The sequence below is a fragment of the Oncorhynchus mykiss genome, chromosome 8 (genome assembly GCF_057628025.1).
Source record: "Oncorhynchus mykiss isolate SJ-2025 chromosome 8, ASM5762802v1, whole genome shotgun sequence".
In the NCBI taxonomy this organism is placed as follows: domain Eukaryota; kingdom Metazoa; phylum Chordata; class Actinopteri; order Salmoniformes; family Salmonidae; genus Oncorhynchus; species Oncorhynchus mykiss.
Window position 1 is genome coordinate 80,961,619 of NC_143029.1, and position 60,948 is coordinate 81,022,566.

Below are 60,948 nucleotides of genomic sequence, written 5' to 3' on the forward strand. Positions count from 1 at the left end.
CATCACCACCCTGGACGGTTCTGACCTAGAATATGTGGACAACTATAAATACCTAGGTGTCTGGCTAGACTGTAAACTCTCCTTCCAGACTCATATTAAACATCTCCAGTCCAAAATCAAATCTAGAATCTGCTTTCTATTTCGCAACAAAGCCTCCTTCACTCACGCCGCCAAACTTACCCTAGTAAAACTGACTATCCTACCGATCCTCAACTTCGGCGATGTCATCTACATCTTCGCGTCAAACACTCTACTCAGCAAACTGGAGGCAGTCTATCACAGTGCCATCCGTTTTGTTACCAAATCACCTTATACCACCCACCACTGCGACCTGTATGCTCTAATCGGCTGGTCCTCACTACATATTCGTCGCCAGACCCACTGGCTACAGGTCATCTATAAGTCTATGCTAGGTAAAGCTCCGCCTTATCTCATTTCACTGGTCACGATAACAACACCCACCCGTAGCACACGCTCCAGCAGGTATATCTCACTGATCATCCCCAAACCCAACACCTCATTTGGCCGCCTTTCCTTTCAGTTCTCTGCTGCCAGTGACTGGAACGAATTGCAAAAATCGCTGAAGTTGGAGACTTTTATTTCCCTCACCAACTTTAAACATCTGCTATCTGAGCAGCTTACTGATCACTCCAGCTGTACAGAGTCCATCTGTAAATAGCCCACCCAATCTACTTACCTCATCCTCATACTGTTTTTATTTTATTTACTTTTCTGCTCTTTTGCACACCAGTATCTCTACTTGCACATCATCTGCTCATTTATCACTCCAGTGTTAATCTGCTAAATTGTAATTATTCGCTCCTATGGCCTATTTATTGCCTACCTCATGCCTTTTGCACACACTGTATATAGACTTTCTTTTCTCTAATGTGTCATTGACTTGTTTGTGTTATTGGCTTGTTTATTGTTTACTCCATGTGTAACTCTGTGTTGTTGTCTGTGTCACACTGCGTTGCTTTATCTTGGCCAGGTCGCAGTTGCAAATGAGAACTTGTTCTCAACTAGCCTACCTGGTTAAATAAAGGCGAAATAAAAAAATATAAAATGTAATTACTTCGCCTCCATGGCCTATTTATTGCATTACCTATCTTATCCTACCTCATTTGCACATGCTGTATATAGATTTTTATACTGTATTATTGATTGTATGTTTGTTTATTCCATGTGTAACTCTGTGTTGTTGTATGTGTCGAACTGCTTTGCTTTATCTTGGCCAGGTCGCAGTTGCAAATGAGAACTTGTTCTCAACTAGCCTACCTGGTTGAATAAAGGTGAAATAAAAATACAGTGCCTTGCGAAAGTATTCGGCCCCCTTGAACTTTGCGACCTTTTTCCACATTTCAGGCTTCAAACATAAAGATATAAAACTGTATTTTTTTGTGAATAATCAACAACAAGTGGGACACAATCATGAAGTGGAACGACATTTATTGGATATTTCAAACTTTTTTAACAAATCAAAAACTGAAAAATTGGGCGTGCAAAATTATTCAGCCCCTTTACTTTCAGTGCAGCAAACTCTCTCCAGAAGTTCATTGAGGATCTATGAATGATCCAATGTTGACCTAAATGACTAATGATGATAAATACAATCCACCTGTGTGTAATCAAGTCTCCGTATAAATGCACCTGCACTGTGATGGTCTCAGAGATCCGTTAAAAGCGCACAGAGCATCATGAAGAACAAGGAACACACCAGGCAGGTCCGAGATACTGTTGTGAAGAAGTTTAAAGCCGGATTTGGATACAAAAAGATTTCCCAAGCTTTAAACATCCCAAGGAGCACTGTGCAAGCGATAATATTGAAATGGAAGGAGTATCAGACCCCTGCAAATCTACCAAGACCTGGCCGTCCCTCTAAACTTTCAGCTCATACAAGGAGAAGCCTGATCAGAGATGCAGCCAAGAGGCCCATGATCACTCTGGATGAACTGCAGAGATCTACAGCTGAGGTGGGAGACTCTGTCCATAGGACAACAATCAGTCGAATATTGCACAAATCTGGCCTTTATGGAAGAGTGGCAAGAAGAAAGCCATTTCTTAAAGATATCCATAAAAAGTGTTGTTTAAAGTTTGCCACAAGCCACCTGGGAGACACACCAAACATGTGGAAGAAGGTGCTCTGGTCAGATGAAACCAAAATTGAACTTTTTGGCAACAATGCAAAACGTTATGTTTGGCGTAAAAGCAACACAGCTGAACACACCATCCCCACTGTCAAACATGGTGGTGGCAGCATCATGGTTTGGGCCTGCTTTTCTTCAGCAGGGACAGGGAAGATGGTTAAAATTGATGGGAAGATGGATGGAGCCAAATACAGGACCATTCTGGAAGAAAACCTGATGGAGTCTGCAAAAGACCTGAGACTGGGACGGAGATTTGTCTTCCAACAAGATTCAAAACATAAAGCAAAATCTATAATGGAATGGTTCAAAAATAAACATATCCAGGTGTTAGAATGGCCAAGTCAAAGTCCAGACCTGAATCCAATCGAGAATCTGTGGAAAGAACTGAAAACTGCTGTTCACAAATGCTCTCCATCCAACCTCACTGAGCTCGAGCTGTTTTGCAAGGAGGAATGGGAAAAAAATTCAGTCTCTCGATGTGCAAAACTGATAGAGACATACCCCAAGCGACTTACAGCTGTAATCGCAGCAAAAGGTGGCGCTACAAAGTATTAACTTAAGGGGGCTGAATAATTTTGCACGCCCAATTTTTCAGTTTTTGATTTGTTAAAAAAGTTTGAAATATCCAATAAATGTCGTTCCACTTCATGATTGTGTCCCACTTGTTGTTGCTTCTTCACAAAAAAATACAGTTTTATATCTTTATGTTTGAAGCCTGAAATGTGGCAAAAGGTCGCAAAGTTCAAGGGGGCCGAATACTTTCGCAAGGCACTGTAAATACAAATAAAACCTAAATCAACCATTTATCGGATCATCAAGAACTTCAATTGTTGTGAAGAAGGCTTCAGGGCGCCCAAGAAAGTCCAGCAAGCGCCAGGACCGTCTCCTAAAGTTGATTCAGCTGCGGGATCGGGGCACCACCAGTACAGAGCTTGCTCAGGAATGGCAGCAGGCAGTTGTGAGTGCATCTGCACGCACAGTGAGGCAAAGAATTTTGGAGGATGGCCAGATGTCAAGAAGGGCAGCAAAGAAGCCACTTCTCTCCAGGAAAAACATCAGTACGGGGATTGGACTGCTGAGAACTGGGGTAAAGTCATTTTCTCCGGACAAGCTTTTTTTTCCAGATGTCCCAAACAATCTGAAAGGGGATTCATCAGAGAAGACAAGGTGTCATGCCAACAGTAAAGCGTCCTGAGACCATTCATGTGTGGGGTTGCTTCTCATCCAAGGGAGTGGGCTCACTCACAATTTTGCCTAAGAACACAGCCATGAATAAAGAATGGTACCAACACATCCTCCGAGAGCAACTTCTCCCAACCATCCAGGAACAGTTTGGTGAAGAACAATGCCTTTTCCAGTATGATGGAGCACCTTGCCATAAGACAAAAGTGATAACTCAGTGGCTCGGGGAATAAAACATTGATATTTTGGATCCATGGACAGGAAACTCCCCAGACCTTAATCCCATTGAGAACTTGTGGTCGATCCTCAAGAGGCAGGTGGACAAACAAAAACCCACAAATTCTGACAAACTCCAAGCATTGATTATGCAAGAATGGGCTGCCATCAGTCAGGATGTGGCCCAGAAGTTAACTGACAGCATGCTAGAGCGGATTGCAGAGGTCTTGAAAAAGAAGGGTCAACACTGCAAATATTGACTCTTTGCATCAACTTCATGTAATTGTCAATGAAAGCCAAGAGTGTGCAAAGTTGTCATCAAGGCAAAGTTTTTCTACTTTGAAGAATCTAAAATCTAAAATATATTTTGATTTGTTTAACACTTTTTTGGTTACTACATGATTCCATATTTCGTAGTTTTGATGTCTTCACTATTATTCTACAACGTAGAAAATAGTTAACATAAAGAAAAACCCTGGAATGAGTAGGTGTGTCCAAACGTTTGATTGATACTGTAAATAAATATGGGACATAAAAAAAGACAGTGTAGAACAGCATTGCCCTAGTAGCCTACAGACAGATTAGTCTCTCTTCAACGGAATCCATTTGCTTTCAACCCTGTGTTTTCCTGTGTTTCTATTTTAAATATTGCAAAACGCCTGTTTTGGCTACACGCTGTTGCAAACATAATCCCACACTCAATTCGTGCAAATATTTATAAAATATTTCAGCATATTTCGTTCGTTTCTGTGTGGCTAAATTCGTGTGAAAAGACACCTTTTCGTGCGACTTAATTCGTAGGAAAATACACACGTTTTTGCGCGACTTCATTAATAGGAAAAAAAATATTTCAGGTTAAATTTTGGAACAATCTATTGGGCTACCAAATATGTTTGCAACTTTCAAATAGGCCTGTTGAGCGAAAAACATTGCTTTAGAAAGTAAAACAAGAGAGAGATAGGCTTTTGGCACGAGCGCATCGTCCATCGCCGGTGAGTGAGCTGCGCATTATTGGGTAAGTCAGTGAAACTGGAAAGCTTTTTTAGGACTATAATTTTCTCTTCATTTTGTACAATATGTGTCTCCACACACCTAGGCCTAGGCTATTGATAGATGCAAGACACGGTATTTTTTTTATTGATCTCAGATTCTACATTTTTTAGGTATTAAAAAAGATTCTGCTAAAGTCTCTAGTCATCTAATAAATATTATGTAGAATTACATGAAATGCGTTTATAAAAGGTAACCTTTATCCCGGAACATAGGCTTTAATAAAAATCACTATGTGTGCATCTTCTCCAAGCGCCTCTACTCTAGTGAACTATGCCAGCGCGCAAAAGCGATGTTATGCATGGAATGCTTTATTATAAAGGTGATTTCTTTCTCTCTTTCATACGTTCAATTACATCAGAGCCATCAGGGCTCGGCTTGTTTTTTTTTCCCGGCACCTCCCAATTGACAAATTAAGCACTGCCCACTAATAGTTCACCTCAAAATCAATAACCCTATACATGTTCATGTAAATTATAAAAGCAACATGTAAAGTGTTTGTCCCATGTTTCATGAGCTGAAACAAAAGATCCCAGACATGTTCCATACACAGAAAAACGTATTTCTCTTAACATTTCTGCACAAATTTGTTTACATCCCTGTTAGTGAGCATTTCTCAGTTGCCAATATAACCCTGACAGGTGTGGCATATCAAGAAGATGTTAAAACAGAATGATCATTACACAGGTGCACCTTATGCTGGGGCCAATAAAAGGCCACTCTAAAATGTGCAGTTTTGTCACACAATGCCACAGATGTCTCAAGTACTGGGCAGATGGCAGACAGTGTGTATGGTGTCGTGTGGGCGAGAGGTTTGCTGATGTCAAATCAAATCAAATGTATTGGTCACATACACATGTTTAGTAGATGTTATTGCGGGTGTAGTGAAATGCTTGTGCTTCTAGCTCCAACCGTGCAGTAATATCTAACAGTTTCACAACATATACCCAATACACACAAATCTAACTAAGGAAAGGAATGAAGTATATATACATATATGGATGAGCGATGTCAGAGCCGCATGGACTCAGATACAGTTGAATAATATAGAATACAGGACATACATGAGATGAGTAATGCAAGATGTGTAAACATTATTAAAGTGACTAAGATACCGTAGAATAGTATAGAATACAGTATATACATATGAGATGAGAAATGCAAGATATGTAAACATTATCAAAGCGACTAGTGTTCCATTACTTATAGTGACCAATGATTTCTAGTCTATGGGTATAGGTAGCAGCTTCTAATGTGCTAGTGGTGGCTGTTTAACGGTATGGTTGCTTTGTGAACAGAGTGCCCCATGGTGGCGGAGGGGTTATGGTATGGGCAGACATAAGGTACGGACAACGAACACAATTTTTACGTGCATTTTATTGATAGCAATTTGAATGCACAGAGAACTGTGAGATGCCCATTGTCCTGCCATTCATCTGCTGCCATCACCTCATGTTTCAGCATGATAATGCACGGCCTCATGTCGCAAGGATCTGTACACAATTCCTGGAAGCTGAAAATATCCCAGGTCTTCTATGGCCTGCATACTCACCAGACATGTCAACCATTGAGGTTTGAAATGCTCTGGATCGATGTGTTGGACAGCGTCCAGTTCCCGCCAATATTCATTAACTTCGCACAGCCATTGAAGAGGTTTGGGACAACATTCCACAGTCCACAATCAACAGCCTGATCAACTCTATGCGAAGAAGATGTGCTGTGCTGCATGAGGCAAATGGTGGTCACACCAGATATTGACTGGTTTTCTAATCCACGCCCCTACCTTTTTTTTTTAAGGTATCTGTGACCAACAGATGCATATCTGTGTTCCCAGTCATGTGAAATATTTCAATGAGGTCCTAATGAATATGTTTTAATTGTCTGATTTCCTTATATGACCACCATTTGCCTCAAAAGTTTCTACAGCTGCAACATCGAGAGCATCACTGCCTGGTACGGCAATTGCTCGGCCTCCGACCGCAGGGTACTACAGAGGGAAATGCGAACGGCCCAGTACATCACTGGGGCTAAGCTGCCTGCCATCCAGGACCTCTACACCAGGTGGTGTCAGAGGAAGTGTTACATGCATGACGCTGGAGAGACGAAGCAGGTACAGGGAGTCAAACATTTAATATAGAACGAGACAGGAACAGCGTCAGCAAACAAGTAATACCGACAAAAAACTATTAATGCAGCAGCTGGGAACAGAGCAGGGGAACTGACAAATATAGGGGAGGTAAACAGGTGATGAGTGAGTCCACTATTGCTGATGCGCGTGACGAGGGAAGGCAGGTGTGCGTAAAAGATGGCAGGAGTGCGTGATGCAGGGCAGCCTGGCGCCCTGAAGCGCCAGGGAGGGGGAAGCAGGAGCAGACCTGACCGGGCTCTAGGGGCTCCACCCGGTGTCCCACCTGGGCGCACTGGCTGAGACATGAGTGCTGGGAAAGCCGGTTGGGGTGTGGAAGCCCAACAAACCGGTGGGAGCCTGGCGAGCCGGCTGAGGCAAGACGCCTGGCGATCCTGCTGCAGCGAGGGAGCCCGATGATCCGGTGGAGTGTGACACAGGGTGGAAACCTGCCGAGCCAACTGAGGCAAGGGCGTGGAAGCCCGACGGGCTGGCTTAGGCACCCCCAGTTCCATCGGCGGCGGAATCCACCCCGACGTCACCAGAACTCCTGGGCCGGCTGGGAAAACAAGAACAGAAAATCTGGCTGAGGCCCGATGTGGGATGGGCGCCAACCGGGGCAAGGCTAGGATGTGGAAGCCCGACGAGCTGGCTAGGCACCCCCGGTTCCATCGGCGGGGACCCAGAGCTGAAGTCACCACCATCCAGAACGCCAGTGCTCCCCGATGCTTCATATGTTGGCTGCTGCATTCTGTCACATGGAGAGACGAAGCAGGAACGGGGAGTCAAACATTTAATATAGAACGAGACAGGAACAGCGTCAGCAAACGAGTAATACAGACAACAAACTATTAATGCAGCAGCTGGGAACAGAGCAGGGGAACTGACAAATATAGGGGAGGTAAACAGGTGATGAGTGAGTCCAGGTGAGTCCAATATCGCTGATGCGCGTGACGAGGAAAGGTAGGTGTGCGTAAAAGATGGCAGGAGTGCGTGATGCAGGGCAGCCTGGCGCCCTAAAGCTCCAGGGGGGGGGGGGGAGCAGGAGCAGACCTGACCATGACTGGGGTGGCTGGGGTCTTTGACAATTTTTAGGGCCTTCCTGTCACGTCTGCTCCCGCTCTTCCCCCAGTGACAGGAAGGCCCTAAAAATTGTCAAAGACCCCAGCCACCCCAGTCATGGACTGTTCTCTCTACTACCGCATGGCAAGCGGTACCGGAGTGCCAAGTCTAGGACCAAAAGGCTTCTCAACCGTTTTTACCCCCAAGCCATAAGACTCCTGAACAGATAATCAAATGGCTACCCGGACTATTTGTATTGTGTGCTTCCCCCCAAACCCTCTTTTACGCTGCTGCTACTCTCTGTTTATCATATATGCATAGTCACTTTAACTATACATTTATGTACATACTACCTCAATTGGCCCGACCAACCAGTGCCCCCGCACATTGGCTAACCGGGCTATCTGCATTGTGTCCCACCACCCGCCAACCCCTCTGTTACGCTACTGTTACTCTCTGTTTATCATATGTGCATAGTCACTTTAACCATATCTACATGTACATTCTACCTCAAGCAGCCCGACTAACCAGTGCCTGTATATAGCCTTGCTACTGTTATAGCCTTGCTACTGTACATAGCCTCACTACTGTTATTTCTGGTGGCAGGTAGACTAGTGGTTAGAGCGTTGGACTAGTAACCGAAAGGTTGCAAGATAAAATCCCTGAGCTGACAAGGTAAAACATCTGTTGTTCGGACCCTGAACAAGGCAGTTAACCCACTGTTCCTAGGCCGTCATTGAAAAATAGAATTTGTTCTTAACTGACATGCCGAGTTAAATAAAGGTAAAATATAACTTATATTTTTTACTGTTGTTTTTATTTCTTTACCTATTATTACCTTTTTTTGCACTGTTGGTTAGAGCCTGTAAAGGTTGTATTCGGCGCACGTGACAAACTTTGATTTGATTATATGAACTGTAACTCAGTAAAATCTTTAAAACTGTTGCATGTTTTGTTTATATTTTTGTTCAGTTTAGATGCAGGCTAATGCCAAAGGTCAAAGAATTCCATATACCGATTCATGCCAGCATCAAAATCTGGCAAGGTCTGGTTATTTTTCTTCTTCTTTCAATAATGCTTTAGGAAGAAAAGCACAGTAGCTTGACTAAGGCCTACAGTTGCAGAGACAAGTAAACCAAGCCTATGCATTGGGTGACATACAGTACATGCAGAAAAAGTGGACTGTGAGATACATGGACACACTGGACCATTAACATGTGTATCCTTTCCACTTCTGGATAAATGTTTTAGAAAATTGCCTATATAAAACTAGTGGGCAAAGTAGCCTGAATAATATAGCCCAATTTGGACTGACTTTAAAAGTGTCAAAGACATTAGGCGTATAAGTTTACAAACTCAAATAGCCAACTCATGTAATTGAATAGCTGTTATAATTGTATCAATTGTTACCGCGAAAAAGATGTGCCCATATTCAAATAAGACAAGATCACGCCCCCCCCCCCCCCCCCCCGCAAAGTCATTTAAATACTTCGCTAACAGTCGTCATAGACAGAGTGCGCTTCCATTTCTTTTGTGACGACGTGCCTCTCTAAACACCAGCTCTTCTCGTTCTGTCCGTAAAAGGTATGTTTTTGTATATTTTGTGGCTGGTGTATTTAGCTGATTGCCTAATTTATCGTTATTTTGGTCGTCTTTAGGTATTCTAAATAATTGTGTAAATTACAGAAATGTAGTTACTGTTGAATAAACGTGGTTCGAAAGCCGCTTTAGCTAGCGAAAGTACTCGTTAACGTTAATTTTCGACATGTATTTCGCCAGTTCACTTAAGCTGATTTTTGAGTTTTTCTGCGAGAACTAGCTAGTAAACAAATGAAATACACGGATGTTTAACCCTTTTATTTTTCTATTTTCAGTTCTAGTTTCACCTTACGTTAGCTATCAACTTCATTGTAAAGATGGCTGCGTCTCCGCCTTTAGCTTAGCACCAGGTGGCGAAGCAGGCCAACAACGTGGTGTAAAATGGCGCTCCCTTTCTTGGCCTGTTTTTTTTTTTTTTCAAAAAAAATGTAAGACTCATTTAGCCAGACGGCTAATCCGCGCGTACGGTTTACGCTTAATTTGTTTTCCACCATAGCAGGTTAAATAACGTTCAAAAATGTTGTATAAGCCTGAATTCCGATGATTATTGACAGGTTGGCCTAGCGCTAACGGAGCTAATTATGTTGTGCGCAATGTGCGTCAGACAATTTGTTAACTACCCTAGATGTGACCTAGCTAGATTTACAACTCATGTAGGTATCGGGAGTACGTTATGTAACGTTTTGATATTAATGGAAATGGCCAGGTAACGACACCTAATGGGATTTTGTTTGACCCGGGCTTTTTCCCTTGCAGACAAAGAAACATGTCCGACGAAGGAAAACTTTTCGTCGGTGGCCTGAGCTTCGACACAACAGAAGAATCTCTGGCTGAAGCTTTCGCTAAGTATGGAAACATAGCAAAAGGTGCGTCCCAAGTAATTTTATTTGCGCGATGGTTGGCTACTAAATATATTATCAGAAATTGGGAACTTCCGGTTAATTGATGTTTTGGTCTCGCTCAGTTGATGTCATCAGGGACAAAGAAACGGGAAGATCTCGTGGATTCGGCTTCGTAAAGTACGATAATGCCGAGGATGCAAAGGATGCATTGGATGGCATGAACGGCAAGGTAGATATGTGGATCATTTTCTAAGGAAGCTTATTTACCTCGTTTTTGCATGTATAATTATTATAGCGCACCAGTTTGAATATCTAGCCCTAACACTATAAATGTTGTACAGCTATAAACAATATGACGGACCACCCAGATGTGTTAAACCCATACATAAAACAAATGGTTAACCCCTTTCTCTCTTGCAGTCAGTTGACGGCAGAACAATTCGTGTGGACGAGGCAGGCAAGGGTGGTGGTCGTTCTGGAGGCGGAGGTGGTGGATTCAGAGGGTCCAGAGGCGGTGGTGGATATGGCGGTGGAGGTGGATATGGAGGGGGGAGAGGAAGAGGTGGGCGAGTTTACTCGCGAGGTATGGGCAGACAATCTGCAAAATGGTGTGCTCCCCATCCTCCATTAGCGTTTGTCCTGCCCTCCCTCTTGGCCGTAGTCAAACATTTCAGTGTGTTTTGCCTTTAATATGAGTTGGTTTTTGAACAGCCTGTGCTTGTTTGTTCCCAGGTGGTGGAGGATATGGTGGTGGTGACAGGGGATATGGTGAGAGGAGCTATGGAGGTGGCGGCGGAGACCGGAGCTATGGAGGTGGCGGCGGAGACCGGAGCTATGGAAGTGGTGGTGGATACAGGAGCGGCGGTGGTGGAGGATACTCTTCCGGTGGCGGAGGATACAGGGACAATAGGTGAGGCGACACGTCCGACTGCCAATTAAGAGATGTTCAAATTGTTTGTAGAAATTCCCGTCTTGCATCTTTTCTATCGGACAGCGACCTTACCTATATATATTTTTTTCTCCTCCAATGTTAGGGGCCAGGGAGGCTACGGGGATCGCTCTGGGGGATCCTACAGAGACAGCTACGACAGTTATGGTATGTACGAGTTATGTGTACTTACATAATGATGTGCTTGCATCAATAAGCCTAGGACACTTCCTCAAGGTTCTGGAATCAAATCTATTCCTCTGACTAGTATAGAATGCCATCTAGTTCAATGCGCCGTTCCTTCCCTCCCTTGTACTATGAACTCATTCAATTTGCTGGGATCATATTTGCATCATCTTACGCCCAGCACTGTTTATACAGAGAGACCTCCCACACTAGTTGGTTCAGCTATTTGCGACTGTTTAGTGGGTAACCATGTTGGATGTGTCAAACTCAAATGTTCGTGAACTTGTTTCCTAAACTCAGTGTCTGTGTGCCCACTTCTTGTCCTCAGCTGACGAGTAAAAATCTGCCCCCTGATTCAAGATCATCCCTTGGCTGGCTGTATTTAAAAAGATGCGCTCCTCTCAAGAAATTTGTCCACGTGTTGACCTGATGATTTTTTGTAGTCCTATTCTGTGTTTAAGTAGCTCGAGCGTCTTTAAATTTAGCCATTGGGTTTCGGCCATTCATTTACAAACCATGTTTAATAGAAGTTCCAGTTGGAGATGTTCTCTAAAGGATGCATCTCTATTTGCTCTTATGGCATTTCAATTGATAAAGCATAATGTCTGACTTGTTGGTGCTGCACATTTAGTGAACTCAAATATTGCTTCACATGGCTGTTTTTGAATAACAGCCTCAGTTACTTTCTATGCCCTGTTCCTATCCAGCACTGTCTGACATCACCATTTGAATCCTAAATATTAATATTGGGGATATCAATGGGGCTTGTTAACTTCCTGTTTTTGTTTTAAACGGCAATGTCCGACCTACCTCCTGCCAAGTTTTAAAACAGTATATAAAAAAAAAAATATTCCACTTAGATGCTTTTGAAAACTGGCCGGGAAGTGCTTTTTGGATTTTATGAATGCATTCCTTGTGTTGCTAGGCAGCAATGCCTTCACCCATACCATTGAGGTTCTTGATATAGCCGACGGTCCTGTGTTAAGTTTCCAAAAAGAGTGAATTCCTTTAAGGCTGGTGACACTGCACGCCTGAAGTGGCCGGCTGTTCATGAAGTTGCAAATTGCAGTGGGCTACAGTCTGCCCACGGTGTTTTGCTCTGCTCAGAAGCCTGCATTTTAAATGTGCTTGTTATAATGGACTTAACTTAAAGAGAACAACAAAAAAACAATTCATACTGTTACTACTCTTCCCCAATATTCCACCTGGGAACGATTTTGTACTTTCTGTTCTTTGTATCATCAACATTGAAGATTATTTTTTTTTGTCAATTTTGGCTTCATGGAGCCCATTAAAACGATTTGTTGAAAATACGTGTGCCTTGAACGTACTTATGGGGAAGTTAGCATTTTGCCAGTTCGTGTATCTTCATAGCATTTAAATGTGTCCCTTCTGTGGTTTTTAATTTCTCTGGTACTACAGAGACTTCAAACATATACATCCCAAAACTAGGAGTAACTTTATACTACATTTCACAGGAAGTGCCATGGTTCCAGTATTTTAATTAACTTCTGTTGGCATATTTTCCCTCTGAGGCTGAAGTGTGGGGTTTACCTTTTAGTGGCTAATGGTTAGTGGGGTACTGGTAGTCAAAACGCTTGACTATAGTTGCACTTAACAGTTTAGTTTGAGTACTTGATGCCACTGGGCACTAGTGGTTTGGTAAATAAATGGGTAGTTTATTTGCCTAGAGGAATATTGTATGATCTTGACATGACTAGTGTGGCCTACTCATGAGGGTGGGGGGGGTCCTGTTAATGCTTCATTGCTCAGCTACAGAAAATGTCTACAAGTCCTTGGCGAATGACGTGTTGCTCCTACCAACCAGTGCTCATCAGAAGTGAAAGCTGCTCTCTTGCCTAGTTCATTTGTGGACAATCAATAGGCCAGTTCACGTGAGGTAAACTCCTTTTGCTCACATCCTTCAGTAATTTTTATTTCCAACAATGTTTTAGCCATTGTCCCCCTGCTGCAGAGACTGCCAGTCAAACGTCCCCTGGCCATTTTGCAACACACGATGCTTAAGTCCAACTGCCCCCTCTTGAAATGTGCCTTAGCGAAATGACAACCTGGCCTCCGTACGAATACTCTTCCGTCATGTCTTGTATGTATTTCAGTCAAACTCAATTGTGATCACCTCAATTGCCCCTCTTGATGTACAACCCACTGATCTGTGTTTGTTTCTTGCTCTGTTATTTTTATAGCGTGGTTCTAAGCATTGTGTATAAAGTTGAACAAGTTAAGCTGTTGCATGCCAAAGTCCTGTTGTTTTTGTGAGATTCTGTTCTAATGTCATGACTGTCTTCTCTTTTAGGGTGAGTTAACTTTTTGGAGACTGAACTCTCCAGTGTGTCAGATGGTGATAAACTGGAATCTTCTGCAGCAGTCTTCCAGGTTTGTCTGTTTTTGTACAGTTTTGCATATCTGTTAAGCTGCCATTTCAAATGCTCTGAAAATGCATGATTTATGCAATATTGACTAGTTCTTTCATTCCTTGGTCTTAGGTCCAGTGTCTGGAGGTGGTGTGAGCAGCAGTGGAGTCAACACATCAACCCAGTACTCTGCATTGGCTGAGTGGTGTCTTCAATGCAGTCACTGGTTCCCAGGAGTTTTGGGAAAACACATTTCCCATCTTAAACATTATGTATAGAGATCCTACAAGCTGCATCTCTTTGGGGAAACCGCTTTAGGTAGGGTGATTTGTCTATGGGATACCATACTAACATGTTATAAAAAATAAAATGGAAAGATACTCTCCTCGTGTTTGTTCATAGCTCTAGACAGATGTAGTCAATAGTTTCACCTCTTCCAATAACTAGTAAATAAACTCTTATTTTATTATTTCACCTTTATTTAACCAGGTAGGCTAGTTGAGAACAAGTTCTCATTTACAACTGTGACCTGGCCAAGAAAGCATAGCAGTGTGAACAGACAGCAACACAGTTACACATGGAATAAACAAATCGATAGCACAGAAAAAAGAGACTATACATTGTGTGCATGAGGTAGGTGAATAATTACAATTTTAGCAGATTAACACGAGTGGTAAATGATCAGATGGTCATGTGCAGGTAGAGATACTGGTGTGCAAAAGAGCAGAAAAATAAAAACTATGGGGATGGGGTAGATAAATTGGGTAGGCTATTTACCGATGGACTGCGTACAGCTGCAGCGATCGGTTAGCTGCTCAGATAGCAGATTGGTGAGGGAAATAAAACTTCAGCTTTTTTTTTTTTTTTTTTTTTTTTTTTTTTGCAATTCGTTCCAGTCACAGGCAGCAGAGACCTGGAAGGAAAGGCTGCCAAATTAGGTGTTGGCTTTAGGGATGATCAGTGAGATACACCTGCTGGAGCGCATGCTATGGGTGGGTGTTGCTATCGTGAACTGAGAAGGCAGCGCTTTACCTAGCATGGACTTGTAGATGACCTGGAGCCAGTGGGTCTGGCAACGAATATGTAGTGAGGGCCAGCCGACTAGAGCATACAGGTCGCAGTGGTGGGTGGTATAAGGTGCTTTAGTAACAGTGGATGGCACTGTGATAAACTGCATCCAGTTTGCTGAGTAGAGTATTGGAAGCTATTTTGTAAATGACATTGCCGAAGTCAAGGATCGGTAGGATGGTCAGTTTTGCGAGGGTGTTTGGCAGCATGAGTGACGGATGCTTTGTTGCGAAATAGGAAGCCAATTCTAGATTTAACTTTGGATTGGAGATGCTTAATGTGAGTCTGGAAGGAGAGTTTACAGTCTAGCCATACACCTAGGTAATTTAAGATGTCCACATATTCTGGGTCGGAACCATCCAGGGTGGTGATGCTAGTTGGGCGTGCGGGTGCAGGCAGCGAACGGTTGAGAAGCATGCATTTAGTTTTACTTGCATTTAAGAGCAGTTGGAGGCCACGGAAGGAGTGTTGTATGGCGTTTAAGCTCGTTTGGAGGTTAGCACAGTGTCCAAGGAAGGGCTAGAAGTATACAGAATCGTGTTGTCTGCGTAGAGGTGGATCAGGGAATCGCCTGTAGTAAGAGCGACATCATTGATATATACAGAGAAAAGAGTCGGCCCGAGAATTGAACCCTGTGGCACCCCCATAGAGACTGCCAGAGGACCGGACAACATGCCCTCTGATTTGACACACTGAACTCTGTCTGCAAAGTAGTTGGTGAACCAGGCAAGGCAGTCATTAGAAAAACCGAGGCTACTGAGTCTGCCGATAAGAATATGGTGATTGACAGAGTCGAAACCCTTGGCCAGGTCGATGAAGACTGCTGCACAGTACTGTCTTTTATTGATGGCGGTTATGATATCGTTTGGTACCTTGAGCGTGGCTGAGGTGCACTCGTGACCGGAAACCAGATTGCACAGCGGAAAAGGTACGGTGGGATTCGAGATGGTCAGTGATCTGTTTGTTAACTTGGCTTTCGAAGACCTTAGATAGGCGGGGCAGGATGGATATAGGTCTGTAACAGTTTGGGTCCAGGGTGTCTCCCCCTTTGAAGAGGGGGAAGACTGCGGCAGCTTTCCAGTCCTTGGGGATCTCAGACGATATGAAAGAGGTTGGCCGAGGTTGGAGTAGCCAGGAGGAAGGCATGGCCAGCCGTTGAGAAATGCTTGTTGAAGTTTTCGATTATCATGGATTTTTTCGGTGGTGACCGTGTTACCTAGCCTCAGTGCAGTGGGCAGCTGGGAGGAGGCTCTTGTTCTCCAAGGACTTTACAGTGTCCCAGAACTTTTTGGAGTTAGAGGTACAGGATGCAAATTTCTGCTTGAAAAAGCTGGCCTTTGCTTTCCTGACTGACTGCGTGTATTGGTTCCTGACTTCCCTGAACAGTTGCATATCGCGGGGACTATTCAATGCTATTGCAGTCCGCCACAGAATGTTTTTGTGCTGGTCGAGGGCCGTCAGGTCTGGAGTGAACCAGGGGCTATATCTGTTCTTAGTTCTGCATTTTTTTAACGGAGCATGCTTATCTAAGATGGTGAGGAAGTTATTTTTAAAGAATGACCAGGCATCCTCAACTGACGGGATGAGGTCAATATCCTTCCAGGATACCCGGGCCAGGTCGATTAGAAAGGCCTGCTCGCAGAAGTGTTTTAGGGAGTGTTTGACAGTGATGAGGGGTGGTCGTTTGACTGCGGACCCGTAGCGGATACAGGCAATGAGGCAGTGATCGCTGAGATCCTGATGTGGAGGTGGAGGAGGTGTATTTGGAGGGTCAGTTGGTCAGGATAATGTCTATGAGGGTGCCCCTGTTTACAGATTTAGGGTTGTACCTGGTGGGTTCCTTGATGATTTGTGTGAGATTGAGGGCATCTATCTTAGATTGTAGGACTGCCGGGGTGTTAAGCATATCCCAGTTTAGGTCACCTAATGGAACAAACTCTGAAGCTAGATGGGGGGCGATCAATTCACAAATGGTGTCCAGGGTACAGCTGGGAGCTGAGGGGGGTCGGTGGCAGGCGGCAACAGTGAGAGACTTATTTCTGGAGAGATTAATTTTTAAAATTAGAAGTTCGAAATGTTTGGGTATGGACCTGGAAAGTAAGCCTGCAAAGTAATGTCAATCTCTGCAGTAGACTGCAACTCCTCCCCCTTTGGCAGTTCTATCTTGACGGAAAATTTTATAGTTTGGTATGGAAATCTCCGAATTTTTGGTGGCCTTCCTAAGCCAGGATTCAGACACAGCAAGGACTTCAGGGTTGGCAGAGTGTGCTAAAGCAGTGAGTAAAACAAACTTAGGGAGGAGGCTTCTGATGTTGACATGCATGAAACCAAGGCTTTTTCGATCACAGAAGTCAACAAATGAGGGTGCCTGGGGACATGCAGGGCCTGGGTTTACCTCCACATCACCCGCGGAACAGAGGAGGAGTAGGATGAGGGTGCGGCTAAAGGCTATCAAAACTGGTCGCCTAGAGCGTTGGGGACAAAGAATAAAATGAGCAGATTTTTGGGAGTGGTAGAATATATTCAGGGCATAATGCACAGACGGGTATGGTGGGGTGCAGGTACAGCGGAGGTAAGCCCAGGCACTGGGTGATGATAAGAGATGTTGTGTCTCTGGACATGCTGGTTGTAATGGGTGAGGTCACCGCATTGTGTGGGAGGTGGGACAAAGGAGGTATCAGAGGTATGAAGAGTGGAACTAGGGGGTCCATTGTAAACTAAAACAATGATAACTAACCTGAACAACAGTATACAAGGCATATTGACATTTGAGAGAGACATACAGCGAGGCATTAAGTAATCGCAGGTGTTGATTGGGAGAGCTAGCTAAAACAGCTAATCAGCTAACACAACAACAGCAGGTAAAATGGCGATGACTAGGCAGAGAGGGTCGGATTAACTACACACAGAGCCTGAGTTTGCGGCTGGGGCCGACAGATAAAAAATAAATAAACAGAATGGAGTACCGTGATTAATGGACAGTCCAGCAGGCATCAGCTATGTAGCTAACTGATCATAGTGTCCAGGGGGCAGCAGTAGACTGAACAGGGGAGCCGCCACTACGCTAGCGACACAGCGTTTAAAGTTTGTAGCCCTGGGCTAGTAGGAGAGTCTGCTCCGGCGGAGGCCGGATGAAGGCACAGCGGATGGAGTATTCGTTGGCAGACCAGTCGTGGTGGTGCTTTGGGGCGCTGTGTCGACAGAGAATCCAAGCCAGATGGCGAAAGAGGTATTGTGGAATTTAGTTATGTCTAGTTATGTCTCTATGTACATTTAGTGATTTAGCAGACGCTCTTATCCAGAGTGATTTACAGGCGCAATTATGGTGAAGTGCCTTGCTCAAGGGCAGATTTTTCACGTTGGCTTTGAGCCAACAACCTTTTGGTTACTGGCACTATGCTCTTAACTGTTACGCCAACAATAAGATATATTGTGAACTTCAATGAAGTCATAGACTGTAACCAATCCCATGTTTTAAGGCTATAAACTCAGCAAAAAAAGTAGTCCTCATTGTCAACTGTTTATTTTCAGTAAACTTAACGTGTAAATATTTGTATGAACATAAGATTCAACAACTGAGACATAAACTGAACAAGTTCCACAGACATGTGACTAACAGAAATGGAATAATGTGTCCCTAAAGAAGGAGGGGGTGTCAAAATCTAAATTAACTGTCAGTATCTGGTGTGGCCACCAGCTGCATTAATACTGTGGTGCGTCTCCTTGTGGACTGCACTAGATTTGTCAATTCTTGCTGTGAGATGTTACCCGCTCAAGGCACCTGCAAGTTCCCGGACGTTTCTGGGGGGAATAGCCCTCACACTCCGATGGGATTGAGATCCAGGTTCTTCGCTGCCATGGCAGAACATTGACATTCCTGTCTTGCAGGAAATCACTCACAGAATGAGCAGTATGGCTGGTGGTGTTATGCTGGAGGGTCAGGATCAGCCTACAGGAAGGGTACCACATGAGGGAGGAGGATGCCTTCCCTGTAAAGAACAGCGTTGAGATTGCCTGCAATGACAAGCTCAGTCCGATGATGCTGTGACACCGCCCCAGACCACGACGGACCCGCCACCTCCAAATCGATCCCGCTCCAGAGTACAGGCCTCGGTGTAACGCTCATTCCTTAGACGATAAACACGAATCTGACCATCACCCCTGTTGAAAGAGAACCTCAACTCATTAGTGAGCACTTTTTGCCAGTCCTGTCTGGTCCAGCAATGGTGGATTTGTGCCCATAGGTGACTTTGCTGGTGAGGACCTGCCTTACAACAGGCCTACAAGCCCTCAGTCCAGCCTCTCAGCCTGTTGCGGACAGTCTGAGCACTGATGGAGGGATTGTGCGTTCCAGGTGTAACTCGGGCAGTTGTTGCCATCCTGTACCTGTCCTGCAGGTGTGATGTTCGGAGGTACCAATCCTGTGCAGGTGTTGTTACACATGGTCAGCAACTGCGAGGATGATCAGCTGTCCGTCCTGTCTCCCTGTAGCTCACAGTTTCACAGTACGGACATTGCAATTTATTGCCCTGGCCACATCTGCAGTCCTCATGCCTCCTTGCGGCATGCCTAACACGTAACCCAAACTGGCTGTGCGCGTGCGCCATCGTGCATAAATGTATTTTGTTCCCCTCCACCAAACGCAATCACGACATGCAGGTTATAATATCAAAACAAACTGAGCCAATTACATTTAATTTGGGAACAGGTCGAAAAGCATTCAACATTTACGGCAATTTAGCTAGTTTCTATATATTAACATTAAGTTGTTATTTTTACCTGAAATGCACAAGGTCCTCTACTCTGCCAATTAATCCACACATAAAACGGTCAACCAAATCATTTCTAGTCATCTCTCTTTTTCCAGGCTTTGTCTTCTCTTGACTTTACATTGCGATTGGCAACTTTCATAAATTAGGTGCATAACCGCCACTGACCTCGTTCGTCTTTCAGTCACCCACGTGGGTATAACCAATGAGGAGATGGCACGTGAGTACCTGCTTCTATAAACCAATGAGGAGATGGGAGAGGCAGGACTTGCAGCGCGATCTGCGTCACAAATAGAAAGGACTTCTATTTTAGCCCTTGGCAATGCAGACGCTCGTTGGCGCGTGCGTGCAATGAGTGCAATAACTGAATAACAGATTCCTAAATTTATTTTGCGACGCGAGCAGTGTGGTTAGCCTGTAAGACTTGTTCACGCAGATGAGCAATGATCCTAGGCATCTTTCTTTTGGTGTTTTTCAGAGTCGGTAGAAAGGCCTCGTTAGTGTCCAAAGCTTTCATAACGGATCTTAATTGCCTACGTCTGTAAGCTGTTGGTATCTTAATCGTTCCAAATGTGCACATTTATTAATTGTTTATGGTTTATTGGACATGCATGGAAAACAGTGTTTAAACCCTTTACAATGAAGATCTGTAAAGTTATTTGTATTTTCACGAATTATCTTCGAAAGACAGGGTCCTGAAAAGGGGCCGTTTATTTTTTTGCTGAGTTTAGGTGGTGTCGGGTTCATACAGTCATGAAAATGCTGGGAAAGTCATGGAATTTTATCCAGGTGTTTTCCAGGCCTGGAAAGGTTTTGGAAAATGATACAAATCTGAAAAGTAATGGAAATTAATACCTGTTAATGTAATTGCTTAAAATTTTTAAAAAATACACCTATCAACCAATAAATCCACATATCAGCCAAGATATGGGGCGGCAGGGTAGCCTAGTGGTTAGAGTGTTGGACTAGTAACCGGAAGGTTGCGAGTTCAAACCCCCGAGCTGACAAGGTACAAATCTGTCGTTCTGCCCCTGAACAGGCAGTTAACCCACCGTTCCCAGGCCGTCATTGAAAATAGGAATTTGTTCTTAACTGACTTGCCTGGTTAAATAAAGGTTAAATAAAAATAAATTTAAAAAAATCAATAGTGTGTAAGCACACTTGTAGGGTTCGGCTAGCCGAGTTCGGGACGTCAGCATGCTACAGTTCGGCTAGCACCTAGCCAAACCATAAGGGCTGTTTCGTGTCGGCTTACCCTGGTGTGATTGATGGGCAGTTTTGATAACAGTGTATACAGTGCATTCGGAAAGTATTCAGACCCCTTGACTTTTTCCACATTTTGCCTTATTCTAAAATGTATTACATTTCCCCTCATCAATCTACACACAATACCCCACCATGACAAAGCAAAAACAGGTTTTTAGAAATATATTTACATAAGTATTCAGACCCTTTACTCAGTACTTCGTTGGAGCGCTTTTGGCAGAGATTTTACACAGCCTCGAGTCTACTTGGGTATGATGCTACAAGCTTGGCACACCTGTTTTGAGGAGTTTCTCCCATTCTTCTCTGCAGATCCTCTCAAGCTCTGTCAGGTTGGATGGGAGGCGTTGCTGCACAGCTATTTTCAGGTCTCTCCATAGATGTTTGATCGGGTACAAGTCCGGCCTCTGGCTGAGCCACTCAAGGACATTCAAATAATGTCCCAAAGCTGTGTTGTATTGGCTGTGTGCTTTGAGTTGTTGTCCTTTTGGAAGTTGAACCTTCGCCCCAGTCTGAGGTCCTGAGCGCTCTGGAGCAGGTTTTCATCAAGGATCTCTGTACTTTTCTCCGTTCATCACCACCATGCTTCACCATATGGATGGTGTCTGGTTTCCTCCAGACGTGATGCTTGGCATTCAGGCCAAAGAGTTCAATCTTGGTTTCATCAGACCAGAGAATCTTGTTTCTCATGGTCTAGGTAACTTTTGGCAAAATCCAAGCGGGCTGTCGTGTGCCTTTTACTGTGGAGTGGCTTCTGTCTGGCCACTCTACCATAAAGGCCTGATTGGTGGAGTGCTGCAGAGATGGTTGTCCTTCTGGAAGGTTCTCCCATCTCCACAAAGGAACTCTGGAGCTCTGAGTGAAAGTGATCATCGGGCTCTTGGTCAACAGCCCGACGAAGGCCCTTCTCCCCCGATTGCTCAGTTTGGCTGGGCGGCCAGCTCAATATTAGAATAAGGCTGTAACATAACAAAATGTGGAAACGGTAAAGGGGTAGGGAATACTTTCCGAATGCACTGTATCTCTCTAGGACAAGGTGACTTATCAATATGATCACCGACAATGACGAGACAGCCTATAGGGAGGAGGTCAGAGGCCTGGTCGGGGGGTGCAAGAATAACAACCTATCCCTCAATGTAACCAAGACTAAGGAGATGATTGTGGACTATAGGAAAAGGAGGACTGAGCACGCCCCAATTCTCATCAACAGGGCTGTAGTGGAGCAGGTTGAGAGCTTCAAGTTTCTTGGTGTCCACATCACCAACAAACTAGAATGGTCCAAACACACGAAGACAGTCGTGAAGAGGGCACGACAAGCCTATTCCCCCTCAGGAAACTAAAAAGATTTGGCATTGGTCCTGAGATCCTCAAAAGGTTTTACAGCTGCAACATCGAGAGCATCCTGACTGGTTGCATCACTGCCTGGTACGGCAATTGCTCGGCCTCCGACCGCAAGGCACTACAGAGGGTAATGCGTACGGCCCAGTACATCACTGGGGCTAAGCTGCCTACCATCCAGGAACTCTACACCAGCCGGCATCAGAGGAAGGCCCTAAAAATCGTCAAAGACTCCCGCCACCCCAGTCATAGACTGTTCTCTCTACTACCGCATGGCAAGCGGTACCGGAGTGCCAAGTCTAGGACCAAAAGGCTTCTCAACAGTTTTTACCCCCAAGCCATAAGACTCCTGAACAGGTAATCAAATGGCTACCCGGACTATTTGCATTGCGTGCCCCCCCCCCCCCTCTTTTACGCTGCTGCTACTCTCTGTTTATCATATATGCATAGTCACTTTAACTATACATTCATGTACATACTACCTCAATTGGCCCGACCAACCAATACTCCCGCACATTGGCTAACCGGGCTTTCCGCATTGTCCCACCACCCACCAACCCCTCCTTTACGCTACTGCTACTCTCTGTCCATCATATATCCAGCCTAGTGGTTAGAGCGTTGGACTAGTAACCGAAAGGTTGCAAGTTCAAATCCCCTAGCTGACAAGGTACAAATCTGTCATTCTGGCCCTGAACAGGCAGTTAACCCACTGTTCCTAGGCCGTCATTGAAAATAAGAGTTTGTTCTTAACTGACTTTCCTAGTTAAATAAAGGTAAAAAATTAAAATAAATATGCAGTCACTTTAACCATATCTACATGTACATACTACCTCAATCAGCTTGACTAACCAATGTCTGTTTATAGCCTGTTGTTTTTATTTCTTTACTTACCTATTGTTCACCTAATACCTTTTTTGCACTATTGGATAGAGCCTGTAAGTAAGCATTTCATTGTAAGGTCTACCTGTTGTATTCAGCGCACGTGACAAATAAACTTTGATTTGAACACAGATATCTTATTATTACTGTGGCAATGACTGGTGCGGCTCTACACATGCTGTCTCCAGCCCTTCACATGCTCTCTCCAGCTCTTCACATGCTCTCTCCAGCTCTTCACATGCTCTCTCCAGCTCTTCACATGCTCTCTCCAGCTCTTCACATGCTCTCTCCATACTCCTTCCAGTGGAGGGTGCTTTTTTTCTCTTGTTGAAATGTTGGCTGTCGCTTTCACACGTTTAAATGCATAGGCCCTATGTGGTAAATCTATATTCCATCTAATACTACAATAATTGCTAGCGTTTCATCATTCCATCCCCGTACCGTTTATTGCAACAAGTAGGCATTTCTGTTCCATGTTTGATAGGCCTACAGATACATTTCCATTTAGCCAACCATTTGTTACCCTGCTCTGAGTGCCATGTTTATAGTGCACATGAAAGTTCGTAAGACTCGTTAGGTATGTTGTGTACTGAAATATACTTATTCATGTCAGTGAGGGAGAGAGGGTATTGTATAATGTTTACATTATGTCAGGATATGTAATTGTTAGCCATCAGGGATCCTATGGGAGGGATCCACTGGGAGGAGAAGAGACACAGTCTGGTACCAGTCACCATGACAGCTGTGAGTTGGAGAGGAGTGAGCACTTTGGGGCAGAGGTCAGGTCAGATGAAGTGAGGAAGAACAGATATCACTAAGGTTCTGTCTAGCAACAGAGATGCATTGGCAGTTCAGGTGTGTAGGAGGAGACTCAGCATAGGAGAAAGGGTTAAATATCAGTGCTTGTGTGAAAATGTTTTTGTCTGTTCAGCTGTTCAATCCTTTCCGAAGAATAAACTTGGTTTACGCTTTCATAGTGTCCGAGTACTTACTCTGATAATTAGAACCAAACAGGTATAGATTTTATTTTTATTTAATTCAATGTATGGTTTCCTTGTTCATATTTCACGGGTTATGTCAGAGTTCCGTGTGTTTGTGTCCCATGTATCTGTCATTTTAGTTGTGTGTGATAGGAGCGCATAGAAATAGGCTATGTGGCCTGCACTCCACGTAGCCTTCCATGTATGCATGGTGTTGAAATATCATTAGGTCTGATTAAGACGAATGTAACAATGGATGTGGAAATTGCCATTTATAATGTAGAACCAGTTTATTGGTTGTATTTGCTAATTGGGTAATTGTATGGTTCTGTGTTCCAAGTGCTTATATTATGCAGGCCTACCCGTTGGAGCTCCTGTCAGACAGAGTCCATTTGGTTTCTCAAGGGGAGGCTGTACAGTCTTGCCCTCTACCTGTGTCCGTTCAGGTAGGACAGGTCAAGCCTGATACTGAGGCTGTTGCCTGTGTATATTTGGTAAATCTACTTGTATATTTTGTATGATATGGCACTTTCACCATTGGATCACCAAGACATGTATATACATCTACACTGAGCACATCAACCTGCCTGGCCTTCTGCTGATTTCATGCCCTTATGACTGCTACAAGGTCCCTCTTTTACAATTACATTGGCTGATCAAAATGTGTTGTAGACAAAATAATGAAAAGGACTGTCTGGTAGTTTGAATAAATAGACAAAGATTTGTAGTTGAACAAGTCATTGCATGTATAATTTTTTTTTTTTTTACTTGACTTAACTTGACTCGACTTGACTTGCTCTTAGAATGCATGACTTGAACTTGACTCAAGCCTTGACATATTGTCCTTGGGACTCGGACCTTGCGACTTGAAAAATAGTGATTTGGTCCCACATTACAGTAGCAGGTAGGCAGGCCTAGCCAATGAAATATGATAGAGAACAGACTAACTAGGAACAGACTAACAAAACGTAGCCTCTACTTAACTGTTTAGCTATTATTCGCATGTGTTCATGTTTTCGTCGTCTCCCAAACTTTCCACAGATACGCGCGATACAAAGGCCACACAAAGCTGGTTTGATTTTTAACGATTCATTTAACACTTATTTTCGACGAAACGAACGATTCACTTCGCATTGTATTAGTTGGGATTCGGGTCAATCACGTTGAATTGAAACGTGAATCAAAATAATAATTTGTTATTTGCGATCAGTAATTTTAGGGAAAATATGGATATTTCTTTAGGATTATGTGCCTTAACTTGTTTTGTAGATAGTTCCAGTTGATTTTGGGCATCCAATGTATGGGACATTGCAACTCAATAGATGCTAAGCAGCATGCAAAGTAAACACTTCTAAGGTAGCTAAAATAAATATGACTAAACTAGAAAAGGTACATTTATGGGCTGGCTTCAGCTGAATAAAAATATTTGTAGCCTACCATAGCCATTTCATCTTTGCTATATTGAATGAGTGAATTATTTCAAAAAGCATACAACTTATTTGGTTGTTCTATTGCAATGTTTTACATCAAGGGTGGTCAACCATCCTTCAGGAGAGCTACTGAGTGTGCAGGCTTTTATTCCAGTCCCCCTCAACAAACCACATTTTAGAAATGAGCTGCTCAACTGGACCTTGATAAACTGTTTGAGCAAGGCTGGGTCAAAATCCTACACACACAGTGGCTCTCCAGACTGAGGGTTGATACAGTTGCCTAACAGGTGTTCTACTTTGTGGGGGTTAAGTGCCTTGCACAACAACAAGAGATGGTACGTAGTGTCAGAGAGCAGTCTCTCAGTGTCGATACCACATTACACATACTTTTGTTTCATTTGTGTTCAACAACTATTTTCTTCATTCAACCAAAACATGAACATAGACCAATTATTAACAGCTCGTGTTTATTTTGGCAAACGGTACATCATATTTTATACAGCTTTGCAAACTTCCTCACGGTTTAGAACCAAGCTGGTGAATCTGACCGGTTTTCTGAGATTATGAATATAAAGAAAGCTCTATTTCCTTGTTACACTAAGAAAGAGATATCTGCTAAATATCCTCATTACAAATAAGGCACCCTTCCTTGATCTGATGTGAAATGTTTGGTGAAAAGCAATAATATTTACTCAGTAGAGAACCTCAAGGATGAAGGAAGGTCTACACTTCTAAATAGTTGATGAAACCCTTGGAAAAACAGAGCATCTGTTTACCCTAGCTCAACCAGACAGTCTGTGCCATGGTATTCTGGTGCATTGAGCTCATACTTCCTCTGGATGTCATAGGGCAGGATGCGTCCCACCAGGTAATGTGTCCCACTGAAACCGACAGCACACTTCTTTGGTGCCATGAGGGAGATGAGCACTGTCGGGTTTATACAGTCAATGTTGGCCTCGTCCCACCCTGAAATCACACACCCTGAAATCAATTAGTTTATCCAACATTATCATATGACGTTTGAGTTTATCTGATACTGGCAGTAAAATAAGACATCAAATCAAAGTTTATTTGTCACATGCGCCGAATACAACCTTACAGTGCAATGCTTACTTACAGGCTCTAACCAATAGTGCAGGGAAAAAAAAGTATGTGTGTGTGTAGGTAAGTAAAGAAATAAAACAACAGTAAAAATACATTTGAAAATAAGAGTAGCAAGGCTATATACAGACACCGGTTAGTCAGGCTTATTGAGGTAGTATGTACATGTAGGTATTGTTAAAGTGACTGCATATATGATAAACAGAGAGTAACAGTAGCGTAACAGAGGGGTTGGCGAGTGGTGGGACACAATGCAGATAGCCCGGTTAGCCAATGTGCGGGAGCACTGGTTGGTCGGGCCAATTTAGGTAGTATGTACATGAATGTATAGTTAAAGTGACTATGCATATAAGATAAACAGAGAGTAGCAGCAGCGTAAAAGAGGGGCATCATCAGACAAGTCCATGGTATCAGACCAACCCTAACAAATAACAGTACACTTGGATAGCTTTTTAGCCCCTGGTAACCTTGCAGGTAGATGCTGTCAGACAGGTGTGTGTAGGTGTGGTTACCTGAGGGGATGTCCACACTGGCGATGGGGATACGGATGTGTCTAAGGGTGAGCAGGATGCTGCTGTAGGGCTCACTGATATCAGACGGCTCTGTCTCCGGCCCCAAGATGGCATCCACCACCAGGTTATACGCATCGTTTATCAGCTGCACCTGTAGGACAAGACAAACACGTCAGTCAGTCCACTAACCAGTAGAATGGCATGTATTTTTCTATCTTTATTTAACTAGGCAAGTCGGTTAAGAACAAATTCTTATTTACAAGGACGGCCTACTCCAGCCAAGACCTAACCCGGACAACACTGGGCCAATTGTGCGCCGCCCTATGGGACCCTCAATCACGGCCAGTTGTGATACAGTCTGGAATCGAACCAGGGTCTGTAGTGACACCTTTAGCACTGAGATGCAGTGCCTTAGACCACTGTGATACAGCCTGGAATTGAACCAGGGTCTGTAGCGATGCCTCTAGCACTGAGGATGTAGTGAGCCACTCGGGAGCGAGCACCATTCACACACAACCCATGTGAACATTCCACATTTTAGAGAGTCTCGTTTCTTTTTGCAAAATCATGGCATGGTGGTCTGACAGCCACACAATACAAATGAACCTTGGTTAGCTCGTAGTAGTTCCCTTACCTCTGCGGGAAGAAATGAGAGGAAAGGGATGTCCGTTTTCTCACACTGTACTGTAAAGTCCCGGTGCAGGGCCAGAGTAGAGCGCTTGGGGTAGTACACTGTGGGCATATAGTCCTGGCACAGAGATAGATGGAGGGGAAGAGGGACTGAGTGTCAAAGAAGTGCCCTTTAGTTAGTTCAGAAAAACAAATTCACTTCACTGGCAGGTTACCCACAAACATGCGTAAGTGGCGAGCGCAGGCCAGACCAATACAGCCATTCTGACTGGGACCACAGATCACCAACACTGTAGGATGCCTCTTGAGGGAACTCAGGGGGAAGGCCTGCACACAGGGAAAGAAGTTGTATATCATGTCATTCAATTGCCTAACTCAAAACTACCCTTAAAGGAAGAAAAAGAGAACACATACCTTGGTGATAGCGATGGCACAGGCATGGCCCCAGATCTCCATCAGTTGCTGCGGTCCAAAGCGATACTCTCCCAACAACTCTGCCTCCAAGGCCGCAGCCTCCTCATTACTGAGGGAGGGAGGGAGGGAGGGAGGGAGGGAGGGAGGGAGGGAGGGAGGGAGGGAGGGAGGGAGGGAGGGGAGAGAGAGAGGAGAGAGGAGAGGAGCGAGAGAGAGGAGAAACAGAGAGAGAGAACACTTAAGTGTCCTGAAAGAGGTTCAACTCTGAGTGGGGGGTATTATATCACTGCTGTCTAATCAATGGCCACCCCGTATGAGATCAGGAAGCAAGGAGCTGAACTTTCAGTGAATCCTGCTCTAATACACAGCTCTGTTAACAGTATATATATCCATAATGAATGAGTGATTCTGGGGGGTATCTAGCACTGCCTCTTTGCCTCAGATTGGAAGCCGGTGGTGGGTAGGGGAAACAAGGGGGAGTAGAACATGGGGCATGGGGGGCTGGATTGGAAGCCGGTGGTGGGTAGGGGAAACAAGGGGGAGTAGAACATGGGGCATGGGGGGCTGGATTGGAAGCCGGTGGTGGGTAGGGGAAACAAGGGGGAGTAGAACATGGGGCATGGGGGGCTGGATTGGAAGCCGGTGGTGGGTAGGGGAAACAAGGGGGAGTAGAACATGGGGCATGGGGGGCTGGATTGGAAGCCGGTGGTGGGTAGGGGAAACAAGGGGGAGTAGAACATGGGGCATGGGGGGCTGGATTGGAAGCCGGTGGTGGGTAGGGGAAACAAGGGGGAGTAGAACATGGGGCATGGGGGGCTGGATTGGAAGCCGGTGGTGGGTAGGGGAAACAAGGGGGAGTAGAACATGGGGCATGGGGGGCTGGATTGGAAGCCGGTGGTGGGTAGGGGAAACAAGGGGGAGTAGAACATGGGGCATGGGGGGCTGGATTGGAAGCCGGTGGTGGGTAGGGGAAACAAGGGGGAGTAGAACATGGGGCATGGGGGGCTGGATTGCTGCAACTGGTTCCTCTAAAGGTTTCTTCGTCTTTTATTTTCCTTGTCTCGGATGTTGCACTAAACTTGCTCTTTAAACACTACACTGAACAAAAATATAAAACGCAACATGCAACAATTTCAAATATTTTACTGAGTTCATATAATCAGTCAATGTAAATACATCCATTAGGCTCTAATCTATGGATTTCACATGACTGGAAATACAGATATGCACCTGTTGATCACAGATACCTTATAAAAAAAAGGTAGGGCGTGGATCAGAAAACCAGTCAGTATCTGGTGTCTCCACCATTTGCCTTATGCAGGGCAACACATTTCCTTTGCATAAGAGTTGATCTGGCTGTTGAATGTTGTCCCACTCGACAATGGCTGGGCGAAGTTGCTGGATATTGGCGGGAACTGGAACACGATGTCGTACACTTCGATCCAGAACATCTCAAACATGCTCAATGGGTGACATGTCTGGTGAATATGCAGGCCATGGAAGAACTGGGACATTTTCAGCTTCAAAGAATTGTGCACAGATCATTGCGACATGGTGCCGTGCATTATCATGCTGAAACATGAGGTGATGGCGGCAGATGAATGGCAGGACAATGGGCCTCAGGATCATGGTATCTCTGTGCATTAAAATTGCCATTGATAAAATACAATTGTGCTCAATGTCTGTAGTTTATGCCTGCCCATACCATAACCCCACTGCCACCACGTCAGCAAACCGCTTTCCCACACAATGCCATACAAGCTGTTATTCACTGCTGCTCTTTAATTATTTGTTAATGACTGTTTTTAGGTATTTTCTTAACTGCATTGTTGGTTAATGGCTTGTAAGTAACCTGTTGTATTCGGTGCATGTGTGCATGTGTTGTATTCGGTGCATGTGTTGTATTCGGTGCATGTGTGCATGTGTTGTATTCGGTGCATGTGTGCATGTGTTGTATTCGGTGCATGTGTGCATGTGTTGTATTCGGTGCAAAGTTTGATTTGTCTGCCATCTGCCCGGTTCAGTTGAAACCGGGATTCAATGGTGAAGTCAGTTACAACGCCAAACTGCAGTCAGGTCAAGACCCTGGTGAGGACGACGAGCACGCAGATGAGCTTCCTTGCGACGGTTTCTGACAGTTTGTGCAGAAATTCTTTGGTTGTGCAAACCCCATGTTTCATCAGCGGTCCAAGTGGCTGGTCTCAGACGATCCCGCAGGTGAAGAAACTGGATGTGGAGTGGGCTGGCGTGGTTACACTGGTCTGCGGTTATGAGGCTGGTTGGACATACTGCCAAATTTTCTAAAACGATGGAGGTGGCTTATGGTAGAGAAATTAAAATTACATTAGCTGGCAACAGCTGGGGTGGACATTCCTGCAGTCAGCATGCCAATTGCACGTTCCCTCAACTTGAGACATTTATGGCATTGTGATGTGACAAAACTGCACATTTTAGTGGCCTTTTATTGTCCCCAGCACAAGCTGCACCTGTGTAATGATCATGCTGTTTAATCAGCTTCTTGATATGCCACACCTGTCAGGTGGATGGATTGTCTTGGTGAAGGAGAAAATGTTCACTAACAGGGATGTAAACAAATTTGTGCACAACATTTGAGAGAAGCTTTTTTGAGCATATGGACAATTTTTGGGATCTTGTATTTCAGATCATGACACATAGGAACAACACTTTACATGTTGCGTTGATATTTTTGTTCAGTGTACTACATTTTTATTAGATTGGTCTGATTTAAAGGAGCACATCTAAAAGCAGGTAAAGACCTCCCAATCCCTTTCCTAATCCCTATTGGGCCACAATAATCCTCCAAAATGTCACACAGTGGGATTATTCATAACATACCACCACGATCAATCTAACACCTGTCTCAGTCACAATTTCTGGAATATTGAATATTAACATAGGAAACATATTTTTTCAAATTCCTGTTGCAAGTATTTGAGAAATTAAGAGCAATTCATACAATTGGGTAAACTCACTAAGACTTTTTGTGGGACAAAGTAGCTGAGTTTCCTAAAACACTACTCATGAAAAAACAACCACCCATTGATAACAATGCCTTAAAGAGTCATGAGTGTGAGTGTTCATTCTCACCTGAGGTAGCGGAGAGGCTTTCTGAGTGTCTCTAGGTTAGAACAGCTGTAGTCCATCTTCAGAATGTGTGACGGAGAGAGCAAATTGTAACTCTGGAGCAAATTTTTTTTTTTTTTGGTCTAGCTCTCTTCCTTGCTATTTCTTCTGTTAGTCTCTCGTCTCCCAAACTCACATTGATGCACACATCCTGTCTGAGTGTTAATGCTCTTCCAGGACTTACCGTGGGTGAATCTGATTGGTTCAAAGTCAACAGCTCATTCCAACTAAAGCAAGGGGTAACACACACACACACAGCTGGAAAGCAAAGCAGCTGGGAGGGGTGTGTGCCAGATGCAGGGACTTAGTTACCAATTTGAGCCCCCACTGATGAACTGGACATAACATCACAGCATTGATGCTTCTCACTCCTTTATCTACACATAATGAAGCAGCGTTTCCAACAGAAGACAGGGGTACGTCATTTAGAAACAGCGAGAGGCTGAAAATAACTGAAGGAAAGAAGGAAAGACTCTTTCCATCTGTCACAGGTTTCATTCTTTCAGTGTGAATGTTGAACATAGTCTGGGTGCAGTGACCAGTGCTGGCCACTTTCTTTGTTGAATGAGACAAAATTTAGGGAAACATGAACAGATCTAGGATCATCTTATCCTGCCCCAACCTTAACCATAAGGAAATAATAACATGCACAAATGACCTTAGATCAGAGATTCTACTTCACACGAGAGTCGGTTCTAGACAACACAGTTCTATCTTACGGCTGGGCATTCTGTTATGATTGTGCCCTCCTGAATGAGCTTGGAGATGGTCCATGCCTCTACTGGCCACTGCCCAGTCAGGCCTCCTGTTATTACAGGTGCCAGCACAATGAAGAGCAGCTGCTTAACACACAGGGTGGTCTACCCAACACACACTCACACTTCCAGACTTTAATACTCCTTACACAACAATGACTGAATCTCACTGAATAGCAGGCTAAAAACAGGAAACAAGTTTCTTTGGTTGAAATTCCCCAAAAAGGCTTAAAGGAGTCTGAAGAGTAGCCAATGTTTGGCAGCGCTCAACAGAATCACTCTGTCCATGTGAGCTGGAAGGAATAATGTGGGGCTGCACAGACAACCCCTTGTTAATTCAGGCAATTTACACATTGCCTGAAGGACACAATGTTTTCCTTTTCTATTGCATCTTGTTAAGGAAGGACTGGGTCTGTGCTTTGAAAATGTGCTTCCATGTTGGATAGACTATCATTGTTATGCAAATTAATTTCCTCTGAGCTAAAAACAATTGCTTGAACCTGATGACAACCATATGTAGGCTATAGAACAGAATACATTCAAGATCCTGTTTAACCTGTAATACGCCTTCAGTAATGATATAAAACAAGAACCAGAACCAGTATGAGGTACAGAAAAGATCACTTTAATATAGAACATTTACAAGCTGTGTTGAGTTGTGGACTCAGGTCAACAGGTTAGTGGCTGTGACTGGTATAGTAGCCGAGGAGTACTGTAGTGACGCGGTTGGACTGGGGGCGACTACACGTACCACAGGAAGCCAAAGCGCTTGTGTAGAAGCTCTTCCCGGGGTCTAAGGTTAAACAGCTCCTCTGTGAGGGGGGCCACCCAGCGGTCTGTGTGGAAGACATTCTCTCCCACCTAAATAGACACAAACAAGGAGGAGCTTATTATTCCTCATCACTGTAGATCAAGCAGCATTGCTGAGAGTTATTTGCTTCCATTCAAGTGCTTATTCTAGAACATTTAGAAAAACAACCATCTGCAGCTTCATGACAAATAAAACAAACATCTGTCTAGACACAAATAAAATCAAGCATATGTCTTTACCTTCCAGCCGGGGACATCTTTCATTACGACTGCTTCCTCCTCCAGATTCTCCCGCAGCATCCGTAGTTGCCTTTTGGGGAAATAAATTCAGAGCTCCTAAAACAACTGATTGTTCATGGCCAAAATTGGTCAATTACCTGTACCCGGTTGAAGTAGAATTTGATTGTGTGTCAATGTTGGTGCTTATCTTACCTCCGGTCCTGCTCTGCTTGCAGCAAAGGCAGAAGAGCTATCCTTGCTTCCAGTTCCTCAATCTGCAACCGCCTACAACACATCATCAGAAAAGATCAGCAGGTCATTGACCAACAATAAACCCCACCTCAATGACCTGAACTGTTACAATTGACATTAACTCCATTACGGAAATGTTTACCTCCTCTCCCTGTTCCATTTGAAGAGTCTCCAATAACCGAAACACATGACACCGACTCCAATGGCGAGCATGCTATACCCTGAAAATTAGAATATTCACGGTCAGCAATTTATTTAATCAAGATCATCTCCAAACCCTGTCTGTGCTACCCATATACTTACGCAATTGAATTGTGGTGCTAGCTCAGTTGTAATTTGTGAATAAAATACAGTACTGGGATAACAAACAGGGGAACAACTCTTTTTTTGTTTTACAATATCACACAAATTATTAAACTTGGCAAGACATTAGCTAGCTAACGTTAGCTAGCGTCCCTTGTTTGACAGGCCTGACTATAAAACGATCTACTCCGAACTTTTAAACAATGCAATACAAATGTAATTAATTTACTAACCAGAGAGTCCCCTTTTGGGGAGATTTCTCTTGTAATCAACGGGACCATAACCCCCCGGAGGAGGCATGTCCTGCTTCACCTTGGACGCCGCCATCTTCCACCCCTTCTCCAAAACAGACCGGAGCGTGACGTCATAAGGTGTTCTGCTTCTAGCGTGACAGCAGCGGGAGCTAAACTGCGTTGAATGGACTCTATCGCCCCCATCCGAACCAGATCAAACTGCAGCGTGGAAAATCACGTCATGAAAAAAAAAATCCTGCTATGATTGGCATAATCAATCATTTAATGACTCATTCAGACCAAATGAAAGGGTTCAAATTACGTTTATTTTTTATTATTACTTTCTGTAGCTGGGAAAAATTAAACCAAACAAATTGGAACATCATTTTGTATTATGCATAAAGGGCTGAGAGGGTTACGCTTGACAGTTAACAGCCCAAGCTACCCTGAATAACAAACAGGGTGGTTACTGGTGGTCGGTGTTGAGTTGGGGTTCTGGGGGCCAACTTCAGTTCCTGCAGTGTGTATTGTTTTTCATAGTTCTCAATGATGGCATCTGATCTAGCACTGAAAATAATCTCAAACAATTTTGACAACCCATGTTCATTATTTATAAACCATAGAGAGCATATGGAACTTTTACAGAAGTACAAAACAAAACTGAAAAAGGAGTAGGAGACTGTAGTTGAGGAAGAGAAGAAGCCACATTATTATTATTATTTTTTGAACAGGAGCACTGTTGTAAATCCAGTTACCTCACCAAAGGCCTGTTTGGGATACAAGTTATTGGTCCTGATGCCAACCAAAAACAATTAACGAGTGATTTCAATATTAGACATTTTTATTCTCTCCTCAGTCTTTTGTACATTTTTGTTAAAATTCCCCTATAAGTTGCTTTAACAAACCCAGCTTCAACATATGGCAACCAGAAATCTAAACTTGAGATGTCCCAGAGCATGTGACAATACCTGCAATTGGTTAACTTTCATCCCCAGATGAGAACATTCTGGAAAATGACAAGTGTCATTGATTGATACAGTAGGTTTGAGCATATTAAACCAATTGAAATATTATCCATATTCAATTACTTTTTCTAGACCAATTCCAAAAAGTGTAATGATTCTAGATGACTTAACTTTTTCAGCCAACATATGGAAACTTTGATCAATTATTTAAAAAAAAAAGCAATACACTGATTCATCAGAGAAATCGACAATCAGTGTAAAACATATAGAACAGATGTAATCAGAACACACCTGTGATATGACTCTTGTGATTCTAGAATCTTATCTTCCATGGAAACAATTTAGCATGTAATTCAAGACAGACTGTATTATACTATTGGTTCTCTTTACAGACATGTTATTACAAATATGAAGGGACAACTCAGAATGGAATAATAGAAATCCAAAGCAGAGTCTTCAGACAAAAATATAGAGATCCTCTACTTGTTTTGCTTATGTCAAACATGAGTGTGGAGCAGCTCTGTCAAATTGCAAATACAGATGTAGGATCTTAATTTGAGCCATTCTCCTACAGCAGGAACAGAATCCTGCAGCAACAGGAAAAATGTGAATTATAATTCATGGACATTTTTGTAAAGGTTGATACATTGTTCGTGAGGGAAAATCTTGAAATTACAAACTTTAGAAGCTTTTTTAACATTTCAGATACGCTGCAAGTTTTAAAATGTCCTGTGTTGCAAGAAAGTTCTTCTGCAACAGGGTGATCAAATTAAGATACCATATCTGTAGATGAAGAACATGCATGGGAAGGAAAAATGTTTTACTGTATTTTCTAAAAAGTGTATGAGGCTAGTATAAATTGTTCAGTTGTTAAAACCCCAACATCATGACAGGAATTTTTCATTTATACATCAGTTCCCAAACATATCCAATAACTTACTGTAAATACAAACAAATTCCAAATGAACTGCTACTGAGGTTATGTACTGAAAACATCATTGCTCAGTTCTTTTAAACTTAAAGAGAATGTTTATTGGAGATCATATTTTTTGTCTTTTAGCTTTTTTAGGGTACTCTTGAATATGAAGTAAACAGTTCCAAGTAATTTCACCTTGACCACACCCCAACAGTTTGTCTGCATCCCATTCGCTGAGTATAAGATGACAGAGGGCCAATCAGCTCCTAGTTCCATCCAATAGGTAAAGAGCTGTCCATCGTTTCCATGGTAAGACATCAACACGCAGTCGGCAGAAGGCCAGCATAAGTTCTTGAGAGAAAAGCAACATTCTCAAGCCATCATAAACTCACAGACATCATGGCTGACAAACATATGGAAGGAAGCCCTTTATGCATTTCTTGTTTTGCTCCGGTGTAAATCGCTCTTTATGCACACTGATCAAACATCGGTGAGCCTCATGAGAAACAACAGACTTGAAAGAGAAACAAAAACACTAAGACATTTTTTTTATTGAGAATGCTTCCCCTCAAAAGTTTGGAGGCTGCGTTTCCATAACTGTCCTCGGGGGGAGAGGGAGGGGGGCTGTATTGTTGGCATTGACAACAGTAGCTAATGGTTATTGATAATGGTAATGAATGAGATTATTATTTCCATGTGTTAGCTGTCTGGGAGATGGGGCGCGATGGAATCATGTCCAGGAGGTACTCTCTCTGGCGGGCGTCCACTGTGGACGAGGTCTTATGGACTGACAGACTGGGGTTCACATAGGCCATGGTCACACCTGCAGAGAGAGGGGAGAGGTCAGTCTCTGACGAAGAGAGTGCACGGAGCATAATACCACACACACACACACAAGAGCACGCACAGATGCACAAAACCACGCACGTGTAAATAACATTGATCTCAAAGCAGAGAAAACATGGACTAACTCTACTCTAGGGGGAGGTGAGGTGAGCTAGCCATGGAGTCCAAGGAAAAACCCAGCCACCAGAAGGACTGAAGCAGGAAGGAGGAGACAGAGCATTGAGGGGTACAGAGGGAGAATCTCAATTGCATACTCCTCGCGTCCTCTCTTCTCGCCTCCTTCTCAAAACCCATTAGATGAGAAAGCCAGAGGTCCCTCCCCTCTGACCTTCTCCTCCAATGGATTTTGAGGAGGCGAGGAGAGAGGATGCAATGAGTATGCAATTGAGATTCTCCCACAGAGAAGTGAGATGCAGAGTCCAAAAACAATCCCTATCCCATTGGCTTAGGAGTAAACATTATGGTGATGACTCCACCTAGGAAGCTCCAGTAGGTTTAGACAAGCTTCGGACATTTTGCTTACACCTGTTTCCCTCAGATCAGCAAACACCCAAAGGGAAGCAACTAGTAAAAGAGGCTAGGGGGTGTTTTTGGACTGGGACAAACGTTTAGTGTGTAGAGGTAGAAGCTGTGGGCAGTGTGGTGTGGTGGGTTGGTTGGTTGGGGGCCCAGTCGGTATTAGAGTCTACCTGTGTTGATGTTCTGCTTCCTCCATGCAGTGGCTTGGGCGCTACCTCTGCTGCTGTTCCCACTGGAGCTGCCCTTAGAACCCTGGGCAGCGGGGCGCACATGGGCATGCTTACCTGGCCGGCTGACCAAGGCCGCAGCGGCCACAGCGCTCTGCAGCTGAGAGGAGGAGGAGGAGAAGGAGTGGGACACGCCCCTCACCCCCACCGATGGGATACTGCCACGGGAGAGCTGGCCCTGAGGGCTCTGCGGGGAGGGAGAAAGAAGATATAGAATATTGAGTGACAAGAACAGACCACACAAGCCAAGGGAACCATACTCTCTGTATGTAGGAAAATCTTAGAACCGTCTGTATCAAATTGAATGTGACAGGGCCTGGAGTGGCTCCGGTGGGGATGTGACAGTTTCAGGGAACTGTTGAGAAGTGTCTCACCTGTTTGATGTTGGAGTGGTGGCGTGCAATGCTCTGTCCTCTGTTCTGCTGCTGGTGATGGTGATGGTGCTGCAAAGAGGAGACCCTAGCCTGGGCCTGAACCTGCTTCAGCTGCTGGGACATCAGATGCTCCGCCTTCACCGACGGAGAGGAGGAGGAGGAAGAGGAGGAGGGGGTGTGAGAGACAGGGGAGGCGGTCTGCTGGAGGATCCGCTGCTCTATCTCCTGCTCCTGCTGTAGGGCCTTGACGAACGCAGCCTTCAGCCTATTGGTGTGCTCAGCCTTTAGGGCTTTCTTCTGATTGGAGGACATGCAGTCAGCACAGAGTATGGTCCCGCCCTTGGCCTTGTCCTGCCTCCAGCGACAAGTAAAGTCGGTGCTACACTGGATGCAGGTGAAGGGCTCTTTGATGGCAGGCTTGACCGGGGGCAACCCTGTTTTAGCTGGGGAGGACAGAGGATGAGTGGGATTACAGGAGAAAACTGGTTTCAATATGAAGCCTAATGATCAAATACTACTGGAGGAAACCCATCTGACAGTATTGTGCTGTTAGCGTATGACCTCTCCTGGTGAAGTGATATTATTGTGTAATGAAGTGTCTGTGAGTGTAAAATATGTGTTTGTGTAACTTTGATGATGGAATACTGTAATTTAATAGTGTTAATATCAGCAAAATGTTTTGTACCGCTAGTGGCGGTTTAGTAGTGATATACAATGATTATAAGCAGTGTAGCGCGCTTGTTTATAACAGTGTAGCGCGCTTGTTAATAACAGTGTAGCGCGCTTGTTTATAACAGTGTAGCGCGCTTGTTAATAACAGTGTAGCGCGCTTGTTAATAACAGTGTAGTGAGTATGTTAATAACAGTGTAGCGCGCTTGTTAATAACAGTGTAGCGAGTATGTTAATAACAGTGTAGCGAGTATGTTAATAACAGTGTAGCGAGTATGTTAATAACAGTGTAGCGAGTATGTTAATAACAGTGTAGGGAGTATGTTAATAACAGTGTAGCGAGTATGTTAATAACAGTGTAGCGAGTATGTTAATAACAGTGTAGCGAGTATGTTAATAACAGTGTAGTGAGTATGTTAATAACAGTGTAGCGAGTATGTTAATAACAGTGTAGCGCGCTTGTTAATAACAGTGTAGTGAGTATGTTAATAACAGTGTAGCGAGTATGTTAATAACAGTGTAGTGAGTATGTTAATAACAGTGTAGTGAGTATGTTAATAACAGTGTAGTGAGTATGTTAATAACAGTGTAGTGAGTATGTTAATAACAGTGTAGTGAGTATGTTAATAACAGTGTAGTGAGTATGTTAATAACAGTGTAGCGAGTATGTTAATAACAGTGTAGTGAGTATGTTAATAACAGTGTAGTGAGTATGTTAATAACAGTGTAGCGAGTATGTTAATAACAGTGTAGTGAGTATGTTAATAACAGTGTAGCGAGTATGTTAATAACAGTGTAGTGAGTATGTTAATAACAGTGTAGTGAGTATGTTAATAACAGTGTAGCGAGTATGTTAATAACAGTGTAGCGAGTATGTTAATAACAGTGTAGCGAGTATGTTAATAACAGTGTAGCGAGTATGTTAATAACAGTGTAGCGAGTATGTTAATAACAGTGTAGCGAGTATGTTAATAACAGTGTAGCGAGTATGTTAATAACAGTGTAGGGAGTATGTTAATAACAGTGTAGGGAGTATGTTAATAACAGTGTAGCGAGTATGTTAATAACAGTGTAGCGAGTATGTTAATAACAGTGTAGCGAGTATGTTAATAACAGTGTAGCGAGTATGTTAATAACAGTGTAGCGAGTATGTTAATAACAGTGTAGCGAGTATGTTAATAACAGTGTAGCGAGTATGTTTATAACAGTGTAGTGAGTATGTTAATAACAGTGTAGGGAGTATGGGGTGGGGCAGAGGAAAGGGTTGGGAAACCCTGGTATTGGGTAATTTAGAGTTAATACCAGCGTAATAGGTACTGTACCTCTCATCATGGAGTCCAGCAGGTTCTGCACCACGTCCTCCAGGCCCACTAGGTAGATGAACTCGTTGTTGGCTGCCGAGGGCAGGAAGTTGAGCTCTGGGGCGGGAGGCTTGGGAGGAGGAATCTCCAGAAGGGTCTTCTCCAGCTGCTTACGCAGGGCTAGCTTAGCCGCAGCCTGACGGGCGGCAGGAGAGTCGTTCACGTTGACCACTGACACACTGCTGTTTCCAGACTGGGAAGAGATAGAAGAACCCTTCATGTTGGTTGGAGAGGCCTGGGAGAGAGTGGGATGAGGACCGGATGAGAGGGAGAAGGAAGGAGAGAAGGAATAGACAAATAGAGGAGACAAGTGGGGGAAGAAGGTATCCAGGTGAGGTTTGAGGTCAATCGTTTAAAAAAAACATGATTATTTTTTACAGCAAGACAGATCAGATTAATCAAAACTGTTGTAAATTCAGGTCTATTCTCTAGAGGAAAGTTAGCTAAGCTTGAGCGGTTCAATATACCCAAAGTGTGAATGCAATTGGATTGATAAAATCAAATCTGCAAGTCTCACCACTCTATGATCCACTAGCCTAGAGGGGAGAACACCATCTCTACTTGCCATTTTCAATCTGTATCAAGTGCAAGGCTGCCTCATGTGCACCAGCTGATCGCAACGATACCGTTGAAAACAATCATCTTTCATCAACAATATCTGTTTTATAATGCACATTCAATGCACTTATCGTCAAATAATAACTACTACTACTACTGGCTTCCTATCCAAACTTCTCAAAATTATTGCTAATTGCCAAAAGGATGTAATTAATTATTGAATTTAGTACTTTGGTTCTCCATATGTTTTTTTTTAATCACTGCTTCTCAGAGTCTGAACCACGCCCTTTGGCAAAGCCTTTAAAAATACTGTGTTTCATGTGTTTTGTATCATTTTTGGTCAACTGATGAAACTAACACTGTACAAATTCAAGACTATTTAATCAGTGTTATTTCCTAATAGTTGCTGGTTGAAAATACAATCTACACAGGATATTCTAATCATCAGGTTTTGCATGGGTGTAGTTTTGGCTTGCCTGGTGACATCACCGGGCTCTATAAATTAACAAAGTGGAGGCAGTTCTGGATTTCATGGAGATTTCGGTGCCAGTGCAGGATTCTTTTTTACGTAGCTGCTGCCCAGTAGTGATGTGAAGTTTGGCTCTTTTTAATGACTTAGATCTGTTCAACACGTTCAGTCAAAAGAACAAATCTTTCGACTCATTTTATTCAGTAATGCCAAGAGCATGCAGAACCCCCTACTGGCAAACAATTAAGTAAAAACTCGGTAGGTTTCATGATTCTACAAGCCTCTCATTCACCATAGGGGCTTATTGTAGCTGTCATTTGTGACAGACTTCTGAAAAAAAGTGTCCATTTGTGATATCTAAGTATACAAATGCGATTATTTAGTGATAGCTTTGAAAATAGGTCTAATTGTGGCCACAACCAGACTAGATTCTGAACAACTCTTTGCGGAATGTTCTCGGCTTGATAATCGCGAGAGATTAGCACAGTATGCAAGCTGCAGCAGCCATCCAAACTAATCGTTCTCGAGTTTAAGTGTTGAGTAGAGGCATGTGTTTGTTTTGGTTCTACAAAGCTGTGTTCATCGAATAACATTCAATAATCAATTAATTGCATTAACCCTGGTCATCAAATTTATTATAATGTGGGCACATAAGCTATATAAAAAAGTATTGTTGTCTTTTGCTATAGATGACTTTCATGATGTTTTAGCGCTGAAAACCATTATGCTACGTTTTTGCCAATTGAAGACAATTCAAAAAAGCAGACAAAAACTCTAAGACTATAAGGATGCCTGCCGTGTCACTTGAATAGTGTATAATAGCTCATTTCAGGTTACATATCCCTCCCGTTAGGTCCCTCCAGGCTGGTGGATTGATCCACACCACAGATAAAAGAGGAAACCCAGATAGTTCACATGGGGTATAAATCCAAATAATCCATTTAGAACCCACTCACCACCAAATATGGTGATGAAGGGAAGTCCATTGGCGGGCAGAGGGAGGAGATGGAGCTAGATGAACTGGGCCGACATTCTGCTGATTTTCTCATCAATGAAAAATCAGATCTCAATAGTTTTCTGTTCCCAAAAGTAGAATATTTTACGAACGAAGTGCACTAAGTTTTGTAGACTTGACGCGTTGCCAGAGTAAAAAAAAAATGGGTGTTGTTTAGAAGCAGTGCAAGGCCAAATTGAGTTTTTGCACACGTAAAAAGTAGACGTTCCCTGATGAAAATATGCAATTAAATGCTAAGATGCACCAATGGGATCGAGCTTGTAGGTGCTTGGCTCTGCCCACCTCCTTGCTTGTTCTGCCCACGGTGCTTCATTTGCTCCCGTTGGAAAAGACACAGATTAACTATCTTGGGTTAATTCTATAATCTTTGTCCACACTGTGGTTATTGCACCACTCTGGTGCTCTCCCCCTCACATCTCAGACCAATCCAAGACATTCATAGCCAAATTCTTGCTTGAGAAATAGTTTGTTTATTTTTAACCATTTTAATGGAAACCTATTGCAGTAAGCGACTTATTTGTTACCCAGAAATGATTTGTTATCGAGATAAACCTCTGACCCACTTGTGAGATGTTAACCAGCAGGCTGGCATTGTTGACGTTGCCCACCCTGATGAGGCCTGACTGCATGAGGCCTCTCTGGGACTGAGAGCCGGGTACGTTGGCCCTGGGAGCCAGCAGCAGAGGAGGGGGGCCAGAGCTCCCTGAGCCAGACCCTGACAGCTGCTGTTGCTGCTGCTGCCGGAGAGACTGGATCTGCTGGGGAGACACAGCGATTGGCTACCCGGGACACATGACACATGGGGGACAGGGGAGTGAGTGGACAGAGGAGGAGAACAGGGACAGGGCAGGGATATAGGGGGCCAACATAGGTCAGACAGAGGACATATAAGAAAGGGCAAAGGACAGTCAACAGAGGACAGAACAATTATAGGGACAAAGCAGTGATATGGGGGGAGTGTGGAGAGATAGGGAGGGAATGAGAGAGAGAAAAAAGAAAACAGGTGAGCATAGTCAAAGACACAAAACTCTGTCATTTTGAGTATTGATATCAGTAGATTGTGGCGTGTCTTACCTGTGCCCCTCTGACCAGAGGTGGCATGATGATCTGGGAGTTGTGGGAGCCATGTTTGGAGGAGATCTGCTGCCCTCCCCTCACCAGAGGAGGTGGAATGACTGTGCCTGAACTCCTACCTGACACCACCTGGGGATAAAATTAAACGATGCAATAAACAGAAACCTGGTTAACATGATAAACTTGTGTGTGAATTAAAGCTTGTTTGTGTGAGACAGATGACTGACCTGCTGGGAGCCTTTGCTGGCTGCGATGGATCCCCGGATCAGAGATGGAGGAGCCGCAGAACCCGACAATCCTGAGGGCTGTGGAACAAGACAGAAATGGACAGAATGAGCTGTTTGTGTGTGTGGGTTTGTATGTGTGTGTGTGAGACTGGGATCTGAACTCCAATCTTCCGCTCTGGGAAACCAAATTCCCTCCTGGGCGAGGGGGAAACACTGATTTTAAAGGGCAACCAGGGTTACCTCATCACGATAGAGTGAGTCCAGCTCACCTTGGCTGCATGTGTCCATACCTTCTGCAACGCATCCTTCTGTATCTGACTCTGGCGTAGTTTCTTCAGCAGCACCAGCTTGGCCTCCTCCAACCTCAGCTCCTCCTTCAACTGTTTGATGATGCGATCCCTCTCCTCTGGCCTGCTCTTCTACACAGACAACAGATAAAGACTAGTTAGACCAAAGAGAGAAAGACCGGTACAGCATAAAGAGAGACCAGAGCTTCAATCCACAAAGTGTCTCAGAGGTAGAGCGCTGATCTAGGATCTGTCTGTACGTACAATATAAAAGTTGAAACTGATCCTAGATCAGCTCTCCTACTCAGAGATGCTTTGTGGATAAGGGCCCTGGGCCCGGACTAGTTATGAGTGCTGATCTAGGATCAGAAAACCATAGAAAGTGACTGGTATGAGGAACATTATGGGAGGGTGGTATAGCTCTTTCACTAACCATGAGTAGGACTGTGTCCAGCTCCTTGAAGTGGTTCAAACCATTCATCGGCGGACTGCAGGAGTCGTTATCTGACAGGACAATGACATCATCATCATCATCATCATCTGGGGACGGGGGACACGGCTCCCTCTTTATGGCCCTAATCGAAGGAAGAAGAAAGGAGTTGATATTTACATTGAATTTAATCTGAAAAAGGTGGAGAGAGGTGTAGTAACCCATGTTGTCCACAAGATGGTAACAAGAGTACATTCATAATAATATCTTCTATAGTTTCACTTCTCACAAAGTTGCACTTCAACAATAAGAGATATAGGTGGCACCTGGCTAGCCTCTTACAGGTGGCACCTGGCTAGCCTCTTACAGGTGGCACCTGGCTAGCCTCTTACAGGTGGCACCTGGCTAGCCTCTTACAGGTGGCACCTGGCTAGCCTCTTACAGGTGGCACCTGGCTAGCCTCTTACAGGTGGCACCTGGCTAGCCTCTTACAGGTGGCACCTGGCTAGCCTCTTACAGGTGGCACCTGGCTAGCCTCTTACAGGTGGCACCTGGCTAGCCTCATAGGCTTTAGGTTTCTGTATAAGCACTTTGTGACATCTACTGGTGTAAAAAGGGTTTCCTAAATACATTTGATTTGTTAAAGAACGGGGGTCTTTTGGGACCGAGGGAATATATTGAAGAGGGTACAATTTGGATCAGTTCTCTGTTATCTACAGTGTCCAGTATCAGACAACTGTCCTCAGAAATGGCCCCCTTACCAGGAAACATAAAGCTGTGTTGACATGATAAGGAGTAGGAGGAGACTGCATTATAAACTCCTCACACCTAGACTGATGGTGTCTCTACTCTAGTTTCATTAGCATCAATGAAATGTATTGTTTTGCTGTAAACTTGTATTGATATGAATTACTCAGTTGACAGTGTGACATAGAGTAATTGACTAATTCCAGATTGTAAAGACAGATTGTAAATTCTCAAAAGTGGGCATTAATATAATATTTAATGAATAAGGAGGGACAACCAGCCTCCTCCTCCTCCTCAACACCTTGAGTGACTTCTTCCTCAGGGTTTAGCAGCACCATCACCACTTCCTGTGGATTAATCACTCTTCCAAAGCAGGTCACATGACCCTCCACTCAGGCATCATCACGTGACCCTGCCTCTCACTCTGCCCCCCTCCCCTTGCTGTTCTTTCCACAGTGAAAACCATGGCAACAGCCAGTTGGAACCGGTTTATGACACACAGGCTTCATTTCGTTCAGGGGAGTTAAGGGCTCTCCAGTGATTTCACAGTTTCTCGCGTTTCAAAAATGAAGCAGCACAAAGTACATAGAGAGCTATGCAAACAAAGCTCCACCCCCTTCCCCTCAAAAAATGTACAAAATAATAATGTTTATCTAATTGATCTCCCCCTTGCCCACACCAAACCGATTTAAAAGACTTCTGTCAGAACCAAATTATAAAACGTTTTGTTCATTGGGGAAAACTGATCTGAAGTCAGTTTTAAATGGTATAGAGTAAATGCTACTACTAGTACTAGAGTAAAAGGAGCTGATCTCACATCAGTTTTTAAGAGAATAAATACAGTGTTCTCACCCTCTAGAGGTGCTCATGTCCAGAGCCTGCTCTCCTGTCTGGACCTCCACTTTAATGGTAGCCTTCACCTCCGTTGACATCATCATGCTGCTGGCCACCTTCGGTTCTGACCGCACAGTCCGGTTCTGCCCATCTAGATGCATCTCACTCTTCACCTTTACCTGGTCGCCGCAGTCATTCCGCTCAGTCCGGTTCTCTAAGCTCTGTTCTGACTGTTTCGGTGCCCGGTCCTGCTCTTGCTCTTTTGCCAGGTGCGATGGTAACACTAACGGTAATGTTAATTGGGGTAGTTCTGGTTCCGTTGCCTTCTCAGGCTGGACCACAGGCTTGACCAGAGGTTTAACCAGGTCCTGGTCATCCTTCGTTGGTTCTGGTTGTGGTTCATTTGGGCTCTCATGATCCTGGTCCGGAGCTCCAGTCTCGGCCCCGTCTAGTTTGAGCTTTTTGCTGTCAGACTGAGTGGGAGGTGCTTCAGAATCATGGGGTGAGATTTCCCTCCCCAGCGCCCTCTTCTGGCTGCGTGTCTGTCGAACAGCCTCCTCAGACATCCCCCTACAAAGATAAGGAGAGAAGAAGACTTGGTCAGCCATTCACTGGAATAGACAAAGCTGACATCAATAGATAGTCAAGCAGAATATAGCCTTGGACTAGGGTGGCTATAGCTGACCTCAAATCAGTTGTAAAGCATAACGTGTATAGACCTTGGACAGGCATCGCTGACCCTGAAGCAGTTACTGAGGACAGAGAGAAAACATTAACGCCAGATTCGGTCCCTCTCTATGAAGCTAGGTGGACAACAGATGTTGTCCTATGGGACAGAATGGAGTAGGAGACTTACAGTACTTAGCTAGTTCTCTCTTTCTCTCTGTGTCACTGCGACTGATGGCTAAGGGATTGGGATTGGAACACACATGACCACCTTGGTGCCAGCTACCCAGATGCTAGCTGCTCTTAATCCCTGCCTCCCGTTTACACACACACACACACAGACCGTGATAGGGAGACAGAGACAAACAAGAAGTAGAGAGACTTGACCAGACAACACTAGACTGTTCGAGATGCTGCAAGACTAACCACAGTCATACTGACAGACAGATAGTAAAGTGAGGAGTTGTGTTCTGTGTCATACATGCAGTAAACAAACAAATTGAAGACTCAGGCCTCTCGTCTGCCCAGTGACGGACGGCAGGAAGCTACGACTTTGGAAAAAAACAACCACATTTACACTTTCGCCAGGGGACACTTTTCAGCGATACACACAGCACCCACACATTTCCCCCTCCCCTTTCAATTTCTCAGAATAGTTATGTCCGCGAATATGCAGAGCACACACACACAGCCGCACTCAATACTGTAGTTGGGCCACTCACACACATCTCATCTGATAAAAGAAACCTGACAAGTTTTTTGTTTTTTTTTACCCATCTGACATCACTAAGGCACATATGACCCTTCCCAGGATTCATTGGGAGACACAAAGCACTTTTCCTAAGAACCCGTTTAAACCGGTTGGCAAGTGTGTGTGTGTGGTTGAGAGAGAGAGGCTGAAGCAGGTTAACCCTTTGAGGCCCGGAATGAAAACTCCACTCCTACACTGACAGATTATTATTTGAGACGGTTGATTTGATTTCAAAAAAGCTTATGACTCAATTTGGCATGAGGGTCTGCTATACAAATTAATGGAAAGCGGTGTTCGGGGGAAAAAGATACTGGACTGACGATACTATAAAAATCAACAAGTGTGCGGTTAAAACTGCCAAAAACCACATCTCTTCCCACAGGGCCGTGGGGTGAGACAGGGATTCAGCTTGAGTCCCACCCTCTACAACATACAGGGCATTCGGAAAGTATTCAGACCCCCTGACTTTTCCCACAGGGCCGTGGGGTGAGATAGGGATGCAGCTTGAGCCCCACCCTCTACAACATACAGTGCATTTGGAAAGTATTCAGACCCTCTGACTTTTCCCACATTTTCTTATGTTACAGCCTTATTCTAAAATCTTTTTTGTTCCCCCAACTCAAACTACACACAATGCTCCATAATGACAAACCAAAAACTGTTTTTTGGCAGCGATTACAGCCGAGGCTTCTTGGGTATGACGCTACAAGCTTAAAACACCTGTATTTGGGGAGTTTCTCCCATTCTTCTCTACAGATACTCTCAAGCTCTGTCAGGTTGGATGGGGAGCGTTGCCTGCGCAGCTATTTTCAGGTCTCTCCAGAGATGTTCGATCGGGTTCAAGTCCAGGCTCTGGCTGGGCCACTCAAGGACATTCAGAGACTTGTCCCGAAGCTACTCCTGCGTTGTCTTGGCTGTGTGCTTAGTGTCGTTGTCCTGTTGGAAGGTGAACCTTCGCCCCAGTCGTAGGCCCTGAGAGCTCTGGAGCAGGTTTTCATCAAGGATCTCTCTGTATTTTGCTCTGTTCACCTTTCCCTCAATCCTGACTAGTCTCCCAGTCCCTGCCGCTGAAAAAAATCCCCACAGCATGATGCTGCCACCACCATGCTTCACTGTAGGGATGGTGCAAGGTTTCCTCCAGAAGTGACACTTGGCATTCAGGCCAAAGATTTTATTATTGGTTTCATCAGACCAGAGAATCTTGTTTCTCATGGTCTGAGAGTCCTTTAGATGCCTTTTGGCAAACTCCAAGCAGGCTGTCATGTTCCATTTACTGAGGAGTGGCGGCCAGCTCTAGGATAAGTCTTGGTGGTTCCAAACTTCTTCCATTTAAGAATAATGGAGGCCACTGTGTTCTTGAGGACCTTCAATGCTGCAGACATCTTTTAGTACCCTTCCTCAGATCTGTGTCTCAACACAATCCTGTCTCGGAGCTTTACAGACAATTCCTTCGATCTCATGGCTTTGTTTTTGCTCTGACATGAACTGTCAACTGCAGGACCTTATATAGACAGGTGTGTCACTTTCCAAATCATGCCCAATCAGTTGAATTTACCACTGGTGGACTCCAATCAAGTTGTAGACCCAGCTCAAGGATAATCAATGGGAACAGGATGCACCTGAGCTAAATTTTCTATCTCTTAGCAAAGGGTCTGAATACTTCTGTAAATAAGGTATTTCTGTTTTTTAATGCATTGGTTTTTGCCTTGTCATTATGGGGTATTGTGTGTAGATTGATAAGGGAAAAATGAATTCAACCCATTTTAGAATAAGGCTGTAAAGTAATAAAACGTGGAATAGGGAAAGGCATCTGAACAGTCTGCAGCACCCAGCCTCACCCTACTGCAATCTGAAGTCAAATGTCTACTGTTTGCTGATGATCTGATGCTGCTGGGCTATACACACCTCTGCCTAAACATCAGAGCCACAGGTAACTTCAACAAAGCTGTGAACGATCTGAGAGACAAGGCAAGAAGGGCCTACGCCATCAAAAGGAACATAAAATTCAACATCCCAATTTGGATCTGGCTACAAATACTTGAATCAGTTATAGAACCTATTTCCTTCATGGTTGTGAGGTCTGGGGTCCGCTCACCAACCAAGAATTCACAAAATGCAGAATCCTGCAAAAACATCCTCTGTGTACAACGTAAAACACCAAATAATGCATGCAGAGCAGAATCAGGCCAATTTGGTGTTAATTATCAAAATCCTGAAAAGAGACGTTAAATTCTACAACCACCTAAAATGAATCAAGCCTCAAACCTTATATAACAAAGCACTCACCTACAGAAAGATTAACCTAGAGAAGAGTCTCCTAAACCAGCTGGTCCTGGGTCTCTGTTCACAAACAGACCCCACAGATCCCCCAACCAGCAACACAATTAGACCCAACTAAATCATGAGAAAACAAAAAGATAATTACTTGACACATTGGAAAGAATAAACAAAAAAACTGAGCAAACTAGAATGCTATTTGGCCCTAAAGAGAGAGTAAACAGTGGCAGAATACCTGACCATTGTGACTGACCCAAAATTAAGGAAAGCTTTGACTATGTAAAGTCTCAGTGAGCATAGCCTTGCTATTGAGAGAAGCCGCCGTAGGCAGACCTGGCTCTCAAGAGAAGACAGGCTATGTGCACACTGCACACAAAATGAGATGCACTTCCTAACCTCCTGCCAATGTATGACCATATTAGAGACATATTTCCCTCAGATTACACAGATCCACAAAGAATTCGAAAACAAACCCAATTTTGATAAACTCCCATATCTATTGGGTGAAATACCAGTGTGCCATCACAGCAGCAAGATGTGTGACCTGTTGCCACAAGAAAAGGACAACCAGTGAAGAACAAACACCACTGTAAATACAACCCATATTTATGTTTATTTATTTTCCCTTTTGTACTTTAACTATTTGTGCACATCGTTATAACACTGTAAATAGCCATAAAATTACATTTTAAATGTCTCTATTCCTTTGGAACTTTTGTGAGTGAAATGTTTACTTTCATTTTTTATTATCTATTTCACTTGCCTTGGCAATGTAAACATCTGTTTCCCATGCCATTAAAGCCCTTTGAATTGAAAGTGATGGGGGGAGGGGAGATGAAAGAATTAAAAATAGGGAGGAATGAAAACGCCCAACATACTGATGCATACTCATGTCTGCTGTCACCATGACAACTCTGCACAGAACTCTGTAGGCACTGACTAGGTAGTAGTGCCTACAAGGCACAGATCTAGGACCAGCTCACCCTCCCCAAATCCTAAGCTCATCTATTAGGGCCGAAAACGCTAAACTGACTTCAGAGTGGTGTCTGGAGGAAACGTCATCCTATTCTTACAGTGCAATGTCACGGTCTACAGTGTAGTGGACCCTATGAGCAGCAGGTCCTAGGGTAGTTCAGCTTTTCAACAGGAAAGGTCAGGATCTAAATGACTTAATGGCTGACATATATCAGGTTACATCTTCATGACAGCTCACACACACACCTCTAACGCACCCACACAAAAATCTACCGAGATGACTTGTCTGTGACATTGTCCCTTACGGATATAAGTATTGATAGATCAGTGTTTCCCAAACTCGGTCCTGGGAACGCAAAGGGGTGCATGTTTTGGTTTATGCCCAAGCACTAAACAGCTGATTAAAATAATCAAAACTTCGTTACTTCAATATTTGAACCCCCTTGGGGCCCCGAGGACAGAGTTAGGGAAACACTGATAGATCCATCTATCAGCAAGCTCTCCCTCTTTGCCACACACAGGAAAGGCCTATATTGGCATGATCTGAAAATCTCACCATACTGTACCTCCTCTACTCACTAAAAAGTGTGTGTGTGCCCAGGCAGTATATATTAGAGGTCGACCGATTAATCGGAATGGCCGATTTAATTAGGGCTGATTTAATTGGGGCCAATTTCAAGTTTTCAAAACAATCGGAAATCGGTATTTTTGGACACTGATTTGGCCGATTATTTATATATTCATTTAAGTAGTTTTTTTTAAACCTTTATTTAACTAGGCAAGTCAGTTAAGAATACTTTTTTTCAATGACGGCCTAGGAACGGTGGGTTAACTGCCTTGTTCAGGGGCAGAACGACAGATGTTTACCTTGTCAGCTCGGGATTCAATATTGCAAACTTACAGTTAACTAGTCCAACACTCTAACCACCTGCCTCTCATTGCACTCCACGAGGAGCCTACCTGTTACGCGAATGAAGTAAGAGGCCAAGGTAAGTTGCTAGCTAGCATTAAACTTATCTTATAAAAAACAACCAATCAATCATAATCACTAGTTAATTACACATTTTCGAAATGATAGTTTCCGGATTCGACCTTATTAATGACCAAAGGCTCTTATTTCTGTGTGTTATGCTATAATTAAGTCTATGATTTGATATTTGATAGAGCAGTCTGACTGAGCGATGGTAGGCAGCAGCAGGCTCGTAAGCATTCATTCAAACAGCACTCTCGTGCATTTTGCCAGCAGCTCTTCGCTACGCTTCAAGCATTGCGCTGTTTATGACTTCAAGCCTATCAACTCCCGAGATTAGGCTGGTGTAACCGATGTGAAATGGCTAGATAGTTAGCGTTTCAAACGTCACTCGCTCTGAGACTTGAAGTAGTTGTTCCCCTTGCCCTGCAAGGGCCGCGGCTTTTGTGGAGCGATGGGTAACGATGCTTCGAGGGTGGCTGTTGTCGATGTGTTCCTAGTTCGAGTCCAGGTAGGAGCGATTAGAGGGACGGAAGCTACAGTGGGGAGAACAAGTATTTGATAACCTGCAAAATCGGCAGTGTTTCCTACTTACAAAGCATGTAGAGGTCTGTAATTTTTATCATAGGTACACTTCAACTGTGAGAGACAGAATCTAAAACAAAAATCCAGAAAATCACATTGTATGATTTTTAAGTAATTAATTTGCATTTTATTGCATGACATAAGTATTTGATACATCAGAAAAGCAGAACTTAATATTTGGTACAGAAACCTTTGTTTGCAATTACAGAGATCATACGTTTCCTGTAGATCTTGACCAGGTTTGCACACACTGCAGCAGGGATTTTGGCCCACTCCTCCATACAGACCTACTCCAGATCCTTCAGGTTTCGGGGCTGTCGCTGGGCAATATGGACTTTCAGCTCTCTCCAACGATTTTCTATTGGGTTCAGGTCTGGAGACTGGCTAGGCCACTCCAGGGACCTTGAGATGCTTCTTACGGAGCCACTCCTTAGTTGCCCTGGCTGTGTGTTTTGGGTCGTTGCATTGCTGGAAGACCCAGCCACGACCCATCTTCAATGCTCTTACTGAGGGAAGGAGGTTTTTGGCCAAGATCTCGCGATACATGGCCCCATCCATCCTCCCCTCAATACGGTGCAGTCGTCCTGTCCCCTTTGCAGAAAAGCATCCCCAAAGAATGATGTTTCCACCTCCATGCTTCACGGTTGGGATGGTGTACTCATCCTTCTTCTTCCTCCAAACACGGCGAGTGGAGTTTAGACCAAAAAGCTCTATTTTTGTCTCATCAGACCACATTATCTTCTCCCATTCCTCCTCTGGATCATCCAGATGGTCATTGGCAAACTTCAGACGGGCCTGGACATGCGCTGGCTTGCGCAGGGGGACCTTGCGTGCGCTGCAGGATTTTAATCCATGACGGCATGGTGTGTTACTAATGGTTTTCTTTGAGACTGTGGTCCCAGCTCTCTTCAGGTCATTGACCAGGTCCTGCCGTGTAGTTCTGGGCTGATCCCTCACCTTCCTCATGATCATTGATGTCCCCCGAGGTGAGATCTTGCATGGAGCCCCAGACCAAGAGTGATTGACTGTCCTCTTGAACTTCTTCCATTTTCTAATAATTGCGCCAACAGTTGTTGCCTTCTCACCAAGCTGCTTGCCTATTGTCCTGTAGCCCATCCCAGCCTTGTGCAGGTCTACAATTTTATCCCTGATGTCCTTACACAGCTCCCTGGTCTTGGCCATTGTGGTGAGGTTGGAGTCTGTTTGATTGAGTGTGTGGACAGGTGTCTTTTATAGGGGTAATGAGTTCAAACAGGTGCAGTAAATACAGGTAATGAGTGGAGAACAGGAGGGCTTCTTAAAGAAAAACGAACAGGTCTGTGAGAGCCGGAATTGTTACTGGTTGGTAGGTGATCAAATACGTATTTTCCACTATAATTTGCAAATAAATAAATTAAAAATCCTACAATGTGATTTTCTGGATTTTTGTCTTTCATACAACAGTCAGACAAAAACACACTATCAGGCCGCTGCACAAGCACTACCGGTCAATAGAAACAGTGTCTAAGACTGCAACCCTGCATATGTTTTCTGTTTTTTCTTTACTGCATATCTTAAGGGTAGGCAACAACACATCTGCCACACTGATCCACAACAAGGGGGCCCCTCAGGGGTGCGTGCTTAGTCCCCTCCTGTTCACCCATGACTGCATGGCCAATTACGACTCCAACACCATCATTAAGTTTGCAGACGACAACGCTGGTAGGCCTGATCACCGACAACGATGAGACAGCCTATAGGGAGGAGGTCAGAGGCCTGGCAGTGTTGTGCCAGGACAACAATCACTCCCTCAACACGATCAGGAAAAGGAGGGCCATGCACACCCACATTCTCATCAACGGGGCTGTAGTGGAGCAGGTTGAGTGCTTCAAGTTCCTTGGTGTCCACATCACCAACAAACTATCATGGTCCAAACACACCAAGACAGTTGTGAAGAGGGCACAACAATGCCTATTCCCCCTCAGGAGAATGAAAATATTTGGCATGGGTCCTCAGATCCTCAAAACATTCTACAGCTGCACCATGGAGAGCATCTTGACTGGTTGCATCAAGGCCTGGTATGGAAACTGCTCTGTCTCTGACCGCAAGGCGCTACAGAGGGTAGTACGTACAACCCAGGACATCACTGGGGCCAAGCTTCCTGCTATCCAGGACCTCTATACCAGGCGGTGTCAGAGGAAGACCCTAAAGATTGCCAAAGACTCCAGCCACCCTAGTCATAGACTGTTCTCTCTGCTACTGCACGGCAAGCGGTACCGGAGCGCCAAGTCTAGGTCCAAAAGGCTTAACAGCTTCTTCCCCCAAGCCATAAGACTACTGAACAGCTAATCAAACGGCTACCTGGACTATTTGCATTGACCTCCCCCTTTTTTACTCTGCTGCTTCTCACCGTTTAATATCTATGCAAAGTCACTTTACCCTAACCTACATATTACCTCAATTACCTTGACTAACCTGTACTCCCGCACATTGACTCAGTACAAGAGGTCGACCGATTATGATTTTTCAACGCCGATACCGATTATTGGAGGACCAAAAAAAGCCGATACTGATTAATCAGACAATTTATTATTTTTATTGTAATAATGACAATTACAACTATACTGAATGAACACTTATTTTAACTTAATATAATACATCAATAAAATCAATTTAGCCTCAAATAAATAATGAAACATGTTAAATTTGGTTTAAATAGTGCAAAAACAAAGTGCAATATGTGCCATGTAAGAAAGCTAACATTTAAGTTCCTTGCTCAGAACATGAGAACATATGAAAGCTGATGGTTCCTTTTAACATGAGTCTTCAATATTCCCAGGTAAGAAGTTTTAGGTTGTAGTTATTATAGGAATTATAGGACTATTTCTCTCTATACCATTTGTATTTCATTAACCTTTGACTATTGGATGTTCTTATAGGCACTTTAGTATTGCCAGTGTAACAGTATAGCTTCCGTCCCTCTCCTCGCTCCTCCCAGGGCTTGAACCAGGAACACATCGACAACAGCCAACCTCGAAGCAGCGTTACCCATGCAGAGCAAGGGGAACAACTACTCCAAGTCTCAGAGCGAGTGACGTTTGAAACGCTATTAGCGCGCACCCCGCTAACTATCTAGCCATTTCACATCGTTTACACCAGCCTAATCTCGGGAGTTGATAGGCTTGAAGTCATAAACAGCGCAATGCTTGAAGCATTGCAAAGAGCTGCTGGCAAAACGCACGAAAGTGCTGTTTGAATGAATGCTTGCGAGCCTGCTGGTGCCTACCATCGCTCAGTCAGACTGCTCTATCAAATCATAGACTTAATTACAACATAATAACACACAGAAATATGAGCCTTAGGTCATTAATATGGTCAAATCCGGAAACTATCATCTCGAAAACAAAACGTTCATTCTTTCAGTGAAATACGGAACTGTTCCGTATTTTATCTAACGGGTGGCATCCATAACTCTAAATATTCCTTTTACATTGCACAACCCTCAATGTTATGTCATAATTACGCAAAATTCTGGCAAATTAGTTTGCAATGAGCCAGGCGGCCCAAACTGTTGCATATACTCTGACTCTGCTTGCAATGAACGCAAGAGAAGTGACACAATTTCACCTGGTTAACATTGCCTGCTAACCTGGATATCTTTTAGCTAAATATATAGGTTTAAAAATATGTACTTCTGTGTACTGATTTTAAGAAAGGCATTGATGTTTATGGTTAGATACAGTCATGCAATGATTGTGCTTTTTTCGCAAATGCGCTTTTGTTAAATCATCCCCCATTTGTTGATGTTGGCCGTCTTTGTTAGGAAGAAATAGTCTTCACACAGTTCGCAACGAGCCAGGCGGCCCAAACTGCTGCATATACCCTGACTCTGTTGCAAGAGAAGTGACACATTTTCCCTAGTTAAAATAAATTCATGTTAGCAGGCAATATTAACTAAATATGCAGGTTTAAAAATATATACTTGATTTTAAGAAAGGCATTGATGTTTATGGTTAGGTACACGTTGGAGCAACGATGGTCCTTTTTCCACGAATGCGCACTGCATCGATTATATGCAACGCAGGACACGCTAGATAAACTAGTAATATCATCAACCATGTGTAGTTAACTAGTGATTATGATTAATTGATTGTTTGTTTTTTACAAGATAAGTTTAATGCTAGCTAGCAACCTACCTTGGCTTCTTACTGCGTTCGTGTAACAGCCAGGCTCCTCGTGGAGTGCAATGTAAAGCAGGTGGTTAGAGCGTTGGACTAGTTAACCGTAAGGTTGCAAGATTGAATCCCCGAGCTGACAAGGTAAAAATCTGTCGTTCTGCCCCTGAACAAGGCAGTTAACCCACCATTCTTAGGCCGTCATTTAAAATAAGAATATGTTGTTAACTGGACTTGCCTCGTTAAATAAAAGGTGTAAAAATAAATAAATAAAAATACAGCAAAAAAAAAATATATATATATATTTAAATCGGTGTCCAAAAATACAGATTTCCGATTGTTTTGAAAACTTGAAATTGGCCCTAATTAAAGTGGCCATTCCGATTAATCAGTCGACCTCTACTCAGTACCCCCTGTATATAGCCTCGTTATTGTTAATTTATTTATATATTTTTTTTTTAACATTTGTTTATTTAGTAAATATTTTCTAAATTCTTATTTTTCTTAACTCCAAGGGCTTTTAAGGGCTCGTAAGTCAGCATTTAACAGTCAAGTCTACACCTTTTTATTCAGCGCACGTGACAAATTAAATGTGATTTAAATGATAATTTTCTTGATATCCAAGTATCAGCTTTAGAACATGATCATTGACTCTCAGAACATAGAGAGAATCAGGAAAATGGCTTCTGGAGAGGTTAATTCCAACGACAGGAAGCAGATGTAGGCTGTGCAATGATATGATACTTTTCCAAGGTCAGAAAATCAGCAAAAACTCAATCTCTGCTGTAGCTAACATATCCATGCCCAGGCCCTGTGTGGATTCTGTAACCTACAACCAGACCAAGTTCACTTCTTCTCAGCAGCCGCCTCAGCATGCCGTTTACTCACTAATACAGACCTTTACCTTGGTGAAAATATATATCTATCTATCTGCACTGCGGGATTCGAACCAGCTCAATGGATCGACGCAGAACCATACATTACATTTGGAGCCTTTAGATAAGGTATTTACAAACTGGCCGGCATCCCGGAGTCACCTCTTCACTGTTGACGTTGAGACTGGTGTTTTACGGTTACTATTTAATAAATGTATTGTATAGTGTGTGTGGCAGGCTTACAATGATGGCAAAACAACATTTGAGAGTCCGCTGACCCTGGTGCTAGAGGGGATACGCAGCTGTAGGTTGAATGTTTGAAGGGGTACGGGACTATAAAAAGTTTGGGAACCACTGCTCTAGATCAACGATGGGACTGGCTCAAGCCAAAATAAGACTCTCCTAAAAACCATGTAATAGTTGAAGATAAGAGACACACGGGGGGACTGAGACCCTTCACAATGCATCAATACATGTCTAATCTGCTCTTTCAGACTAGATTATAGGCCTACATTAAGACAAAACAACATATGTTAATAACCCTGTGTGCCGCCTAAATAATATGGTCGCATACACATATTTAGCAAATGTTATTGCGGGTGTAGTGAAATGCCTGTGTTCCTAGCTCCAACAGTAATTAGTGTAATTAGTGTGAGTGGCAGATCTTCCAAGACTTAGCCATCTCTGTGTCTATGGGGAGTCAGGGCCGACGTGTCCTTACACAGAGGAGACAAAAAGCAGGCCTCTCACACCATAGGCTACAAACACCCTGTTAGACACCACTTGTGTTAACCTATGACCCATGGCCTGTTGGACAGGACAGGTGGTAAAAGGTCAGAGAAGAGAAAGACAGAAAATGTGTAGTATTTCAATGAGCTGCTTGGATGAGCTTTGACGGAGCTACCTCTCTAGGATACTTGAACTTTCTACACCGATAGCTAGTGGCTGGGTTTTTCAGAACTGTGCAATTCAATGGTTTACTTTGGGCATCTGTTTGTATGCTGCAAACAAACTAAAGAGAACTGGTCTAGAATTTGAATTGTTGGCATCAGCGCATTTGCCTAACAAAATTTACATAGGCTAACGGCTATTGAGTTCAGAACCAGTAACACACACACACACACACACAAATCCACAAGGATAAGTGTTTGTTTAGACAATGTAATGAACGCCTGGGAGTGGGACACAGTAAAGTCAATGCCACTTTGAGCAGGGTTCCAAACACAGGGGTACCAATGAGTGTAGCCTAGAGTGTCCCCTTGACACAAATAATGTCACCTCCATAACTGTTACAAACGTCCACAACATGGACAGCAGATCTCTCATGTTATTAAAAAATATTACCCTTGGCCCTGCCCACTACCTTTAGGCCATCCTGAAGAGACCATATGTAATTGGAACCCTTGCTGTTGTTGAGGAAAGTTTGCATGACCACTTCACTGGTAACGACAGGAGACTGACTACAGAAGACTGACGACAAACAGTCTCCATCATTCAGGATTGCTTTACACAGAAGATAATTCTCTCTTCAGTTTAGGCCTACAGGCGCAGCCGCGAGACGATGTTTAGGGTGCTGCAATTTTTTCCCGCAGCACACCTGATTTTTAAGGGTACTGGAGCATCCCTACTTCCCTCGGCTATGCCTACAGGTGGTTTGTTGGGGCGGCAGGTAGCCTAGTGGTTAAAGCATTGGACATGTAACCGAAAGGTTGCAAGATCAAATCCCGAGCTGAAACATCTGTCGTTCTGCCCCTGCACAAGGCAGTTAAACCACTGTTCCTAGGCCATCATTGAAAGTAAGAATGTGTTAACTGACTGGCCTAGTTAAATAAAGATACAATTTAAAAAACGATACTTTCAATGAGGGCTGACCGTTTGCAATATTACATATACCTAAACGTCAGACTGCCCCCCCCCTTTTTTTACTAGGCAAGTCAATTAAGAACAAATTCTTATTTACAATGACGGCCTTGGAACAGTGCTTGTTCAGGGGCAGAACGACAGATTTTTACCGTGTTCAGCTCGGGCATTTGATCTAGCAACCTTTCGGATACTGGCCCAACACTCTAACCACTAGGCTACCTGACGCCCCTTGCATTAAATCACAGGAACAGACATTCTTGGAAATCAACATGAGTGAATTGTTTGGACCTGTTACTCAACTCTATAAAGTGAATGTTAGGGATGCAATCACAAAGGCCAGAGAAGGGCTTACAAAGACTCTGCTCTGCCACTCTCCATCCAACTCTACATTACTATGCGGCCAGAATTTCTCACCGGCAATGTGAGGACACCTATAAGGTCCTCTTGACTAAGCGCACCCCCAAACCAGCCATGTGACATCACATTGCAAAGAACATCCAAATCTATTGTTCTGATGAACAACTGATTGTCCTGTTCCAGAACCTTTATGTTTCTATTTTTTTGCCACACTAGAAGTCCTAACAGAAACCAGAGTTAGCACTAAATTAGACAGACAGCCTTATCTTGCAAGCCATTTCCATATGATAAAATATGACCTTGTTGCATACTACTTGGTTACACATAACTAGGGGTCAGAATTTCCGTCGTGATCTGACCAGGAAAAACTCAGGACCCAAGGTACCAGCATAGGTACCAGTCACTGACAACTCAACTCACTGATCTTTGTAGCTACATGCAGTACAGCACAAAGTAACAGAGGCTGGCTCAGATACATTTGCAGGGCACTGCACCAGCCTATACATACCGCTAGGCTGGAGAAAAATAGTGTGTAAATGTGTGTGCGTTCAGCTTTAAGAGGAGGAAGACCATGGTCGTCACAGAGAAGTAGGAAGATTACCAGGGACTCTTAATCCGATACAGTACAACCTCCATTAAAAACAATACAAATACCGAAAATGCAAACTCGCCCCTTTAAAGACCAAACACAGCCCATGCTTTATTTTGACCGGCTTTTCGTAAGACCACGGCTAAATGGAGGAAATAGCTGGCATGTTTATAAATCGCACAACCATGAAAATAAACTAGCTAGCTAGCATAATGCCAATTTATCATTAGCTCTCGTGCCATCTTAGCTACCTGTCCAGATATTTGTTTGGCAACAAAGTGAAGCACAATACACGCACTTTACGAAACCGTAACTTGGTGCATTTAAATTGCTAGCAAATAATTAGCTTGCTACCTAAACTTTTTTTAAAACATAAACAACAACAACCAGGTACCCGGACCTACAAGACAATGAAGTAACGTTAGCTGAGGCTAGCTTGCTTTTGGGGTGGGGAGAAGATGGCCAGCGGAAAATTGTAACTCCAACACTAGCCAAATGTCTCAGCTAGCTAATATATATAAATATATATATAAATATATATATAAAATATATTAGCTACATGTTTTAGTAGTTCGTGATTAGCATTGGCAAACTACCTGGGTTGTCAAAAGGCTAACTAGCCAAGTGCTGCTCTAAAAATAATTCTAACTCCCAGTCCAACGAACAAACACTCGACAATCCGATTCAGATTGACTGTCTCTGTTCGGTCGACTCAACTCAAAAAATATAGTTTCGAAGTGACATTATTAAAATACTAAATATCGTCTGACTATGTGTAGTCATAACAATAAAGTCTGGAGATGCGACTTCTATAAAACGTATGCACCGCCCTTCCCGTTCCCAACCGTAGCTTTTGCTCTGCGGAGAAGTGCTACTTTTCAACAGCCCATCAGCTTCTCTATCGTCACAGATAGGTGGAGGAAGAGGAGCTGGCTCGCGACAAGTCCGAATAAAAGGCTTCCCTCAATCCACTTCCACAAAAAAACTTCGGGACACCTCAATCAACTTACTCGGTCGATTCGACAGCGATCCGTCGACTGCGGGTCGTCCAAGGTATTTAGGATGACAATCAGCTCCGATAATTCGATGTTATTTAAAAATCCAGGGGATACCCTCTTTTTTTCTGCCCTCCCCGCTACCGCCTCTGTTGCCAAATAATGCGCTTCTCAACACACATGGAGCCGCGGCGTCACCGCAGTGGGCATGCGCGCTTCAGCACGCCAGGGGAACCAAGTGCACGTCTATAACCACTGATCACCAAGGGGCAAAGCAGCACAACCATGCCACGGTCCCCTAGGTCTTGTGGTTGCTTCTAGCCTAAGATACAAGTAACAGCTGATCCAGGATCAGGATGATTTTTAGCATAGCGAGGAGGAATAAGGAGAACGGATCCCAGATCAGTTGCCATAGACATGGGTCTGAGGCTGAACCCTATTCACGTGCACAGTGGATATGGTGGATGCCATATATCTCCTTCTCTTTTCATAACAGGTCAGAAGACAATACAGAAGCAAAGTGTATCAACATCTGCAGTATCAATACCATGGTGAATAGCCTA

The 60,948-nt window shown here is 43.8% G+C and overlaps 4 protein-coding genes across 23 annotated transcripts; 1 reads left to right on the top strand and 3 right to left on the bottom strand.

Moving 5' to 3' along the window:
- Window positions 1-9,204: 9,204 nt before the first annotated feature.
- On the top strand, window positions 9,205-14,090 carry LOC110530711 (cold-inducible RNA-binding protein B). Of its 9 annotated transcripts, none has more exons than XR_002474582.3 (8): window positions 9,265-9,366; window positions 10,138-10,247; window positions 10,346-10,452; window positions 10,644-10,806; window positions 10,956-11,133; window positions 11,258-11,319; window positions 13,652-13,731; window positions 13,842-14,090. XR_002474582.3 is itself a non-coding variant. In XM_021613963.3 (7 exons), the coding sequence occupies exons 2-7, from the start codon at window positions 10,148-10,150 to the stop codon at window positions 11,674-11,676; spliced, it is 600 nt and encodes a 199-aa protein (XP_021469638.1). In that variant the 5' UTR covers window positions 9,205-9,366; window positions 10,138-10,147; the 3' UTR covers window positions 11,677-12,648. The 9 variants fall into 9 exon arrangements, 5 of the variants coding, with proteins under 5 accessions (XP_021469638.1, XP_021469636.1, XP_021469641.1 ...); XR_002474583.3 differs by having other exon boundaries at window positions 10,644-10,785; XR_016482657.1 differs by having other exon boundaries at window positions 10,644-10,758.
- An 11,796-nt stretch (window positions 14,091-25,886) lies between these two features.
- LOC110530712 (yjeF N-terminal domain-containing 3) lies at window positions 25,887-31,443 on the bottom strand. The gene is made up of 6 exons (XM_021613967.3): window positions 31,202-31,443; window positions 28,094-28,202; window positions 27,899-28,006; window positions 27,684-27,797; window positions 27,050-27,200; window positions 25,887-26,402 (listed from the first exon to the last, which is right to left on the bottom strand). The coding sequence occupies exons 1-6, from the start codon at window positions 31,255-31,257 to the stop codon at window positions 26,209-26,211; spliced, it is 732 nt and encodes a 243-aa protein (XP_021469642.1). The 5' UTR covers window positions 31,258-31,443; the 3' UTR covers window positions 25,887-26,208.
- A 1,154-nt stretch (window positions 31,444-32,597) lies between these two features.
- On the bottom strand, window positions 32,598-33,944 carry nduad (NADH dehydrogenase 1 alpha subcomplex subunit 13). Its single transcript, NM_001160567.2, is given in 5 exon segments — window positions 32,598-32,853; window positions 33,043-33,112; window positions 33,235-33,306; window positions 33,416-33,494; window positions 33,810-33,944. Coding segments are annotated over 5 exon segments (435 nt in total). The 5' UTR covers window positions 33,904-33,944; the 3' UTR covers window positions 32,598-32,733.
- A 172-nt stretch (window positions 33,945-34,116) lies between these two features.
- LOC110530713 (transcriptional repressor p66-alpha) lies at window positions 34,117-60,723 on the bottom strand. 12 transcript variants are annotated; one of them, XM_090182742.1, is made up of 11 exons: window positions 60,401-60,723; window positions 45,347-45,898; window positions 43,751-43,892; window positions 43,321-43,449; window positions 43,031-43,108; window positions 42,804-42,932; window positions 42,293-42,508; window positions 39,649-39,922; window positions 37,657-38,099; window positions 37,340-37,469; window positions 34,117-36,513 (listed from the first exon to the last, which is right to left on the bottom strand). In XM_090182742.1, the coding sequence occupies exons 2-11, from the start codon at window positions 45,892-45,894 to the stop codon at window positions 36,377-36,379; spliced, it is 2,226 nt and encodes a 741-aa protein (XP_090038868.1). In that variant the 5' UTR covers window positions 45,895-45,898; window positions 60,401-60,723; the 3' UTR covers window positions 34,117-36,376. The 12 variants fall into 12 exon arrangements, with proteins under 12 accessions (XP_090038868.1, XP_036842269.2, XP_090038873.1 ...); XM_036986374.2 differs by having other exon boundaries at window positions 37,226-37,469; XM_090182747.1 differs by having other exon boundaries at window positions 42,293-42,484; window positions 60,401-60,666.
- Between the last annotated feature and the right edge of the window lie 225 nt (window positions 60,724-60,948).

Bases quoted from the DNA above. Each gene is read 5' to 3' on its own strand.
- LOC110530712 (XM_021613967.3), bottom strand. From the start codon at position 31,257: ATGGACTACAGCTGTTCTAACCTAGAGACACTCAGAAAGCCTCTCCGC. The intron at 27,798-27,898 runs GTGGGTAACCTG...TCTCTGTGCCAG, and splicing joins CTCGCCACTTACGCATGTTT to GACTATATGCCCACAGTGTA. The intron at 27,201-27,683 runs GTAAGGGAACTA...CTTGTCCTACAG, and splicing joins TCTCATTTCTTCCCGCAGAG to GTGCAGCTGATAAACGATGC.
- LOC110530713 (XM_036986373.2), bottom strand. From the start codon at position 45,894: ATGTCTGAGGAGGCTGTTCGACAGACACGCAGCCAGAAGAGGGCGCTG. The intron at 42,933-43,030 runs GTCAGTCATCTG...TTTTATCCCCAG, and splicing joins CCAGCAAAGGCTCCCAGCAG to GTGGTGTCAGGTAGGAGTTC. The intron at 39,923-42,292 runs GTGGGTCAGAGG...ACTCTCTCCCAG, and splicing joins TGCTGGTTAACATCTCACAA to GCCTCTCCAACCAACATGAA.
- LOC110530711 (XM_021613961.3), top strand. From the start codon at position 10,148: ATGTCCGACGAAGGAAAACTTTTCGTCGGTGGCCTGAGCTTCGACACA. The intron at 10,248-10,345 runs GTGCGTCCCAAG...GGTCTCGCTCAG, and splicing joins GTATGGAAACATAGCAAAAG to TTGATGTCATCAGGGACAAA. The intron at 10,453-10,643 runs GTAGATATGTGG...TCTCTCTTGCAG, and splicing joins TGGATGGCATGAACGGCAAG to TCAGTTGACGGCAGAACAAT.